The sequence below is a fragment of the Hevea brasiliensis genome, chromosome 8 (genome assembly GCF_030052815.1).
Source record: "Hevea brasiliensis isolate MT/VB/25A 57/8 chromosome 8, ASM3005281v1, whole genome shotgun sequence".
In the NCBI taxonomy this organism is placed as follows: domain Eukaryota; kingdom Viridiplantae; phylum Streptophyta; class Magnoliopsida; order Malpighiales; family Euphorbiaceae; genus Hevea; species Hevea brasiliensis.
The window spans coordinates 44,426,299-44,498,387 of NC_079500.1; positions in this window are offsets into that span (position 1 = coordinate 44,426,299).

The following is a 72,089-nucleotide window of genomic DNA, read 5'->3' on the forward strand; positions in this document are numbered from 1 at the left end:
CAACCTCTGGTTCCTTGATCTAAGTTGATTTTAATTTTTCAGCATTTAAGTTTCCTGTCAATCAACCTCTGGTTCCTTGATCTAAGTTGATTTTAATTTTTTAGCATTTAAATTTCCTGTCAATCAACCTCTGGTTCCTTGATCTAAGTTGATTTTAATTTTCCTGCATTTAAATTTCCTGTTAATCAACCTCTGGTTCCTTGATCTAAGTTGATTTTAATTTTCTAGCATTCTGATTTCCTGTTACCAACCTCAGGGTGCCGACCCTAGTAGGTTTTAGTTTCTTGACTTTAATGTCAAATTTCAAATTTTAATCGCCCAAAATATGGGTCTAAATCTTTACATAATCCCTACAAGGAAATTTTTCCAATAGGAATTATGTAAAGAGGTGCAGCTGTCGACACCATATTTTGGCCAATCCCTGAAATCTATAAACTTTAAAGCCGATCCCCAACACAGTCTCCCTTTGCCAAATAACCACATTTTCGATCTCTCCCCAAAAGGAATCTAATCAAATACTAAGTTCCCATATCATTTAAAGCCCCACCGATCTCTCAAACCAATGGTCAAGTCCCCTGATCAGTCAATTATATTTCCGATCTTTCATGTCAAACGAGATTGAACCAACATTAGGCCTTCGTGACACCAGTCTTATTGCCGATCTCTCATTTAAAAGTTTGGGAATAATAAAGTTAAGGTTTCGATCCAGTTTAATGATGATCCCGATCTTAAGTGTTCAAGTCAAATTTCCAATTTTAATCAAGTCCCGTTTACCGTTGGTTCCCAGCCGATCTCATGCTTATTATGTTTTCTGACCTCTTACACTTAGATTAATAATCACTTTTAGATGTTGTTCTAATATACTCAGACAATCAAGTGCTTATGAAATTTAGAGATTTTTCGATCACAATCATTCATTAAACAAAAGGGAATTTCATTTCATATTAAAATTTGTACAAGTCATTCGACTGGAGGATCACCCCCGGCCTGATCTACATTTTGTTCGCTCCCTCTCTCACCCTCGGCCTCCTCCTTGCTGTCCTCTTCGTCTTGGGGAGCCAGGTCAACCATCTAGGAGAAGTCCTCCTCGGGGTAATGCTTCTTGAGCTCGGCCAAGAGATCCCTGTGAGCATTCACATAAGCACCGGCTTCCCTTGTTACCGCCTCTTCCTCTTTCGCTTTGAGCTCCTCAGTGAGGTGAGCAACTTCATCAGCCCATAGCGCCTGAACTTCCTCAAGAACATGATCTCGCTTGGCCAAAACATGAGCTTGCTCGGCCAGCTTGTCCTCGTAGAACTTCATCCTCCCCTCAATTTCAGATATGTAGTTCTGAGCGAATGAGAGTTGGGATTGGAGGGAAGCCACTTCATGCCCCATCTTCTCGACCTCCTTACCCAGGCGGTGAGCCTTCTCCCGAACGATGTGCTGATTCACCAAACACTCCACGTTCAGGCTCATGGATCGGGTCAGGATATCATCAAGATTTTCAAGAGATAGCCTATCCTGATCCTCCCGGAGGCAGATGGAGGACCCCAAGACCTTAGCAAAACTCGGGTTCTCTTGAACCGTGCGGTTCTTCTCCAGCGAATGGATCAAGATTTGGGCACCACGGGAAAGGTTCCTTACAGGAGGCTGGGAAGGACCCCCTTCCACACTCGAAGCGACTGGAGGAGGTAGAGGCGGCTCTTCTTAGCGAGGAGGAGATCGGATCACTTCTACCTCAGGGATCAGCTGCCCCAAAGGTTGAGATGAGCCCCCTTTCATTTCCTCAGCTTCATGCCTGGGTGTCTGGAGTAGCTCGGATCGCTTCATCTCCGCACTTTCCGGGAGACCTCTCTCTTTCGCTTCCGGCTCTCCTTGGAAGCATCGCCACTTGCCATACCTGCACAAAGAAGAGGTCAGTGAGATCGCTAAGGTCCAAAGATCTGAGATATAGAAAATACCGATGCCAAGGTCAGAGAGCTGAAGCCCCCGATTTTCGCCAGTGATCAACTCCATCGTCCAGTGATGCAGTTCGGCAGTCACTGCATCCGAACAAGAGAACTTCTCTCTGCCCGCCTGATCTTTTAGCTCCATCACCATCAGGCCTTCTTTCCTATTCAAGGTGACGCGCTTCGAAATTAACGAGCCTTGGTGTAGCCAGCTACGAGGGAAACCCTCAAAGCCGTTCGAAATTTTGCTCCTTAGAATGAAGAAATGATTCTTCCAATTCTTCAAGGAGGAGGGCAGATTGGTGAAAAGCCCGCAATGCGGCTTCGCCTGGAAGAACCAATACTCGTCGTCCTTTCGACGAGTTAATCTATGTAGTTCGGCGAATACCTTAGCTGTAGGACGGAATCCTTTAGCTCAGCAGAGGCCTATGAAGGCTACTAGGATCCACCATGAGCTCGGATGGACTTGGGCTATGCACACTTGGTGAAATTTTAGGACTTCCTTAAAAAAGTCGTCAAGAGGGAACCACAGCCCGGCTTTTAGTTGCTCTTCGTATACTATAATCATATCAATCTCTTCGAAGAAGTGATCGGCTCGGAGATCGTCGTGACACCGGATAAGTTCATATGAATAAGGCTCAATGTTGTACTCCTGGCTAAACGACTGCAGGTCAGTTTCTTGCAAGATTGATGGCAGCTCGTCCATGGGAAGATTCTCTCTCCCTGAAGAAGGTACATGCCTTGATGGTGCTGCTTGCCCCCGAGCTGGAACAGAGACCCTAGGATGTTCAGGTTGCACGCTTGGTCCGACTATCTCCACTTCATCAGATGACCACGATATCTGAACGAAAGGGGGGCTTGCCGCTCTCTGACCCTCGGTGCCACTCATTTTCAAAGGAAACAAAGAATTTAAACTAAAAGAAGGATCAAAACCATCACCAGAGCTTGATCGGTGTCGGAAGAACTTGAGAAATCAAGAGAATTTTGGAATTGCTCGCGGGACGCTGAAAATGACATAAGAGAGCAACTGGCTGACCCATCCCCTATTTATACCCGTCTGAGCATTTAATGCTCACAGTGTTCTAGGCGGTGCATCGGTTAGCGGGACTCGCCAGCTTTTCTGACACCTCTCACGAATATTCCAGAAATTCCATAAGGAGAGATTGGCTAGTTAGAGATCGGCTAATTAAGGCGAATGTTTGGAAGTGCTGATCAGTTAAGGGTTGTTCAGTTAAGAACCAGATCGGATAAACACATCAGAGATCGAAAAATAATCAATGCGATAATAATAAAACGATAGTTGTCAAAATAAAATTTTATTTCCGAAAAGGTCGGATTACATCATTTGGGCGATCTCTAGAGATCGGATTACATAAAAGTTGAATTACATTATTTGGGCGATCTCTAGAGATCAGATTACATTGAAGGTCTGATTACATCATAGGGGGGGATCTCTAATAAAGACCTATGTCAAAGCCTAGTCTCGTGGCTGAATCAAAAGATGTGTTTGATCGGGAGACTGGCCATTGTCATCGGATAGATGTACAGCTTAGATGGAGTGATTATGACTCTCTTGAGGATGGAGAGTCATCCCCACTGTCATCAACCAGAACCGAGCTGTAGTCGGGACGCCCAATGTGGTGAGGAGCCAAATGAACTTCAAGGGTCAGTCACCGATGTTGAGGGGAATATTAGCAGTCTTCTCGCCCGAAATCGGTTCACCGATTATATCGGTCGAACGACTCGAGATCGACACAATCGAGGTCTTCGATCCAGATCGGTTAATTAGTCCGGTTCTCTCACTGTCATCAGATAGGGTCATCATGATTCTTCGATCACCGGGATCGTAAATTTTCAGTCGGGGAATAAGACGCACAATCGGAAAAAGATCAAAAGCCACTATCATGGCCGGGACTACTGCCGGAGCAGTTAGAACAGGAATTGTGAGAAGGAAGAGGAGAAAATCAAATGCGGGGGGGCTTCCCGGTTGAAGGTATATATAGGGAAAATTTGAGCATTTATTGTAAGCAGAAAACGAAGTGGATGCCTCGAAAATCGAAGGAATAAATGCTTTGACTGAACCGAACCATAAAGAGGAGCCCGGCATGAGAGATTGGAAAGGATCATGTTGAAAATATCGGAAGGGAGGGGAGGTCGGAAGACAAAGAGAATAAGAAAACTTCTATTGACTAACGTCATGATCAGAGCCGAGGTAGTTAAAGCGTTGTAGACGAAATCTCCATCGCACGCCCCAGAATCGCCCGCATTACTGACATGCGCCAAAGTATGTCATGACAGTGCTGTACATCCTAATCTCCACCGTTGATTCGACTTGTAAGGACGAGCCTGGAGCCCTAGGATTAAACAAGAAGACGACAAGACCAGCACCTTTCACTCTTAGCCCTCGGATCGCCCTTGACAAGAAAATTTTGGGCTGTCAGATTAGAAGAGAGAAAGGACAAATATTTCGAAAGAGATCTCAGCCGTCCATTCTGATTCTCTTTAATTCCCGAGCCTCAGATCGTGTCCTTTAAAATCCTGACCCTCCATCTCCCTCAAAACAAATCTTGACCCTTCATGGGGAGCACCCGGTTCCTATAAATACCTACATGAAAACTGTTCAAAGGGAGGACGAAAGAAAGAGGTAGTTATTATAGCAGAAGAACTCTGAAACTTAATTCAGTTCGTTACTCTGCTAGTTTTAAGCTTTCATAAGGAAAACTTTTGAAACCAGTTTTCTGAAGTGTTTTCTTGCAAAGGGATTTTTGAATACTGGAACTCTCCGTTTTCAGTTCGTTCATTATCCTGTGACGCTCTCACTTTCAGTTCTTTGTTATCTTTATTTCCACTCCCATTGTCTAAGCTCAACTTCATTCTACTCGGTTATTATTTTGACCTGACTGTATTTTAGCGAAGCATCCTTCATTTCAAGGTGAACCTCAGCCCTCAGGCTAATCAGCCCACAGTCCTATTACGTTTTATGATTCTATAGTTAGTTCAGTAGATTCGGCTCCCTACAGGTGAGTGCTTATATCTCTACTTTATCAAGGGCTCGTTCTTTTTTACGTATTTCCTTTATCTTTATGTTTGTAATTTTCACCAAGTTTATATTGCGTTATAAAATGCGGAGACGGTCATTCTCGAGTTTACATCTTTCTTAACCAGTCCATTCTTTTGTTAATCTTTGTTGCTTCTACATGCAAGAGTTCTAGTCCCGCGTAGCGTATAAGTAGTTGGATAAAATGTTGGTAACTGTATCTTAAGCGTTTCGTTAAAATAATAAAAGGTATGAATAACAAGTCAGGAAAATAGTAAGGCCGAATCATTAGAATAACACAAAAGACAATTGGGTAAGACGTCACAAGGCAGAATAAAACCGAACCTTAGATAAATAAATGGAATAGATCGGGTATCAAAAGGTACTGGTAAAGCGACCACATAGAATGGTCGGAAAATTCAGTTTGGCATCCCCTGTCTAGTCACAAGGTACCAATGAGTTAAAAGAAGTCTTATTCCGATCCCCGGCATCTTTGAATGCCAAAACCCTTAGTCTTAGGCTCTTACGAGGTGTAACTGTAATCAAACTTCGAGAGGCCGGAAAGGTCCTTATCCGACTCCCAATAAATATTGTAAAGAGATCGGACGAGAGTTCTTATCCGATTCTCACTAAAAATTTTAATAAATATTTTAAAGAGATCGGAGGAGAGTTCTTATCCGATTCTCAACCTAAAATTTTAATAAATATTTAAAGAGATCGGAGGAGAGTTCTTATTCGATTCTCAAGCCTAAAAATTTTAATGAATACTTAAAAGAGATCGGAAGAGAGTTCTTATCCGGTTCTCACCCAAATTTTAATAAAAATTAAAAAGAGATCGGAGCTGAGTTCTTATCCGGTTCTCACCCAAAATTTTAACAAATATTAAAAGAGATCGAAGGAGAGTTCTTATCCGATTCCCACTACAAAATTTTTAACAAATATTTAAAAAGAGATCGGAGGAGAGTTCTTATCCGATTCCCAATCCAAAATTTTAAGAAATATTTAAAAAGAGATCGGAGGAGAGTTCTTATCCGATTCTCAATCCAAAATTCTAATTTTAATCTAAAAGAGATCGGAGGAGAGTTCTTATCCGATTCTCAAATTGAATTCTAACAAATATACAAAATGTCCCCTTAAACAAAACTAATATGCAACAGTAACTCACTAAGGGTCGACTCATTTATTTATGTATCTGGGCAACCCGAATTGGTGAAAAATCAAATATTCCTTTTTACTAAGAGGATTAACATCTCCGTTCGAACCTCCTAACTACCAATTCTAGTTTATAAAGAGCTTGAAGTTAAATCTGCTTACCCTTATTGACGGACGAGGTGGGGTGCCTAACACCTTCCCCACCCGTTTACGGACCCCAAACCTAGAATATCTGTTTTTGAAGTGGTTTCATTTTAATTTATTTTCACAAATGGTTTTCTTTAATTTCCCTCAAAATTAAAGTGGCGACTCCTCACTCTTTCCCACTTCAGTGAGTGTTCGTCCTGGCGACCGCAAAACACCTTGCGACAATTGGACCCGAAATTATTCGGCAAACTAAGGAGAAGATCAGGGTAATCAGAGATCGACTTAAGACTGCATCAGACCTTCAAAAGTCCTACATTGATTTGAAAAGAAGGGATATTGAATATGCAGTGGGTGAGAAAGTTTTCCTAAAGGTTTCTCCTTAGAAGAGAATTATAAGATTCGACAGAAAGGGGAAACTGAGTCCTCGTTTCATTGGGCCATATGAGGTTTTGGAAAGAGTGGGTCCTTTGGCATACCGGTTGGCACTACCTCCAGAGTTGGAGAAGATATATAATGTCTTCCATGTGTCTATGTTGAGGAGGTATCGATTAGACCCATCTCATATACTACCAGTGGAAGAAATTGAAGTGAATCCAGACCTCACATATGAGGAAGAACCCATAGAGATTCTGGCTTATGAGGTGAAGCAGCTACGGAACAAGCAGATACCGTTGGTAAAGGTGCTGTGGAACCATCATTCAGGCCAAGAGACTACTTGGGAACGAGAGGAGGACATGAGGAGACAACACCCATAGTTGTTCAGAGATTAATACCGGGTAAAATTTCGAGACGAAATTTATTTAAGGGGAGGAGAATTATAACACCCCCATTTGTATAGCCTAGTATATTTCACTATTCCGATGATCGGTGTCGGTCCGGACAATTAAGGAGATTAGAACCACACTTAAGACAGCTAGATAAGCTATAAACACAAATAATTAGTAATTTCCAATTAGTTAAGTGTAAATAAGAAAAACAGAACATAAGAAGTTAAATGAGCCGAGATTCACAGTGATGAGTGACCTTCTCGGGAACGACTGCGAAGTCGATTTAAACTCAAATTTTGAGCCGTAAAATGTGACGCCGTGGTCCTTAGGACCATTACGAACACAGTGGAAAAAAGAAAATCATGAAAAAGAACTGTTAAGCTAGTCAAATAATTAGGTCAGGGAGCCAGAAGAAATATTAATTATTTGCAAATCGGGTTGAACCGGCGAGGGGCAATTTGGTTAATTGACCTCGAGAGCTGACTCTTGACCTAACTGTTAAATAAAATCGAAGAAAAGAAAGTTCCAGAATCGAGAATTAAATTAAAGAACTAATAGAAAAATAAATAGAAAAAAAAAAGTCAAAAAGGTATTACATCATGGATGACATCAATTATGATGTCATAATTGAAATTCAATTTCCTACTAATTTTGACTAAGTTAAAGCCATAAGTAAAGACTAAAATAACAAAAACAAAGAAAAGAAAATAATCGTCTTCTTCCCTAATCCCTTGTGCTGCCTCACCTCTCCCATCCTCTCCATTTAAGAACTCCATGAAAGCTTGGGCAAAGCTTGAGTTCATTCACCTAAACACTAAATTCCCCAAAAATTCTCCATAAAAACTTGTTATTTTCACTTGAGGAGGCATTAGAAGAAGGAAATAAACAAGAAAAGGAAAAGAAGTGAAGAATTGAAAGTCAAGTGGAGGTATGTAAATTAACTTGAAAATTTTAGCTTCATTGTTGTGTTTATAGCTTAATGAACCAAGAAAGCTACTTAAATGGAAAAGAAAACAATTGATGAGGGATTATATATGAATTCTACCAGCTATAGATTAGGGATTAAATGGGTGATTTTGATGTAAATTATGAATTAGTTAAGTGTGAATGAGTGTATCAATAGCACATTTACATTTAGAATTCAACAAATGTAATAATTTAGTGAGATAGGGTTTGGACCTAGGGTTTTGGGAGGCAAAATTGTGAGAAATTGGTAAATGATGTCTTTGACCTAATGTGAAGTGAAAAATGGTCATTTGTGAGCAAATGAGTTGTGTTGGAAAGGTTGGAGTTAGGGCCAAATTCGGATGGAGTATGATCATGCTGCTGGTAGCATGACCAAATTTCCTTTGAGGACTTTGAGGGACCAAAAATGAAATTTTACAAGTCCAATTGGTATGGGACCAATTGGGGATGAAAATAGACACTAAATGACACAATTTTCATTTAGGAAGCATGCCTAAAAAGTGACCAAAACCTAGTGAACAAATTGACCAAAGTTGGAAAATTGCAGGCTGCCCTGTACAAACTGACCAAATGAATAGTATTTGTTCATTTAGTGATAACTTGAGCTAGGAAGGTCTAAATGACCTAAAATTTTACCCGTGGTTAGACGAGATATAGACCTAAAACTTTCATGAAGAACACAAACCCAAATTCTGCCATTAACCAAGTCATTTGGCCACCCCAAGTTGGTGATCCAAAACTGCCAGCATCAAAAATTGCCCAGAATTTTGGGTTGAATCCAATCCGGCAGCCATGGTTCACGTGGCTATAACTTGAGCTATAAAATTACAATTGGAGTGATTCAAAAAGGAGAATAAACTTAAGACATTAGGGAACATTTTCTATGAAGAAAGTTTTGTCAAATTCTAACAATAAAGTGACCAATGGAACAGTGCAACCTAAGGCACTAAAACTGAAAATCTACAATTTTGCTTAAAAGACATAGAATTTGAATACACAATCAAAACCAACAAATTTAATGACCAAAATGTGGTATGTAGGTGAAGTTGGAATTCTCATACCTATTAAGCCTTAGAAAGTCAACAATTTGACTTGAATAGTGTAGTAAATAGTAACCCGAAACACAAAAATTTCAAGAACGTCGAGTTTAGCACATTAGAGCTAGGTAAAAGTGAAGTTAAATTTATTTTTAGATTTATGCTAAGTTATGGTACTGAAACAATGTGAAACTATGTGTTTCAGCTGAAAAAGACTTGGAAGGTCTGAGAGACTGAGTCAAGGGCTAGAGGCGACTCACGTCAGGTCTGTGCAAAATAATTCTTGTTTAAATATTTTATTCTCGAAAATTTGACTTCTGTGATTAATTATGTATTGTGTTGCCAATTTATGATTACAAATATGACTTTAGAAATTAATCAGATTTCTCACAAATTATTTGATTAAATTGTTTTGAATTGATTTTGTGTTCACACTTAGCATGATAGTGCCTTATTATTACTCCTTCATTTATGGGGTGAGATCGATTATTTTTCCTCCCTCTCTGGTTTACCAGTTGAGGTTGTAGATCGGATGAGTACTCATTAGCTAGATAGCCATCTCCCTCATTGATTTCGATTAGTGGGGTTGTAGATTGCTTTGTCATGGTGTACAACACGGTATTGATCGGAAATTTTGTGTCATGACTTAAGTTGTGTATAATTTTGGCAACACTATATTTATTAAATTATTTAACTAAATTGTGTTATTATGAGTTTTGATATTTGGTGAAATGTGATTGAGAAATATTTAAATTGTGTTTTGTTAATGAATGATTTATGTATTGTATTTAAAATTTTTATTGTGCACCACTTAGTATTTTTATACTCAGCAATAGCTTATTTTGCTGTCGCAGATAAGAGCAAGGAGAAAGCAGCAGAGTGAGCTGCTATTGAATCAAGGACCACACTGATCATTTTGTACGAGTATAATTTTATACCCTAGTAATTATTTTGATGTAAATATTGCAATGTTTTATGTATCAATGTAAAGTTGAGCAGTTGTATAATAAATTGTAATAATATTATTTTTGGAACTTCTTTTTGTAAATTAAGGTTTTTAATTTGTGAATTTCATACTTTATGCACTATGAATGAAGTTATTAAATATTTTGAGATGATAAACTTTGATTGGATTGTGGAATTATTTTGAATTGGATTGAATTGAGTTGCCTTGAGATTATTTAGAGGTTGGGAGTTGTGTAAAATTTATTGGAAGTATTTTTCTCAGGTATTTGAAGAACTGTTTCCTCAAAATACAGACGGAACTCTGTCAAAATTTTTATAAAATTTGAGGCAAAATTAAAATGGACAAAAATTTTTACTAGTTTTTAAGCTTTGAATAAATGATTTTAATTTATACCAAAATGCTCACCACTTCCAAAATGTAAGAAAATATTTTTAAAATCCCTTGTAGTGTACTTAATGAATTATCGGTAGGTAAAGTTCGGTAGTTCATTAGGTATTCTACGGGAACATGTCATGCCTTACAGAGGGGTAAGGTGTGACAGGTTGCATGCCCATTATTACTATGATTTTCTCTAGGTTCACTTCTATGCTCCACTCGGAGATCATGAACCTGAGGAATTTTCTGGCTTTGACTCCAAAAATGCACTTGTCTAGGTTTAACTTCATTTTGTTTTTCTAGTACATTGAATGCTTCACTTATGTGATTGGCATGGTCCTCCATCATCTTGAACTTGATGTTCATGTCATAAACATAAATTTTAATAGTTTTGCCCTTCAAATCATTGAACATCTGATTAACTAACCTATGGTAGGTTGCTTTAGCATTCTTAAGTCTAAATGGAATTACTCATTAAAAAAAGACTCTGAATCCATCATGAAACCTTTCTTCTCCTCATCCTCTAAAACCATCATTATTTGGTGATAGCAAATACTGCATCCATTAAAGATACCATTATATGTCCAGTAGTTATGTCTATTAGTCTGTCTATTATCGGTAGTGGATAGTGGTCCTTTGGGTAGGCCTTACTCAAGTTGATGTAGTTGACACTGTGACACCCCTTACCCGTCTATAGTGTAGCCGAGCAAGATATACCACGCAGTGTACCGGAACACCCTATTTTAATTCAATCATTTTTTTATTCTTTCTAATTTATTTTTTTTCATATTTATGAAGTACAATTTATGAAATATAATTCATTTAAGTCATTTATTGAAATTATAATTTATTTGAGGTTCTGAAAATTTTATAAAAAATCTGGCAGAGTACTGGCTAAAAATGGAGAAAACTGTTATTCGGAACTTGTGAAAAACACTTCCAATAATCATTTCCAATCATTTTCAAACTCTAATAACCATCAACATGGTCTCAACATTAGCAATCATTTCAAGTTCTTAACATTAATCCACAATTTCATTCAAATTCAAAATCAACTAAAATTTCATAAAGATATTCTCAAATTATATTAATTAACAAAATTCTTCAAAATATGTACACCAACATATGATTACATAAATTTACTATTTACATGAGTTTATAATTTACAAATCACAAACTACTACCTATTACAAAATGCAAAAACATAATTTCAAAAGGGACCTAAAGGTCCTACCACTGATGCATTGTAGATGAGAGGTGACTCTAACTCTAGACAGATCTGTGACCTCACCCAGTCTGTGGTTTGCTGGGCTCTCGGTCGGTCTCTCCAGAACCTACGCGTGGCAAAAAGCAACGGACTAAGCAATAATGCTTAGTGGTGCCAATAATAAAATAAAAAGAAATAACAGAAAATAAATATGTAGTGCATGTTCTGATGTCTTATGCAGACAATTTTTCGATCATTATTGGTAATCTTATTTATTTTGTATTTGTTATATTCATAATTTCATTAAATTTATTTACTTTCATTTTTGGTTGCCCAAGTAACCTATACTGGATGACTGGACTGGATAAATGGGTAAACTGGCACTGGGTATCTAGTACCTCCGGCCGTCACACCACCAGTCACATATGCATCTCCCAGTGTGCAACAGAATAGCTAATAAGCTGTAATAACATTAGGCACAAGGCCAAGTATCAACACAATGTCAGAATGGCTAAAAGCCATAAAATCACAGAATGGCATAATGCCATGTGCAGTACTGCTAACTGAACCCTATTGGCATGCCAACCTATCCAAACTAATCTTGTTAGGTGTACTTGGACATGTTACACTTTTAAATTGTACAATTCTTGAAATTTAAGTTTAGGTATTACTATTCATTTCATTAGTTAACTAAAATGTTGACTTTTGCATAGACAATAGGTACATTGGTTCTAATACTCCCAACATACCACATTTTGCATTCTAAAATTGTTGGTATTGGTTGCCAATACCATTTCTATGCTTAGTGTTAGTTATTCAAAATTTTTAGATTTCAAGCCTCATATTTACTGTTTCATTGGTCATTTATACAGTAGGAATTTGGAAAAATTGTCTTCATGAAAGTCGTTTCTTATTTTGTCTAGTTACATTTCCTTTTTTGAATCACTCCATTTGGAGTTTTGTAGCTCAAGTTATGGCCTAAACACCATAATTGGCAGGATTGGACATAATCCAAAATTTTGGGCAAAACTGGTTCTGCCAGATTTGGTAACCTAAGTTTGGTTGGCAATTTGACTAGGTTATGATCAGAATTTGGATTTGTCTTCTTCATGAAAGTTGTAGCTCTATGTCTCAGCTTGATGCTGGTAAAATTTCAGGTTAATTGGACCTTTCTACACTGAGTTATGACTAAATGAATAAACACTGTTCATTTAGTCATTCTACCCAGGCAGAATGCAGGTCACCCGGATTAGGGCAATTTTTAGGTCAGCTTGGTTTGGTTTTCTGGGCAAGGTTTCTATACAAAAGTTGTGCCATTATGTGTCTAGTTTCATATCCAATTAGCCTTGCAACAATTGAACTGCTAAAATTCCATTTATAACTGCCCAAACCTACTGGACTCATGTTCAGTCCTGCAGGTCAGCCAAGGTAGCTCACCCATACACAAATGCCATGCCTCAACTCACTTCATTTCCTCATCATACACATTCAAATGGCCAAAAATTGACTATTACAAGGTTAATGAACCATCACATGAGTAAACCCTAGAATTGTTCAAGTGTCCAATTTTTTTCATTTCCCACATGCACAATTCTTGCATTTCATTTACTCAATTATGTTCAATCCCTCATCCACTACCAAAGGCTACTCATAACTATTTTTCTACTGAGCAAAATCATCAAACCCTAGCTAACCCTAGCTGCCAAAATTGTAGGGTGCACACACACACTTGTTTATTTTATTTTCTAACCTTTCTTACACAATTCATGCCCTTAAACATGAATTAAAGCAAAAGGAACTAAGATTAGACAATAACCTTGAATGGAGTAGAATTTCAAGCTGCCTAAACTTCTTTTTTTCTTCCTCTTTTGGCTGCCTAGAGGATGTTCAAGTTGCTAGGTTAATTTTTTGTGAAGCTAGTTAAGAAATTCAAGTGAAATTTGGTGAGGTTGGGAGCTTGGGTGAGCTTTCGTGGAAGAAATGGCTATGGGAGAAGAGGGAGACGGTTGGTCTTTAGTTTGGTGAAGAAAAAGATTGTTTTTTTCTTTTTCTTGTGTTATTTATCTTCTTTTATTACTTACTTAAGTGATGCTTTAATGTGATTGGTGGGAATTCCTTTGAATGACATCATATAATGTCAAAATTGACATTAAATCTCATTTTATTTTCTTTTCTTCTCTACTGATTTTTAATTTAATTTTTAGCAAAATTTATTCACATTTTATGTCATAATAATTATTTACTTAACTAGACAAGTCGGCCAAAAATCACCTCTGAAGGCGAAATGACCAAAATGCCCTCCGTTTGACTTAACAGACCAAAATTGTATGTACCGATTGAAAATTTTTTTTGAGCATTTTCTTGGTATTCTAATGTCATAAGAACTTCAATGACCCTTCTCTGAAGTCTCAAAAATTATTTTATGAATTTTCCGCCGGGTCTAGAGCTCCTAGTTGAGAGAACCGCAACTTCCCACTAGGTTACCCATCACTAGGGTACCAGCTCATTTAACTTGGTTGTATTTTATTACTAAAATTTTTCCTAAATTTTTCTTATTAATATTTGAGTTAATTATGGTTCCTCACTTTAGTTTAAATATTTTTCCAGGCATTCTAGCTGTCTGGACCGACATTGGTCATCGGAACAGTAGAATGTACGGAGTTGCTACAGGGAGGGTGTTACAGACACACATTCACTATTTCTTATTTGCCTTTTTAACCAGGACAACATTGGCTACCCACATTAGTACTTGACTGTAACACTCGTATATTCGGTAGTGTGTTCTACTGTTCTGGTGACCAGTGTCTGTCAGGACAACTAGAATGCTTGGAACTACATTTAAATGTTAGTGAGGAGACATGAAATGATGAAATACAATAGAGGAAAATACAATAAAAGCAAAGAAAAAGCAAGAGCAATGAAATGTGATTAAGTTAAACGAGCCAAAAACCGCAGCGATGGTTGACCGCAAAGGGAAGTTGAGGCGAGGACCGTTGACTAGCCCTGGATTGTGAGAAACCCTGAGAAATATTTTTAAGACTTAAATAAACATCTATTGAGGTATAAATGACATTAGAAATGTCAAAGAAAAATTAATAAATTAGTACAAAGAAAAAAGAAAAATCGAGAAACTGACAAAAATCGGTGTTACCGAAAAATCGGGAATACAAACCGAATAGAGGCATTTTGGTCAATTGACACCCCGAGTTGGCTTTTGACCTAAATTTCCATTAACAATAAGTAATATTAAAATTTGAAAATGCCATAAAAATTAGAAGTCAAATATATAGAATAAATAAAAGGAATTAAGGGAATATGAGGGCATTAGTGCAATTTTGGAGAACTTGAATTATTTAATTAATTAACTAAGGTTAGTGGAGCATTAGTGGACTGTATAAGCCACAAGAGGACCAGAAAATCAGCACTAAAACTCATCTTCTTATTCATTTTCTCACTTTGCCAAAAATGGAACCCCAAAACCACCATTGCCACACCTTGCATGCAAGCTCCACTCCTAATGATCAAGCCCTCATTTCTTCTAAGTTTCTTCATTAAAGTTGCTCTACATACCTTGGGCAGATTGTAGGGAGCAAAAAGGAAAGGATTAGTTGAGGTTTGATCAAGCTCCATAAAAAGATAGTGTTAGTTTCTTTAAGTTTCCTTAAGTAAAAGTTGTGTTAAGCTTAAGACAAGTTAAATGGTTAAGAAATATTGGGGAAATGCTTGAGTTTTGGTTCACCATGAATTTGGCAGCCATGCTGATGGAAGAGGTTTGATTATTCTCACATTAAATTTCTCACACCCTACTCCCTCGTAAGATGTAACATAATCCCGTAGTACACCTAAAGAATTATCGTACTTCGCCTACTGATAACCCATTAGATATACTACAAGGGATTTTAAAACAATTTTCGTGAAATTTAAATCATCGATTAAATTCTAGTGTTATAAAATTTTTTTCAAAATTTCGGCAAAGTGCCAGCTGTGTTTTGAGAAAACAGTTCTTCAAACCTGAAAAGGAAAATACTCCCAATATATTTTCTCAAATACAACTCCAATAACTTCATTTCAACTCACAATTCAAATCCCAATAATCAAATCAATTCACTTTCAAACCAATCTCATCATAAAGAACATTTCATTGATTATAAGACTCAACATTTATATCACAATAATTTACATTTAATTACACACCAAAATATTTTACAAGAGTTTTATGCAACTGCTCAAATAATTTACAAACATATTATTACACACATACATCAAAACCTGTGTACATGGGTATACCTGGAGCTGATCTGAATGTCTCTTCAAAGAAGCTTACTCAATTGCTCTATACTCTTTTCACCTGCGACAGCATACAAAGCTATCACTAAGTGGTGAACTCAGTGGTGCACAACTATAACTTAAAACATAGTTCAATATACCTTAGCAAAATTACAGCAAATAATTTGGAAATCAGAATACTCATTAAATTCCAAAAATCAAATTATCCATTGCCAATAACATAAATCATTTGTATGAAATGACTTTGATCATGAAATTCAATTTATCAAATCACAACTAAACATTTAAGGTAATTCCAACAAAATCAATTATACATAAATCATAATTGAAATCACAATTCTTTACTATTCAAAAACCATTCTTTATCTCAAAAGCCATTCTTTATCTCAAAAGCCATTCTTTATCTCAAAAACCATTCTTTATCTCAAAAGCCATTCTTTATCTCAAAAACCATTCTTTATATCACTAACTATGCAAGACTAATCTGAAAGGGCCATCTTCGGGGTGATTCTAACTCCCTATGGTCGAGGAGGTCGAATCAGATTCTAACTCCCCATGGTCGGGGAGGTCGAATCATCGTGCACAGTACACATCACAATAATGAATCTTCCGAAAGGGCCATAACATAAAAACTTAGGTCTAACCTCTAATAAGAGAAGAATCTAAGCCTGTGCACGTACCATGGTAATCAAAACACAACTAACTCCATTGACTTCTCAACAAATGAGAGTGACAGCTAATAACCTAGTCAAGCATCTATAGTAAGATATAAAACAATATCACAATCCTTTTAGTGAGCATAAATCACAATACAATTCGATTCAAAGTCAATTCCAATATCTAATAATTTTTATGCTCATCACAATTCGAATCATAAATTTGTATTTTTCCATGCAAATTGCCCATCACAATTCAAAACATGTTGTATCAGAATTTTCCAAAATATAATTTATTCAATTCACAACAATGCTTAATACTTGTGGAAATACCATTTCACAAAGCTAAATTCATACATACTATAACAATTTCAATAATCATTGAATTAAATCCAATGCTTGTTAAACATAATACATAAGAAAAATATGTCATTTAATCATATGAAATATTCAGAACAAAATCAGTTAAAAACTAGTTGTGCACAAACCTGATTTGAGTCGCCCTTAGGCCTTGACTCAATGTTCCTTATGCTTCCCAATATCCTTTTCAACTGAAACACACAATTTAAAGTGTTTCAATACTCAATTAAATTGTTTCTAATAATAAAATCCAATATCTAAATTTTCTTGGTACTATTCCCTTCAATTCATTTCATTAGTCAACTTATAATGTTGACCCTTGATGCATTCTAAGTGATTCAATTCCAATGTTACCAATATGTCACATTTTAGAGCCCTTTAGTGTTGGTATATGTTACCAATTTCATTTTCAAGTGTATTGCATTTTATTGCAATTTATCAGAATTCGGTGTACTATTTTGACCTAGCCGAATGACCTAGTTCCCTCGATTTTCGAGTTTCGGCCCAAACTAAAAACTTGTAGGTCTATGTCTTATTGCATGCGGGGCAAAATTTCAGGTCATTCTGTGTCACACCCTACCCCTCTGTAAGGCATAACATGATCCCGTAGTATACCTAATGAATTACTAACTTCGTCTACTGATAACCCATTAAATACACTACAAGGGATTTTAAAACTTTTCTTACTTCTTTTTTTTATAGTGGTGAGCACTATTTACAGGTGTTAAAAACTTTTTGAACTGAAGTGATAGAACTAACACATTTGAATTATTAGTAATTTCTGTAAAAATTTTGGCAAAGTGCCATCTGTATTTTGGATAAAACAGTTCTTCAAGAAACTTGAAAAAAAAAAAAACGCTTCAATATATTTCTCAATCTCAACTTCAACAGTTAAACAACACAATATTTTCCTCAACTCACTTCCACAACAATTTTTCAAAGACTGAGATTAAAGAGATATAGTACAAATTTTAAAAGTTAAAATAACTCATAATTTATTTTACAACTTCAAGGTACAAATTTATTTTACAACTGCTCAAACCAAGAACAAAATATACATACAGTGAATATACATTACAGTACAAAATGCAAAATGAGGTATACTTAATATACCCGATGATCTCTCGCTGAATGTACTAGCAGCCTAGTATGCTGCCCTGTCCGTCTGTCTACGTGCGACAGCAATGAAAAGCTATCGATGAGACAATGTCTTAGTGGTGCACAATATTTACCAAATACAACTTTAAATCATATAAATAGTGGATACTTAAAACCATAGTTAAATTCAAGACAATAAATGTCACGAGAAATTTAAACTCTATTTCGCAATATCATAATAAATCTCAATAATCAAAACATAGTTAAATTCAAAAGACAGTGAATGTCAATAAGAATTTAAACTCCATTTCACAATTTCACAATACATATCAATAAGTCACACACATAGCTTAATCATGTTTCGAAGTTCAATTCGTCCCAAAAGCCGATGGCTAATGACGTATTCAATTCGTCCCAAAAGTCGATGACTAATGAGGAATAACATAGCTAGCTAGCAAAAATATGAGTACTCATTCGATTCGTCCTCAACAAGCACACACCTCAACACTTCAGCCAGAGAGGGAATTCAATTCGTCCCACTAGACAAGCTAGCGAGGAATACAATCAATATACATGATAGCTGTGATTTCAAATCATGTCCAATGCTTTTCAATCAATAATATCCATCAAAATCATTCAAACAATTTTTCACAGTCTCAAACCATTTACAATGCTTTTCAAGAAATAAATATTCATTCAAGCATATTTCCATAATTTAAAACAATAATGTACAAGTAGTCATAATTCATTTCAATTGAAAAATTCAAAAGAAATAGCTGTTGTGCACAAACCTCTGATAACTGTCTCCTGGTCTTGACTCAGTGTTTCCTTCCCTTTTCCTGAGTCTTTGCAAACTGAGAAACACAATTTGAAGTGTTTCAGTATTCATTTAAACTGTCTCTAACGATAATGCTCGATAATTAATTGACTGAATTCTATTATTTGCTTAGTCAAGCTAATATGTTGACCCTAAATGCATTCTAGGTAAATAAGGTTTTAATGTTACTAATTTGTCACATTCAATAGTCTTTTAGGGTTGGTACATTTTACCAAATTCATTTCCTTGTATATTGCATTTTCTTGCAATTTGCTGGATTCCAGGATACCAGTTTGACCTAGCCGGACGACCTAGTTCCCTCGGTTTTCAGGTTTCGGTCGAAACTACAAACTTGTAGAGCTATTTCTTATTGCACGCGGGGCAAAATTTCAGGTTATTATGAATTATGTAGACCAAGTTATGGTCATTTTACTATTGCTGGTCAAAATGCATCAAAATTGGTCACTTTTGGTCATTTTAGGTCAATTTTGGTTCGGCCAGTTTTTGGACCCGAACTTGTGCAGGCTGTTTGACTTGCTTATGGTCATTTCTGGGTTTTGGTGTCTTCATAAGACTTGTAGATATGGGTCTTAAATATTCATGGTAAAAATTTCAGGTCAATTGGACCTGTTTTGAGTGAGTTATGGCCTAAACACTAACTGCTGCCCAAATGGTCAATTTTCAGGCCTTATTTGCACTTAATCCGGATTTGGTCATTTTTCAAGCTACCTTGCAAGCAGAATTTTGGCAAGCTTTCTTCATGAAAGTTGGCACATTTTGTGCCTAGTTTCACCTCCAATTGGTCTCATACCAATTGGAGCCACACACTTAACGTTCTAGGCCCAAAACCCAAACTGCCTTATTGCATTTCCTTCATACACATTAAGGATCACTTTTAACACTTACCAAACTCAACATTCAAGCCAATTCTGGTTGTACCATAACCTAAACATAATTCACAACATATTATAGGTCATTTTGGCAGCTTACAATTACATTCAATGTGCACCATTTAGTACAGAATTTTTCAAACCCAATTTACAACAATTCAATCACCTAACCATAACACTTTTACATGTCCAAACTCACACCATCATACATACACTCAAACTGCCATAACCACTATCACAATTCAACATTAATATTCCATAATCCAAATATGAAATAACATCCTTATGGTTTACCCAACCAGGCTGCCGATTCATGCATTACATTCCCATAATTTCCAAGCATTCATATTTCAATACACATTCACGTATACTAAGCATACATCACCCAAATAATTTCTTACACACATAAACATTTAATCAATCCTTTAATCCACCATTTACAAACAAAAATAAACTGTCTTCAAGGTGTTTCCATGGCTGCCAAAAGTGCACTTCCCCCTTTAAACATCAAACCTCAAAAATCTCTCCATAATTCAAACACTCATAACATCCTTACAAACTTTAATTAAACAATAATAAAAAAACACCAACTTACCTCTTGATGAGGCTTGTTAAAACTGCACCAAACTCCCTTAAATTTAGTATCTACTTCTTTCTTGTGAGGTGGGGATCAAGATTAGTGAAGAAACTTTGGTGGTTGGAGGTGAGAATGGAGGAGATTAGGAAGCTTCATCAATTTCGGCCATGGAAGACTCTCAAGCTTTTCATTTCGGCCATGGTGTTTGAATGAAGAAGATGAAGGTGTTAGTGGGTTTACACCTGCCCACATAAGGTTAATTTAATCCCCAAAGTGCTCCACTCATCTATATTTAATGATTTAATAAGTTAAAAGTGTTAATTACCTAATTTGAACCCCATTTTTGCTATTTACATTAGGTACCACTAAATTAATTTTTCATTATATTTTTCAGATGTAATATTATTTATTTTTAATGGACATTTAGGTCAAAAGATAACTCGGGGTGTCAAATGACCACAATACCCCTGTTTAGGTTGCATTCCCGATTTTTCGGTAACACCGGGTTTTGTCTGTTTTTCGATTTCTCACTTTTCTTTGTACTAATTATTTAATTTTTATTTAATATTTCTTATGGTATTTATACCTCAATAGGGGTCTATTTAAGTCCTAAAAATATTTTCCAGGGTTCCCCATAGTCCAGGGCTAGTCAACGGTCCACGCCGTGACTTCCCGGTGCAGTCACCCATCGCTAGGGTTCTCGGCTCGCTTAACTTGGTCACACTTCTTTGCTATTATTTTTCCTTTGTTTTTCTTGTATTTTCTTTTCTTGTATTTCATTATTTTATGTCTCCTCACTCATATCGAAGTGTAGTTCTAGGCATTCTAGCTGTCTTGACAACACTGGTCATTGGAACAGTAGAATGCAGTACCGAACATTGGGGTGTTACAATTCTTCCCCCCCTAAAATAAATTTCGTCTCGAAATTTTACCTAGTATTAGTCTCTGAACAGCTGTGGGTGTTGCCTCCTCATATCCTCTTCACGTTCCCAAGTAGCTTCCTGGCCTGAATGATGGTTCCACAGCACTTTAACTAGGTGTATCTATTTGTTCCTCAGCTGCTTCACCTCATATGCCAGAATTTTTATGGGTTCTTCCTCATATGAGAGGTCTGGATTTACCTCAATCTCTTTAACTGATAGTACATGAGATGGGTCAGATCTGTACCTCCTTAACATGGACACATGGAAGACATTGTGTATCCTTGCTAACTCTGGAGGTATTGTCAACCGATATGCCAAAGGACCCACTCTTTCCAGAACCTAATATGGTCCGATGAAATGAGGACTCACATTCCCCTTTCTGCCAAATCTCATAATCCTCTTCCAAGGAGAAACTTTGAGGAATACTTTATCACCCACTGCATATTCAATATCTCTTCTCTTCAGATCAACATAGGACTTCTGACGGTCTGATGCAGCCTTGAGTCTATCTCTGATCAATCTGATCTTTTCCTCTGTCTGTTGAACAATTTCTGGCCCAATCATCTTCCTTTCACCTACTTCATCCCAACATAAGGGACTTATACACTTTCTGCCATACAAAGCTTCATATGGAGGCATTCCAATGCTTGATTGGTAGCTGTTGTTATAAGCAAACTCAATCAAAGGCAAGTGTGTATCCCAACTACCTTCAAACTCAATCACACAAGCCCGTAGCATATCCTCCAATATCTGAATAATCCTTTCAGACTGGCCATCTGTCTGTGGGTGGAATGCTGTGCTGAAGTTCAATCTAGTTCCTAGGGCTCTCTGAAGACTACCCCAGAATCTAGAAGTGATAGGATCTCTGTCAGACACAATTGATACTAGCACTCCATTTAGTTTTACAATCTCATATATGTACAATTTGGCCAATCTTTCCAGGCTATAGTCCATCCAAACTGGTAAAAAGTGAGCAGACTTGGTTAGTCTGTCAACTATAACCCATACTGCATCATGACTATTCTGTGTCCTTGGAAGTCCTGTAACAAAATCCATAGTTATCCGTTCCCATTTCCACTCTGGTACCGATAAAGGATGTAACAAACTAGCTGGAACTTGATGTTCTGCCTTTACTTGCTGACAAGTTAGGCATTTGGAAACAAACTCAGCTATATCTCTCTTCATACCCATCCACCAGTAATGCTTTTTCAGCCCTCTATACATTTTAGTTCCACAGGGTTCATAGCAAAAGGAGACTCATGTGCTTCCTTCATAATTATTTGTCTCAACTCCACATCACTAGGAACGCACATTCTGCCCTGATGTAGCAATAAACCATCATCTCTCACAGAAAATTCAGGTTTCTTGCCCTGCTGGACTTCTTTCACTAGCTTCTGATATTTTTCATCACTCTGATCAGCCATTATGATCTGATCAATCAACACTGGCTGTACATGCCATGCAACTACTGTATGTCCCTCATCATCAATCTCTAAACTGGCATGCTGTGCTTTCAACTCATATACCATGGACAAAGGAAAAACTCTGGGACTTGCCATAGTCTTACGAGTTAAGGGGTCAGCCACCACATTTGCTTTCCCTGGCTGATAATCTATTAAACAATCATAGTCTTTAATCAGTTCTAACCATCTCCTCTGCCTCAAATTCAATTCCTTCTAGGTGCCTAGGTACTTCAAGCTCTTGTGATCTGTGTAAATGTAGCATTTCTCCCCATACAAATAGTGTCTCCAGATCTTCAGAGCAAAAACAATAGCTGCTAGCTCCAAATCATGTGTTGGGTAGTTCCTCTCATGCGGTTTCAACTGGCGTGATGCATAAGCAATAACATTCCGATCTTGCATCAGGACACAGCCTAACCCATTGTGAGAAGCATCACTATAAACTGTGTATTCTTTACCCGGAGTAGGTAAAGTGAGGACTGGAGCTTCAGTGAAACACCTCTTTAACTCATCAAAATTCTGTCCACTGAAATTTTACATCTTTTCGAAGCAGTTTGGTCAGTGGAGAAGATAACATTGAAAACCCCTTCACAAACCGACGGTAATATCCAACTAAACCCAGAAACTACGAATTTCTGTGATGTTCCTGGGCGGCTTCCAATTAAGGATAGCTTCTACCTTGCTGGAATCTACCTTGATCCCTTCAGCTGACACAACATGTCCCAAAAAGGAGATTTCTTTCAGCCAAAATTCACACTTCGACAATTTGGCGTATAGCTGTTTCTCCCTTAAAGTCTGCAGTACAATCCGCAGATGTCTATCATGCTCCTCTGCATTCCTCGAGTATATCAAAATGTCATCAATAAACACCACCACAAATTGGTCGAGATATGGTCTGAAGATAGTGTTCATCAGATCCATAAAAGCAGCTGGAGCATTTGTTAACCCGAATGGCATTACTAGAAACTCATAGTGGCCATACCGAGTTCTGAAAGTAGTTTTTGGAATACTCTGCTCTTGCACCTTCAACTGATAATAACCATATCGCAAATAAATTTTGGAGAATACAGCTTCACCCTTCAACTGATCAAACAAATCATCAATGCGAGGCAATGGATATCTGTTCTTTATCGTCACCTTATTCAACTGCCGGTAATCTATAAATAAGCGGAGATTACCATCCTTCTTCTTAACAAATAACACTGGTGCTCCCCAAGGTGACACACTAGGGCAGATGAAGCCCTTTTCAAGTAATTCTTGCAACTGTATCTTCAACTCCTTTAACTCTGCTGGTGCCATTCTATATGGTGTTATGGAGATTGGATCCACACCAGGCATAACATTAATTTCAAACTGCACTTCTCTTTCTGGAGGTAATCCTGGCAATTCATCAGGAAACACATCTGGAAAGTCATTGTCACACCCTACCCCTCTGTAAGGCATAACATGATCCCGTAGTATACCTAAAGAATTACCAACTTCATCTACTGATAATCCATTAAATACACTACAAGGGATTTTAAAACTTTTCTTACTTCTTTTACAGTGGTGAGCACTATTTACAGGTGTTAAAAAAAAATTTTTTTTTTTGACCTTAAGTGAAAGAGCTAACACATTTGGACTATTAGTAATTCCTGTAAAAATTTTGGCAGAGTGCCATCTGTATTTTGGATAAAACGTTCTTCAAAAACCTGTAAAAAGCACTTCAATATTTTTCCCAATCTCAACTTAAATCCATCATTTTTTTTTTCAAAGACTGAGATAAAAGAAATACAGTACAATTTTTTTTACAAGCCAAAATAACTCATAATTTATTTTACAACTTCAATGTACAATTTTAATTTATAACTGCTCAAAACCAAGAACAATATATACATACAGTGAACATACATTACAATACAAAATGCAAAATGTGGTATACTCAATATACCCGATGATCTCTCGCTAAATGTACTAGCAGCCTAGTCTGCTGCCCTGTCCGTCTGTCTACCTGCGACAGCAATGAAAAGCTATCGCTGAGACAATGTCTCAGTGGTGCACAACATTAACCAAATACAACTTTAAATCACAATTCATAAATCATATAAATGATGGATACGTAAAACCATAGTTAAATTCAAGACAATGAATGTCATAAGGAATTTAACACAATATCACAATAAATCTCAGTGATCAAAACGTAGTTAATTTCAAAAAAAAAGTGAATGTCAATAAGAATTTAAACTCCATTTCATAAATTATCAAAGCTCATAATAACACAATTTAGTCGAATAATTTAAGAACACAGTGTTGCCAATTCATTCACAACTTAAGCCATGACACAAATTTCCGATCAATGCCGTGTTGTACACCACGACAAAGCAATCACGACCCCACTAATCGAAATCAATGAGGAAGGAAGCTAGCTATATAATGAGTACTCATCCGATCACCTCAACTGGTAAACCAGAGAGGGAGAAAAATAAATGATCACGACTCCATAAATGGAGAAGGAAAATAAACGATCACAACCCCATAAATGGAGAAGGAATGATATGATACTGTCATGCTAAGTGTGAACACAAAATCAATTCCAAACATTTTATTCAAATGATTCGTGAGAATCCAATAAATTTCTAAAGTCATAAATTCATTCACAAAATGGCAACACAATTCATAATTAACTTCAAATTTTCACAAATCACACTAAATCAATTTTTCCACAGTTTCAAACTATTTACAATGCTTTTCAAGCAATAAGTATCCATTCAAACACATTTCCATAATTGAAAACAATAATATACAAATAGTCATAATTTATTTGAATTGAAAAATTCAAAAGAAATAACTGTTGTGCACAAACCTCTGATAACTGTCTCCTGGTCTTGACTCAGTGTTTCCTTCCCTTTCCCTGAGTCTTTGCTAACTGAGAAATACAATTTGAAGTGTTTCAGTACTTAATTAAACTGTCTCTAACGATAATGCTTGATAAGTAATTCACTGAATGCTATTATTTGCTTAATCAACCTAATATATCGACCCTCGATGCGTTCTAGGTAAATTAGGTTTTAAGGTTACCAATATGTCACATTCGATAGTCTTTTAGGGTTGGTACATGTTACCAAATTCATTTCCATGTATCTTGCATTTTCTTGCAATTTGTTGGATTTCAGGATACTAGTTTGACCTAGCCGGACGACCTAGTTCCCTCAGTTTTCGAGTTTCGGTTAAAACTACAAACTTGTAGATCTATGTCTTATTGCTAGCGGGGCAAAATTTCAGGTCATTCTGAGTTATGTAGACCAAGTTATGGTCATTTTACTATTGCTGGTCAAAGTGCATCAAAATTGGTCACTTTAGGTCATTTTAGGTCAATTTTGGTTCGGCCAGTTTTTGGACCCGAACTTGTGCAAGTTGTTTGACTTGATTATGGTCATTCTGGGCTTTGGTGTCTTCATAAGACTTGCAGATATGGGTCTTAACTATTCATGGTCAAAATTTCAGGTCAATTGGACCTGTTTTGAGTGAGTTATGGCCTAAACACTAACTGCTGCCCAAATGGTAACTTTTTAGGCCTTATTTGCACTTAATCCGAATTTGGTCATTTTTCAAGCTACCTTGCAAGCAGAATTTTGGCAAGTTTTCTTCATGAAAGTTGGCACATTTTGTGTCTAGTTTCACCTCCAATTGGTCTCATGCCAATTAGAGCCACACACTCAAAGTTCTAGGCCTAAAACTTAAACTGCCTTATTGCATTTCTTTCATACACATCAAGGATCACTCGTAACACTTACCAAACTCAACATTCAAGTCAATTCTGGTTGTACCATAACCTAAACATAATTTACAACATATTATAGGTCATTTTGGTAGCTTACAATTATATTCAACATACACCATAAAGTGCAGAATTTTTCAACTCAATTACAACAATTCAAGTACCTAACCATAACACTTTTACATGTTCAACTTCACACCATCATACATACCCTCAAACTTCCATAACCACTATCACAATTCAACACCATTATTCCATAAACAAAGCATGAATTCCAGCATTCCTCAAGAGTTAACAAACTACCGCAATGGTACCTTTACATTCCATTAATTTCCAAGCTTCAAATTTCAATTCACATTTACATATACTAAGTATACATCACCCAAAAAATTTCCTACACAATATACATTTAATCAATCATTTAATTCACCATTTATAAGAAAAAATAATCTGCCTTCAAAGTGTTCCATGGCTGCCAAAAGTACACATCCCCCTTTAAACATCAAACCTCAAAAATCTCTCCATAATTCAAGTACTCATAACATTCTTACTAACTTTAATGAAGCACTAACCAAAAACACAAACTTACCACTTTGGAAACTCTTCAAAATCTCTCCAAAACTTGGTCTTCTTGCTACCTATCTACTGCCCAAGTGGTGTAGAACAGTTTTTGTGAAGGAAGCTAGTGAAAAATGTGGCTAAATCATGGTTGCGTGGCTTGGTTAAGCTTTGGCCATAGAGTATCTTCAATGGAGGTTCACGGCTGAAATTTTGAGAAGTGAGGAAGATGACAATCTGCTGGTCCAAATTGATGAATAAGTGGTCCACTTTGGTGGATGAGTGGAGCACTAAGGGCCTTTAATATTAGTTTATTCATAAATTTCATTTTCCCACATTTAACTCCCCATTTTTGCTATTTATATTAGGTACCACTAATTTAATTTTTCATTATATTTTCCAAGTGTAATATTATTTATTTTTAATGGACATTTAGGTCAAAAGACAACTCGGGGTGTCAAATGACCACAATGCCCCTGTTCGGGTTGCATTCCCAATTTTTCGGTAACACCGGGTTTTGTCCGTTTTTCGATCTCACTTTTCTTTGTACTAATTAATTAATTTTTCTTTGATATTTCAAATGATATTTATACTTCAATTGATGTCTCTTTAAGTTCTAAAAATATTTTTGAGGTTCCCATGATCCGAGGAGCTAGTCAACGGTCCACGCCGTGACTTCCGGTCATGATCACCCATCGCTAGGGTTCTCGGCTCGCTTAACTTGGTTACATTTCTTTGCTATTATTTTTCCTTTGTTTTTCTTGTATTTTCTTTTCTTTTATTTCATTATTTTATGTCTCCTCAATTATAATGAAGTGTAGTTCTAGGCATCCTAGCTGTCCGGACAACACTGGTCACCGAACGAGAACGCACTCTAGAACTTAGGTGTTATTCTGATTCTTTCTCTGTCTTCTCTGATTTCTTTTTCTCGGGTGCTTGGACTCAATTCTTTCCAACTCTAGGGCTTGAGAAACAAGTTCAGAGAAGTTAGTGTGTTTGAATCCGACTACTTGTAATCTGATACTGGGCTTCAAGCCGGTTTCAAATCTCTTGCATCTCTCCCTGCTGGTAGAAAGTAGACTTACTGCATGGAAAATTCTCTTTCATACTCAGCCACTGATCTGCTCCCCTGTTTCAGACTTAGGAACTCTTGTAGCTTCTGGTCTACATAAGCGTCAGGGACATATTTTTGTCTGAATTCCCTGAGAAAGTCATTCCATGTTAGCACTACAGTTCTACTGCATCGTGAGGAATGGTTTTCCACCAGTCATAAGCATCCCCCTGTAGCAAAGATACTGGGTATTCAAATCTGAGTTCCTCCGTGCAATGCAGTTTCTTGAATACCCTATCCATCCTCTCTAACCACTGTTCAGCCTCTAGAGGATTTACTGTCCCCTTGAACTCTGTAGCCCCATATTTCATCAATTTGTCATCTTGTCTAGCGTAAGATCGTGGTTGTACCACCGTGTCGATGATTGGGACTTGAGTAGGCACATTACGACCATTTGTTGGAACATTGCAGCCATCTCACGAGCAACCGAGCAGAAACGTGGCATCTGCAGGTGGTGCTCTTGATCCATCGACATTTTGGAGGGCTGGGGCATCCACTTGTACCTCAGCCTCTATACCTGGAGCCGATCTGAATGTCTCTTCAAAGAAGCTTACTCAATTGCTCTATACTCTTTTCACTTGCGACAGCATATAAAGCTATCGCTGAGTGGTGAACTCAGTGGTGCACAACTATAACTTAAAACATAGTTCAATATACCTTAGCAAAATTACAGCAAATAATTTGGAAATCAGAATACTCATCAAATTCCAAAAATCAAATTATCCATTGCCAATAACATAAATCATTTGTATGAAATGACTTTGATCATGAAATTCAATTTATCAAATCACAACCAAACATTTAACGTAATTCCAACAAAATCAATTATACATAAATCATAATTGAAATCACAATTCTTTACTATTCAAAAACCATTCTTTATCTCAAAAGCCATTCTTTATCTCAAAAACCATTCTTTATCTCAAAAGCCATTCTTTATCTCAAAAACCATTCTTTATCTCACTAACTATGCAAGGCTAATCTGAAAGGGCCATCTTCGGGGTGATTCTAACTCCCTATGGTCGAGGAGGTTGAATCAGATTCTAACTCCCTATGGTCGGGGAGGTCGAATCATAGTGCACAGTACACATCACAATAATGAATCTTCCGAAAGGGCCATAGCATAAAAAACTTAGGTCTAACCTCTAATAAGAGAAGAATCTAAGCCTGTGCACGTACCATGGTAATCAAAACACAACTAACTCCATTGTCTTCTCAACAAATGAGAGAGACAGGTAATAACCTAGTCAAGCATCTATAGTAAGATATAAAACAATATCACAATCCTTTTAGTGAGCATAAATCACAATACAATTTGATTCAAAGTCAATTCCAATATCCAATAATTTTTATGCTCATCACAATTCGAATAATAAATTTGCATTTTTCCATGCAAATTGCCCATCACAATTCAAAATATGTTCTATCAGAATTTTCCAAAATATAATTTATTCAATTCACAACAATGCTTAATACTTGTGGAAATACCATTTCACAAAGCTAAATTCATACATACTATAACAATTTCAATAATCATTGAATTAAATCCAATGCTTGTTAAACATAATACATAAGAAAAATATGTCATTTAATCATATGAAATATTAAGAACAAAATCAGTTAAAAACTAGTTGTGCACAAATCTGATTTGAGTCGCCCTTAGGCCTTGACTCAATGTTCCTTATGCTTCCCAATATCATTTTCAACTAAAACACAAAATTTAAAGTGTTTCAGTACTCAATTAAATTGTTTCTAACAATAAAATCCAATATCTAAATTTTCTTGGTACTATACCATTCAATTCATTTCATTAGTCAACTTATAATGTTGACCCTTGATGCACTCTAAGTGATTCAATTCCAATGTTACCAATATGTCACATTTTAGAGCCCTTTAGTGTTGGTATATATTATCAATTTCATTTTCAAGTGTATTGCATTTTATTGCAATTTATCGGATTTCGGTGTACTATTTTGACCTAGCCGAACGACCTAGTTCCCTCGATTTTCGAGTTTTGGTCCAAACTAAAAACTTGTAGGTCTATGTCTTATTGCATGCGGGGCAAAATTTCAGGTCATTCTGTGTCACACCCTACCCCTCTGTAAGGGATAACATGATCCCGTAGTATACCTAATGAATTACCAACTTCGTCTACTGATAACCCATTAAATACACTACAAGGGATTTTAAAACTTTCTTACTTCTTTTTTTTTTATAGTGGTGAGCACTATTTACAGGTGTTAAAAACTTTTTGAACTGAAGTGATAGAACTAACACATTTGAATTATTAGTAATTTCTGTAAAAATTTTGGCAGAGTGCCCTCTGTATTTTGGATAAAACAGTTCTTCAGGAAACTTGAAAAAAAAAACGCTTCAATATATTTCTCAATCTCAACTTCAACAGTTAAACAACACAATATTTTCCTCAACTCACTTCCACAATAATTTTTCAAAGACTGAGATTAAAGAGATATAGTACAAATTTTAAAAATCAAAATAACTCATAATTTATTTTACAACTTCAAGGTACAATTTTATTTTACAACTGCTCAAACCAAGAACAAAATATACATACAGTAAATATACATTACAGTACAAAATGCAAAATGAGGTATACTCAATATACCCGATGATCTCTCGCTGAATGTACTAGCAGCCTAGTATGCTGCCCTGTCCGTCTGTCTACCTGTGACAGCAATGAAAAGCTATCACTGAGACAATGTCTCAGTGGTGCACAATATTTACCAAATACAACTTTAAATCACAATTCATAAATCATATAAATAGTGGATACTTAAAACCATAGTTAAATTCAAGACAATAAATGTCACGAGGAATTTAAACTCTATTTCGCAATATCATAATAAATCTCAATAATCAAAACATAGTTAAATTCAAAAGACAGTGAATGTCAATAAGAATTTAAACTCCATTTCACAATTTCACAATACATATTAATAAATCACACACACAGCTTAATCATGTTTCAAAGTTCAATTCGTCCCAAAAGCCGATGGCTAATGAGGTATTTAATTTGTCCCAAAAGTCGATGACTAATGAGGAATAACATAGCTAGCTAGCAAAAATATGAGTACTCATTCGATTCGTCCTCAACAGGCACACACCTCAACACTTCAGCCAGAGAGGGAATTCAATTCGTCCCACTAGACAAGCTAGCAAGGAATACAATCAATATACATGATAGTTGTGGTTTCAAATAATTTCCAATGCTTTTCAATCAATAAGTATCCATCAATATCATTCAAATAATTTTTCATAGTTTCAAACCATTTACAATGCTTTTCAAGAAATGAATATTCATTCAAGCATATTTCCACAATTTAAAACAATAATGTACAAATAGTCATAATTCATTTCAATTGAAAAATTCAAAAGAAATAGCTGTTGTGCACAAACCTCTGATAACTGTCTCCTGGTCTTGACTCAGTGTTTCCTTCCCTTTTCTTGAGTCTTTGCTAACTAAGAAACACAATTTGAAGTGTTTGAGTACTCATTTAAACTGTCTCTAACGATAATGCTCGATAATTAATTCATCGAATTCTATTATTTGCTTAATCAAGCTAATATGTTGACCCTAAATGCATTCTAGGTAAATTAGGTTTTAATGTTACTAATTTGTCACATTCAATAGTCTTTTAGGGTTGGTATATGTTACCAAATTTATTTCCTTATATATTGCATTTTCTTGCAATTTGCTGGATTCCGGGATACTAGTTTGACCTAGCCGAACGACCTAGTTCCCTCGGTTTTCGGGTTTCAGTCAAAATTAAAAACTTGTATATCTATGTCCTATTGCACGCGGGGCAAAATTTCAGGTCACTATGAGTTATGTAGACCAAGTTATGGTCATTTTACTATTGTTGGTCAAAATTCATCAAAATTGGTCACTTTAGGTCAATTTTGGTTCGGCCAGTTTTTGGACCCGAAATTGTGCAAGCTGTTTGACTTGCTTATGGTCATTTTTTGGTTTTGGTGTCTTCCTAAGACTTGTAGATATGGGTCTTAACTATTCATGGTCAAAATTTCAGGTCAATGGACCTGTTTTGAGTGAGTTATGGCCTAAACACTAACTGCTGCCCAAATGGTCAATTTTCAGGCCTTATTTGCACTTAATCCGGATTTGGTCATTTTTCAAGCTACCTTGCAAGCAGAATTTTGGCAAGCTTTCTTCATGAAAGTTGGCACATTTTGTGCCTAATTTCACCTCCAATTGGTCTTATACCAATTGGAGCCACACACTTAAAGTTCTAGGCCCAAAACACAAACTGCCTTATTGCATTTCCTTCATGCACATTAAGGATCACTTTTAACACTTACCAAACTCAACATTCAAGCCAATTCTGGTTGTACCATAACCTAAACATAATTCACAACATATTATAGGTCATTTTGGCAGCTTACAATTACATTCAATGTGCACCATTTAGTACAGAATTTTTCAAACCCAATTTATAATAATTCAATCACCTAACCATAACACTTTTACATGTCCAACCTCACACTATCATACATACACTCAAACTGCCATAACCACTATCACAATTCAACATTAATATTCCATAATCCAAATATGAAATAACATCCTTATGGTTCACCCAACCAGGCTGCCGATTCATGCATTACATTCCCATAATTTCCAAGCATTCATATTTCAATACACATTCACGTATACTAAGAATACATCACCCAAATAATTTCTTACACACATAAACATTTAATCAATCCTTTAATCCACCATTTACAAGCAAAAATAAACTGTCTTCAAGGTGTTTCCATGGCTGCCAAAAGTGCACTTCCCCCTTTAAACATCAAACCTCAAAAATCTCTCCATAATTCAAACACCCATAACATCCTTACAAACTTTAATTAAACAATAATCAAAAACACCAACTTACCTCTTGATGAGGCTTGTTAAATCTGCACCAAACTCCCTTAAATTTAGTATCTACTTCTTCCTTGTGAGGTGGGGATCAAGATTAGTGAAGAAACTTTGGTGGTTGGAGGTGAGAATGGAGGAGATTAGGAAGCTTCATCAATTTCGGCCATGGAAGACTCTTAAGCTTTCCATTTCGGCCATGGTGTTTGAATGAAGAAGATGAAGGTATTAGTGGGTTTACACCTGCCCACATAAGGTTAATTTAATCCCCAAAGTGCTCCACTCATCAATATTTAATGATTTAATAAGTTAAAAGTGTTAATTACCTAATTTGAACCCCATTTTTGCTATTTACATTAGGTACCACTAAATTAATTTTTCATTATATTTTCCAGATGTAATATTATTTATTTTTAATGGACATTTAGGTCAAAAGACAACTCGGGGTGTCAAATGACCACAATGCCCCTGTTCGGGTTGCATTCCCGATTTTTCGGTAACATCGAGTTTTGTCCGTTTTTCGATTTCTCACTTTTCTTTGTACTAATTATTTAATTTTTATTTAATATTTCTTATGGTATTTATACCTCAATAGGGGTCTATTTAAGTCCTAAAAATATTTTCCAGGGTTCCCCGCAGTCCAGGGCTAGTCAATGGTCCACGCCGTGACTTCCCGATGCGGTCACCCATCGCTAGGGTTCTCGGCTCGCTTAACTTGTTTACACTTCTTGGCTATTATTTTTCCTTTGTTTTTCTTGTATTTTCTTTTCTTTTATTTTCATTATTTTATGTCTCCTCACTCATATCGAAGTGTAGTTCTAGGCATTCTAGCTGTCCTGACAACACTGGTCATTAGAACAGTAGAACGCACTACCGAACATAGGGGTGCTACATTCTGAGTTTTGTAAACCAAGATATAGTCAATTTACCAATGCTGGATAGAATGCACTAAAATGGTAGGCTTAGGTCATTTTTGGGTCACTTTTGGTTCGGCCAATTTTAGTACCTAAATTTGTGCAAGTTATTTGGCTTGGTTCTGGCCATTTCTGGGCTTTAGTGTCTTCGTAAGAATTGTAGATATATGTCTAAACTATTAATGGTAAAAATTTCAAGTCAATTGGACTTGGTTTGAGTAAGTTATGGTAAAAAAACTAACTGCTGCCCAAATAGTCAATTTTCAGGCTTTCAAGTCACTAATCCGGATTTGGTCATTTTTCAAGTTACCTTCTAGGCAGAATTTAGATAAGCTTCCTTCATGAAAGTTAGCACATTTTGTGCCTAGTTTCACCTCCAATTGGTCTCATACCAATTGGAGTTACACAATTAAGGTTCTAAGCTAAAATATACACTGCCCTATTACACATTGTTCATCACTTACCAATTACACATTCTATACTTACCAAGTTAACCTTTCATGCCAATTCCGATTTGGTACCATGCCATTAGCACACATTACATCACATTTCGGTCATTTTGGACAGCTTGTAACCATTCTCAACATACAAATTATAACTCAGAATTTTGCAAAGTCCATTTACACAATTTAACCACATGAGCATACCCCATTTATGTATCCAATTCCAATCTATTATACACATATACATGCTGCCACCATAAACAACATAATTCAACAAACCAAACCATGAAACAACACATTTCTAACCACACTTTAAAGTTTCCAATTCACCTCATGGAAAATATCTCCTTCAAATTGCTTTCAAGCTTCCAAACCAAGTGCACTATTACACATACTCTTAATATACATTATCTAAATCAATTCTATACACATAAACACTTACATCAACATCTTAAACAACCATTTACAAGTGAAAACAAGCTACACATGCTGAGTTCCCATTGCTGCCGAAATGGTGTACCACCATTAAAACATCAAACTTCAACTTTCCTTCCATAAATCCATTCACCACAACACCCACACAAGCCTTAATGGAGAAAGGATGAAGAAATGAACATGTACCTCAAGTGGAGCTTGTCAAAACTCCTTCAAATCTCTCCCTTCTTGCTCCCAAACTGTTGCCCAAGGTGTGCAGGCAAAGATTAATGAAGGAAACTAGTGGAAAGGAGGGTTTAAATGGAGGTGCATGAAGCTTGGAAAATGGCACGGCAATGGAGTTTTCATGGTGGATCAATTTGGATGGATGAGAGGAGGTTAAAGATGATGGCATTTTCTGTCCCAAATGGCTAAAAAAGGTGTCCCAATTTATGAGTTAGTGGAGCACTAACTTTGTAACACCCTCCCCGTAGCAACTCCGTACATTCTACTGTTCCGGTGACCGGTGTCGGTCCGGACAGCTAGAACGTCCGGAAAAATATTTAAAATAAAGTCGGGAATCATAATTAACTCAAATATTAATAAGAAAAATTTAGTAAAAATTTTTGAAATAAAATACAACCAAGTTAAACGAGCCGGTGCCCTAGCGATGGGTAACCAGAGGGAAGTTGCGGTTCTCGCAACGAGGAGCTCTAGACTCGAGGGAAAAATTATAAAATAATTTTTGGGACTCCAGAGAAGGGTTATTGAGGTTCCCATGGCATTAGAATGCCAAGAAAATGCCTAGAAAAAGTTTTCAATCGGTACAGACAATTTTGACCCGTTAAGCCAAACGGAGGGCATTTTGGTCATTTCGCCTTCAGAGACGATTTTTGGCCGACTTGTCCAGTTAAGTAAATAATTATTATGATCTAAAATGTGAATAAATATTACTAAAAATTGAATTGAAAATGAGTAGAAAAGAAAAGAAAAAAAAATGAATTAAATGGGAATTTATGACATCACATGATGTCATTTGTGTACCTTTACCCAATTATATGGTGACACATGGCTATAACCCATTTAAAATCAATAAAATGGGCAGAAAATGAGAGAAAAATGCAGCTTTCTTCTTCTTCCCAATTTCCATACGTGAACCTTTCTTCCTCCATTAAAATTCATTTCATTTTCTCTCTTCCAAACCTTGAATTCTCACCACTAAACCTTAAATTCTCTTCATTAAAACTTGTCCACTCATCTTGGGAAGGTGTTTGGCAGCCTAGAAAGTGAAGGAAAGGGAAGTTTAAGCTTGGAAAATTCTGCCCTATAAGAGGTTAGTGCTTACTTATGCTAATATTCCTTTACTTCCATGTTAAGGACTTGAATTTAGTATGAAATTGTAAGTTAAATGGACTAAAACTCATGTGTATGTGTACCATAAATTTTGGCAGCCCTAAGGAAGGAACAATGATGGAGTGTTTTTGATGGTTTTAATGGACTTAAAATGAATTAGAGATTATGTTTAAGGTGCATATACACATATGTGATGAATGAAAGTGTGTATCTAAGGTGTATGTGTGAATCATAATGGGAAACTAGGGTTTGGGAGTGAAAAATTGGACTTGGCTTATGAAATGATTAATGGACATACTAATGGTCAATTAGTGACCATTTAAGGCAAGTTAATCATAATTTGAAGTAAGCTAATGCATGGTAAACTAAAATGGGAAGGCTGCCTAGAGACAGCAGAATTAAGGCTGTGAGTCCAGCCTGTTTGGACTGCCATATCTTTTGCTGTGTCGGTCCAATTGGTGTTTGGCCAATTGGGCATGAAACTAGACTTATAATGTCACATTTTTGCTGAAGAAACCATGCCCAAAAGACCAAAGCAAGTGGACCAAAAGTTGGCCCCAATCCGGATACCCTGCAACAGCACCTGCAGAAATGACCAAATGAATAGTAACTGTTCATTTGGCCATAACTCACTGTAAATATGGTCAATTGACCTGAAATTTTTACAGCAACAAGTTAAGACATAGAAAAACAACTTTCATGAAGAAACCTACCTCAAATTTTGACCAGAACCTAACCCAAATGGCAGTCACAGTCACTGTTCAAACCTGCAACTCTGCAGATTTTGATTTGAGCAGTAATGTTTGGATGGCTATAACTCTCTCTAGAAAACTCGGATTTAGTCGATTCTTGAACCGATGAAAACCTAAGGCATAGTAGAAAATTTCATATGAAGAAAGTTAGACCAAATTATGAAATTAACTTGGTCAAATTACTGACCAAAGTTGGACCAAAATCTGCCAAAACCCAAAAGTGTAGCATGAACAGTGCACGTAAACAGTAAACTTATTTTGGCCATAACTTGAGCTACAAAACTCAAAATGGAGTGATTCAAAAAAAGAAATTCAACTAGACAAAATAAGGAACATTTTCTATGAAGGAAGTTTTGTCAAATTCCAACAGTAGATTGACCAATAGAACAGTGCAACTTCGGAGCACCAAAACCGAAAATTGGCAATTTTGCCAAAATGACCTAAGCTTTGAGAAAGTGACCAAAACCAACAAGTTTTAAATGTGAAATGTGGTACATTGGGAGTGTTAAAATCAATGCACCTATGATCTATGCAAAAGTCAACTTTTTGTCGACTATTGAAGTGAATAGTGACATAAAAACTTGAAATTCAAAAATTGAAGAATTCAAAAGTATCAAATGCCCTAGTAGGCCTAATGTGATTGGTTTGGATAGGTTCGCATGCCAATAGGGTTCTGATAGCAGTACTGCGTATGATGTATGGCTTCATTGCCATTCTGTGATGTGATAGCCTATGGCTATACTGATTATGATGTTTTACTTGGCTTTATGCCTTATTGCTTATATGGCTTATTAGCCATTCTGTTTGCATATCGGGAGACACATTGTGACCGATGGTGTGACGGCCCGAGGTACCTAGTACCCAGTGCTAGTTTACCGTTTATCGATCCGGTCAATTTGTATAGGTTACTTGGGCATGGAAAAGTATAACTGTAATTGAACTGATTGTTAAAGAAAATACGAAAATTAAATATCAGAAATGATTACGATAGAATACAAAGAAACTCAAGATCATGAAGAAAATAAATAAACAAAATGCATGAAGAAGTTAATATCATAAAACGTAATTAGCCCTCGACTAAACATTAAGTTGGTAATTATTCAGTTCTTGTGAACACAATGGCTAAGAAATTATGATTTTTATTTGCATATTATTTCTTTCTATTTTATTATTTGCACCACTAAGCTTTATGCTTAGCGCGTCGCTTTTGCTACGCGTAGGTACTGAAGATACTGATCGAGAGCCAGTAGACCACAGATTGGGTAAGTCCATCCTGCAGTTCTGCATAGTGTCCATGTCACCTCACAGGCTACAGTGCATTGGTAGGACACTAGGTGTTATTTTGGTATTTTGTACTTGATCTTATTTTCTCATGTGTAAATGAACTTATGAAATTTAATTTGATGCTCATGTAAATAATGAGAATTGTGTTTGTAAATGAAAAAGTGAATGTTTTTCTGTGATATATATATGATTATCACATGAAATGAATGATTGAGAAATGAATGTGAACTGAAAAATATTGAGATTTTGATAAATGGAGTTGCGATGAATGAATAAGAATATAGGAAGTGTTTTTCACAGGTTCCGAAGAACTGTTTTCTCCATTTTTAGCCGGTACTCTACCGGATTTTCTTTAAAATTTTCGGAACCTCAAATAAATAATAATTTCGATAAATGGCTTAAATGAATTATATTTCACAAATTGTATTCAAAACCATGATAAAAATGAATTAAGATAAAATAGAGTGCTCCGGCACACTGAGTGGCATAACTTGCTCGGCTACACTGTAGTCGGGTAAGGGTGTCACATTTAGTGGTATCAGAGCACGGTTTAGGCATTTCTGGGCCTAGATTGAGTCCATACCATGCATTGCATTTGTAAGAGTCGAGGTGACACTAATGCAGATCTGTTTATCTTTCTTATTTTGAATAGGATATGGACCCTTCATCTCAGAGAGCAGTCGAGGAGGAAGTGGAGAGTCATGCTCCACCAGCAGCAGCTGAGACTGGGGGCATGAGAGAATATGCTCCGCCAGCTCAAGCGAGCACCTCGGCCTCCACAGGCCATGTTTCGACAAATGGCCGATTTCTTTAGACAAATGGCCGGGGTAATGCCAGCACCACCACCACCACCAGCTCCACAGCAGAAATCACATCTGGAAAGGCTAAGAAAGTTTGGAGTAGTGGATTTCTATGGCAAGAGAGAAGATGACTCTGTTGCAGCCGAAAATTGGTTGAACAGAACGGGCAGAGTCTTAAAACAACTCCACTGCACCCCAGAGCAGAACTTAGAAAGCTTTGTATCCTTGTTACAAGGCGATGCCTACGAATGGTGGGACAACGTGTCGATGAAGTGCAGCGGAAGTGTAACTTGGGACTTCTTTCTTTCAGAATTTAAGAAGAAATATGTGGGTAATGTATACCTAGAAGAGAGAAGAAGAGAGTTTATTAACCTGAGGCAGAGACAGTTGTCAGTGGCCGAATATGAGAAGGAATTCGTAAGATTGAGCCGCTATGGAAGGGAGATAGTCCCTAATGAAGCCGAAAGGTGCAAGAGATTTGAAGAGGGACTAAATGACAACATCAAGATCCAGCTCACTGCCTTGGGAATCATAAAATTTACCAAGCTAGTGGAAGCTGAAATAAAGGTTAAAAAGGTATGAATCAGTGAGCAGACCAGAAGGGAGAGACAGCAGAAGAGGGGCCCAGGACAGTCAAGTATACCAACTGATAGTAAGAAGTTTAAGGGTTCTAGTTCACAAGATCAGACACAGGGCCACAGAGGCCAGATTGGAATATCTATAGCTAGTTCCCCGGGCACAATAACAAGGGGATCAACCCCAAAGCCTGAATGTATGCATTGTGGTAGAAGACACAGAGGGGAGTGTCGACTAGTTAGTGGAGAGTGTTTCAAATGTGGGGCTACGGATCATTTCATAAGAGATTGCCCTCAGAGGAGTGGTTCAATAGCTCCGGTACAAGTTGATAGACCTTCCCTTATAGTTCAAAAGGGTAAAAGATCGGGTAGAGCAGAAACGGCTGACATTACATTGAAGATTGTTTCTGAGACAGTTGAAAAGCCCGAAGTCAGGGTGGCACCACAAGTATATGCTATGGAAGCTCAGGAAGAGCCAAACCCAGACACTGATGAGGCGATACAAGGAAGTGAAGAAACAAGGAGGTAGCAACTCCTCGATTACTTAAGTCAGGTAAATTTCGAGGACGAAATTTAAATTAGAGGGGAAGAGTTGTAACACCCTCCCCGTAGCAACTCCGTACATTCTCTTTATTCGGTGACGGTGTCGATCGGACAGCTAGAACGTCGGAAAAATATTTAAACTAAAGTCGGGAATCATAATTATCTCAAATATTAATAAGAAAAATTTAGTAAAAATTTTTAAAATAAAATACAACCAAGTTAAGCAGTAGGTGCCCTAGCGATGGGTAACGAGAGGAAGTTGCGGTTCATAGCAGAAGCCCTAGACTCGGGGTAAAAATTATAAAATAATTTTGGGACTCCAGAGAAGGGTTATTGAGGTTCCCATGGCATTAGAATGCCAAGAAAATACCTAGAAAATTTTTCAATCAGTGCAGACAATTTTGACCCGTTAAGCCAAGCGGAGGGCATTTTGGTCATTTCGCCTTGAGACGATTTTTGGCCGACTTGTCCAGTTAAGTAAATAATTATTATGATCTAAAATGTGAATAAATATTACTAAAAATTGAATTGAAAATGAGTAGAAAAGAAAAAAAAATGAATTAAATAGGAATTTATGACATCACATGATGTCATTAGTGTACCTTCACCCAATTATATGGTGACACATGGCTATAACCCATTTAAAATCAATAAAATGGGCAGAAAATGAGAGAAAAATGCAGCTTTTTTCTTCTTCCCAACTTCCATACGTGAACCTTTCTTCCTCCATTAAAATTCATTTCATTTTCTCTCTTCCAAACCTTGAATTCTCACCACTAAACCTTAAATTCTCTTCATTAAAACTTGTCCACTCATCTTGGGAAGGTGTTTGGCAGCCTAGAAAGTGAAGGAAAGGGAAGTTTAAGCTTGGAAAATTCTGCCCTACAAGAGGTTAGTGCTTACTTATGCTAATATTCCTTTACTTCCATGTTAAGGACTTGAATTTAGTATGAAATTGTAAGTTAAATGGACTAAAACTCATGTGTATGTGTACCATAAATTTTGGTAGCCCTAAGGAAGGAACAATGATGGAGTGTTTTTGATGGTTTTAATGGACTTAAAATGAATTAGAGATTATGTTTAAGGTGCATATACACATATGTGATGAATGAAAGTGTGTATCTAAGGTGTATGTGTGAATCATAATGGGAAACTAGGGTTTGGGAGTGAAAAATTGGACTTGGCTTATGAAATGATTAATGGACATACTAATGGTCAATTAGTGACCATTTAAGGCAAGTTAATCATAATTTGAAGTAAGCTAATGCATGGTAAACTAAAATGGGAAGGCTGCCTAGAGACAGCAGAATTAAGGCTGTGAGTCCAGCCTGTTTGGACTGCCATATCTTTGGCTGTGTCGGTCCAATTGGTGTTTGGACAATTGGACATGAAACTAGACTTATAATGGCACATTTTTGCTGAAGAAACCATGCCCAAAAGACCAAAGCAAGTGGACCAAAAGTTGGCCCCAATCCGGATACCCTGCAACAGCACCTGCAGAAATGACCAAATGAATAGTAACTGTTCATTTGGCCATAACTCAATGTATGGTCAATTGACCTGAAATTTTTACAGCAACAAGTTAAGACAAAGAAAAACAACTTTCATGAAGAAACCTACCCCAAATTATGACCAGAACCTAACCAAAATGGCAGTCACGATCCATCGCTCAAACTCGCAACTCTGCAGATTTTGATTTGAGTAGTAATGTTTGGATGGCTATAACTCTCTCTAGAAAACTCGGATTTAGGCGATTCTTGAACCGATGGAAACCTAAGGCATAGTAGAAAATTTCATATGAAGAAAGTTAGACCAAATTATGAAATTAACTTGGTCAAATTACTGACCAAAGTTGGACCAAAATCTGCCAAAACCCAAAAGTGCAGCATGAGCGATTGCGTAAACAGTAAACTTATTTTGGCCATAACTTGAGCTACAAAACTCCAAATGGAGTGATTCAAAAAAATAAATTCAACTAGACAAAATAAGGAACATTTTCTATGAAGGAAGTTTTGTCAAATTCCAACAGTAGATCGACCAATAGAACAGTGCAACCAGACACCAAACCGAAAATTGGCAATTTTGCCAAAATGACCTAAGCTTTAAGAAAGTGGCCAAAACCAACAAGTTTTAAATGTGAAATGTGGTACATTGGGAGTGTTAAAACCAATGCACCTATGATCTATGCAAAAGTCAACTTTTTGTTGACTATTGAAGTGAATAGTGACATAAAAACATGAAATACAAAAATTGAAGAATACAAAAGTATCAAATGCCCTAGTAGGCCAAATGGGATTGGTTGGGATAGGTTGGCATGCCAATAGGGTTACGATAGCGATCTGCGTATGATGTATGGCTTCATTGCCATTACGTGATGTGAAAGCCTATGGCTATCGATTATGATGTTTTACTTGGCTTTATGCCTTATTGCTTATATGGCTTATTAGCCATTCTGTTTTACACCGGAGACACATTGTGACCGATGGTGTGACGGCGAGGTACATGGTACCCGGTGCTAGTTTACCCGTTTATCCATCCGGTCAATTTGTATAGGTTACTTGGGCATGGAAAAGTATAAGCGTAATTGAACGATTGTTAAAGAAAATACGAAAATTAAATATCAGAAATGATTACGATAGAATACAAAGAAACTCAAGATCATGAAGAAAATAAATAAACAAAATGCATGAAGAAGTTAATATCATAAAACGTAATTAGCCCTCGACTAAACATTAAGTTGGTAATTATTCAGTTCTTGTGAACACAATGGCTAAGAAATTATGATTTTTATTTGCATATTATTTCTTTCTATTTTATTATTTGCACCACTAAGCTTTATGCTTAGCGCGTTGCTTTTGCAACGCGTAGGTACTGAAGATACTGATCGAGAGCCAGTAGACCACAGATTGGGTAAGTCCATCCTGCAGTTCTGTATAGTGTCCGTGTCACCTCACGACTCTGATTGCATTGGTAGGACACTAGGTGTCATTTTGGTATTTTGTAATTGATCTTATTTTCTCATGTGTAAATGAACTTATGAAATGTAATTTGATGCTCATGTAAATAATGAGAATTGTGTTTGTAAATGAAAAAGTGAATGTTTATCTGTGATATATATATGATTATCACATGAAATGAATGATTGAGAAATGAATGTGAACTGAAAAATATTGAGATTTTGATAAATGGAGTTGCGATGAATGAATAAGAATATAGGAAGTGTTTTTCACAGGTTCCGAAGAACTGTTTTCTCCATTTTTAGCCGGTACTCTACCGGATTTTCTTTAAAATTTTCGGAACCTCAAATAAATAATAATTTCGATAAATGGCTTAAATGAATTATATTTCACAAATTGTATTCAAAACCATGATAAAAATGAATTAAGATAAAATAGAGTGCTCCGGCACACTGAGTGGCATAACTTGCTCGGCTACACTGTAGTCGGGTAAGGGGTGTCACAAACTTGGATTAAAGTATTAAATTAGTCCAAGTTTCTAATTTCCCACATTTTCCTCATATCTTTTACTATTTAGATTATGTACCACCATTTTAATTTTCATGATATTTTCAAGGTTTAATATCATTTAGTTTTAATGGACATTTAGGTCGAAAGGCAACTCGGGATGTCAATTGACCAAAATGCCCCTATTCGAGTTGCATTCCCAATTTTTCGGTAACACCGAGTTTTATCATTTTCTTGATTTCTCATTTTTCCTTGTACTAATTAATTAATTTTTTTTTGATATTTCTAATGACATTTATACTTTAATAGATGTTTATTTAAGTCTTAAAAATATTTTCTAGGGTTCCCCGCAGTCCAGAGCTAGTCAACGGTCCACGCCGCAACTTCCTAGTGCGGTCACCCATCGCTGTGGTTTTCAGCTCGTTTAACTTAGTTACATTTCATTGCTATTATTTTTCCTTTGTTTTTCTTGTATTTTCCTTTCTTGTATTTCATTATTTTATGTCTCCCCACTAACATTTAAATGTAGTTCTAGGCATCCTAGCTGTCTGGACAGACATTGGTCACCGGAACAGTAAAATGCACTACCAAACATAGGGGTGTTACAATTCTCCCCCCTTAAATAAATTTCATCTTGAAATTTTACCTGGCAATAGTCTTTGAACAGCTGTGGGTGTTGTCTCTTCATGTCCTCTTCAATTTGCCAAGTAGCTTCCTGGCCTAAATGATGGTTCCACAGCACTTTAACCAGGTGTATCTATTTATTTCTCAGCTGCTTCACCTCATATGCCAGGATTTCTATGGGTTCTTCCTCATATGAAAGGTCTGGATTTACCTCAACCTCTTCAACTGATAGAATATGAGATGGGTAAGATCTGTACCTCCTTAACATGGACACATAGAAGACACTGTGTATCCTTTCTAGCTCTGGAGGTAATGATAACCGGTATGCCAAAGGACCCACTCTCTCTCCAGAAGCTCGTATGGTCCGATAAAATGAGGACTCAGTTTCCCCTTTCTGCCAAATCTCATAATCCTCTTCCAATGAGAAACTTTAAGAAATACCTTTTACCCACTGCATATTTAATATTTCTTCTCTTCAGATCAACATAGCACTTTTGACGGTCTGATGTAGCCTTGAGTTGATCTCTGATCAATCTGATCTTTTCCTCTGTCTGCTGAACAATTTCTAGCCCAATCATCTTCCTTTCACCTACTTCATCCCAACATAGGGGAATTCTGCACTTTCTTCCATATAAAGCTTCATATGGAGGCATTCCAATGCTTGATTAGTAACTGTTATTATAAGCAAACTCAATCAAAGGCAAGTGTATATCCCAACTACCTTCAAACTCAATCACACAAGCCCATAGCATATCCTCCAATATCTGAATTACCCTCTCAGACTGGCCATCTGTCTGTGGGTGGAATGCCATGCTGAAGTTCAATCTACTTCTTAGGGTTCTCTGAAGACTACCCCAAAATCTAGAAGTGAACCTAGGATCTCTGTCTGATACAATCGATACTGGCACTCCATGCAGTTTTACAATCTCATTTATGTACAATCTGGCCAATCTCTCCAACTATAGTCCATCCGGACTGACAAAAAGTGAGCAAACTTGGTTAGTCTATCAACTATGACCCATACTGCATCATGACTATTCTGTATCCTCGGAAGTCTCATCACAAAATCCATAGGTATCTGTTCCCTTATAATGTTTCATAGGGTGCCATTTGTATGCTAGCTTGACACTTATTATTGTATACAAATTCTATTAGTGGGAAGTATCTATCCCATCTCCCCTCAGATTCAAGGACACAAGTTCTCAGTATATTTTCGAGGGCTTATTACATTTTACAGGTTATTATTATCATTTCATTTCATTATTTACAGAAACTCAATGAGTTTCAGAATTTACTTGAATTACTTGTTTCGACTGTCCATCTGTCTAAGGATGATAAGTCGTACTGATATCTCTAAACTTATGGCAATTACTGTGGTACAGGTAGTTCACATTATTGTTACCGAGTTATTGACTCCAGCTACCTTACAAGTGTAGTCTTTCGACAGGCTAGTTCTGAAGTTTTAAATTTCTGACTAAAATTTTCACATTTATTTCCCATAATAGTATTCTATATTGGGCGTAACTGTATCAATTTATAGATTACTTATAAATATTCTTATTTTATTATACCACGAGGAAGCACGTAGCTCTACAAAATAATCCCGTGTCAGTACTGTAATCTGCAGCTTACAATACGAATATCGAGAACATTACATAGTCACTACGTTACAACCTCATGGACTAGGTTTTCTAACATCTTATCTTTCTCGAACCCACTAATATCCTAAACCTATTCTGATTACAATATCCTTTGACAATTACTAATAGTAACATCTTTGACCTCATCTAGAGCAATTCTATTACTGTAACTTACTTTTAGGTTCTCTTGCCTTACATTAAGTAGGCTCGCCAATTAGCTTTATAATTTATGGTGTGCTAGAAAATACCTTTCGCTGATAAACTCTTCCAAAACTAATTTCACTTATTATCACAATCCTTATCTTAAAGGACTAATCACTACTGCATCAAAATTTATTCCCATGTAAAGGAATAACAACAGAACATATAGTTCTAACACTAACATACAACTAAGTAGTGCTGGGATCAAACAAAAATAATTAATTATTTCTTTCAAAAATTAAGAACTTACCAGCAGCGACATCCAAAGTTTCTGTTCTTTCCCCATGGCGCATAGTGGATGCTCTAACTGATGCGCTACTATGTTCGGGTTGATTCATTGTGTTATGGTTGTGAGGAGTACCAACTCCATTTCTATCTCGACCTCTACTGATTCTCTGTGAACTTTTAAGAGCAGTTCGAGGTACTCTAGTATAATTTCTAACAAAGTTTCCAAGCTTTCCACAATTGTAGTAGGCTCCAGAGGCCTTACGACAAATACCTCTATGTAGCTTACCACAAATATGGCAGAAATGGGTAGAATAGGAACTTCTAGTTGTTCAACGACTAGATCTTGGTGTTCTCTGCCTTGATGATCCGCCTCTGTCATATCCGTGAGCTTGGGGTTCCTCAAATGCTTTTCTCTTCCCCACATTACTGTTCGAGCTCTAACCCTTATGTTTCTCCCTCTTATCCATTTCACACTGCCCTTATGGGGGTTGGGTTTGTGCTTGAGCTTGAGCTGACAGAGTATCAGCCATTTGTTGAAAGAAAGTGGCCATTTGCTGGGCCATTTGTGCAGTAATTTGTACTGGTAAAATTGGTACAGTCAGGCCTTCCACACTTTGTGGAGCTGGGGCCTCAACTTGCACTTCTGCCATCACCGACTATTCTATTGTTTCATTCTTCTCTTCCATATCTTTTCACAGGATTTTCTATTCCTGTACAACCAGCACAAGGAGATTCCTCTCCATTAGTTCATATTTATGATGTAAATGTACTATATGTATCAAACATTTGAGCAGTTGTAGTTACTGACAAAGAGATTTCAAATTCATAGTTTGAAATTTACTTTAAAACCATTACTCTGATACCACAAAACATGTCACACCCTACTCCCTCGTAAGATGTAACATGATCCCATAGTACACCTAATGAATTACCATACTTCACTTACCGATAACCCATTAGATATACTATAAGGGACTTTAAAACAATTTTCGTAAAATTTAAATCATCGATTAAAATCTAATGTTATAAAATTTTTTCAAAATTTCAACAAAGTGCCGGCTGTGTTTTGAGAAAACAGTTCTTCAAACTTGAAAAGGAAAACACTCCCAATATGTTTTCTCAAATACAACTCCAATAACTTCATTTCAACTCACAATTCAAATCTCAATAATCAAATCAATTCACTTTCAAACCAATCTCATCATAAAGAACATTTCATTGATTACAAGACTCAACATTTATATCACAATAATTTACATTTAATTACATACCAAAATATTTTACAAGAGTTTTATACAACTGCTCAAATAATTTATATACATATTATTATATGCATACATCAAAACCTATGTACATGGGTATACCTGGAGCTGATCTGAATGTCTCTTCAAAGAAGCTTACTCAATTGCTCTATACTCTTTTCACCTGCGATAGCATACAAAGCTATCGCTAAGTGGTGAACTCAGTAGTGCACAACTATAACTTAAAACATAGTTCAATATACCTTAGCAAAATTACAGCAAATAATTTAGAAATCAGAATACTCATCAAATTCCAACAATCAAATTATTCATTGCCAATAACATAAATCATTTGTATGAAATGACTTTTATCACGAAATTCAATTTATCAAATCACAACCAAACGTTTAAGGTAATTTGTAACATCCTCCCTGTACGTGTTCTGTACATTCTATTGCTCCAGTAGCCAAATAATAGTCCAAGCAAGTCAAGGTATCTGGAACTACACTTCGGTGATAGTGAACAGACATATAATGATGAAATAAATAAAAAGAAAATACAAGAAAAATTAAAGAAAAATGAAAGAGAGAAAATGAAGCTAAGTTAAACGAGCCGACACCGCAGCGATGGGTGACCACACTGGGAAGGCCGTTGCCGACCCCAAGACCATGGGGAACCCTCTAAATTTAATTTTAAGACATAAATAAAGGTTTATTAAAATGTAATTGACACTATAAATATCAAAGAAAAATTAATAAATTAGTACAAAGAAAAACGAAAAAATCGAGAAATAGAAAAAAATCGGTGTTACTGAAAAATCAGGAATATAACCCGAAGTGGGGTATTTTGATCATTTGACACTTAGAGTTGCCTTTTGACCTCAATGTCCATTAAAAATAAATTATATTACACTTTAAAAATGTCATGAAAAATTAAATTGTGATACATTATATAAATTGTGAAAGAAAGGAGATAAATGTGTAAATAATGGAACTTGAAAAAATTAAACATTTAACTTAAAGTTAGTGCTCCACTAACTCAAACCTTTGGACACCTATCTAAGCCATTTGTGGGCAGAATCACCATCTTCAACATTGAGAGAAAAACCAGCCGAGAGAAGTTCACCATGGAAATCACCATGGACACCCCACATGCAACCTCCATGGGTGCATGATCAAGCCACCTTTTCTACTTAGTTCCTTCATTAAAGCTTGCCTACTTACCTTGGGAAAGGTATTGGCAACAAGAAAAACAAGATTTGGTGAAGTTTTAACAAGCTTCAAAAGTGGTAAGTGTCCAAAACCTCTCCCTTGCTTTAGTAAACCTTGTATTTAGGTTGAGGTGAGTATTTTGGTGAAGAGAAATAAAGAAAATCTTGAGAAATGAAATGGTCCATTTTCAACAGCCATGATTATGTGTTGTATTTGAGTTTTTTCTTACCTCTAATGGATGGAAATTATGGTTGATTAACTCAAATGGAGGATGTAATAAGTTAAAATCTAAGTATGTGCATGTAGTGCTTGAATTAAGGGTGTAAAATGGAACCTTAATGCTTTGGGCAAACTGCCATATTTGACAGCCTATTAAATCATGAATTTGTGTGTGAATATGTAGTTTATTAATGAAAAATGCTAGTGTTAAATTTTGGACAGCATGGGTAAGTGATATTGAAGTATGATTATATTGAAGTGTATGTGTAATATTGACATTGAGATATGTTGAATTTTGGTGAAAGTGAATGTTGAACTTAATGGCGAATTGTGTGCATTGAGCACTTGAATGTTCTGCCCAAAATTGTTGCTGGAATTGTATATGATATATATATGGAAGTGTCATTGATTGAATATTGAAGTAATTAGGAGGAGAAGGAATATCAAATTGGAAGTGTATGTGCTTTGTGCAGGTTGTGTATTGAAGGCAGTGCCTAAATTAGGTCATAAGTGACAAGCTGTGAACCCAATTGGTATGAGGCCAATGGGTAGTGAAACTAGACACCAAATAGGCCAACTTTCATGTGGAAAGGTTGCCAAAATTCTGCCTAGAAACTGAGCTTAAAAATGACCAAATCCAGAATAGCAACCTTGCAACCCATATTTTTGACCATATGAACAGAAATCCTTGGGATGACCATAACTCACTCAAAATAGGTCCAATTGACCTGAAATTTTTACCATGGTTAGTTTAGACATAGATCTACAATTATTATGAAGACACCAAAGCCCATAAATGGCCAGAACCAAGTCAAATGGCTTGCACAAATTCCGGTACAAAAACTACCGAACCAAAAGTGACCTAAAATTGACCAAATTTTGCACTAAAGGTGCAATCTGTCTAGCTTTAGTAAATTGACCATATCTTGGTCTATACAACTCAGAATGACATAAAATTTTGCCCCGCATGCAATAAGAGATAGAGCTACAATTTTGCTTCTTTGACCAGAAGCTAAAAACCAAGAGAAATAGGACTTTAAGCTAGACCAATCTAGCACACAAAAATTGAGAATTTGACATTTTACATACAATGATGCTTAAAGCATTTTGGCAATGAATGCCAACTTGTAAAAATGGTAAATTGCACTATATTGATAGCATATTGAGATATAAATTGTGACATATTGATGCTAGAAACAACTTATCCATATTACCTAAAAAGGTCAACATATGCATTGACTTGTGAATTATATAATAGTTAGTAAACTACAAAAATTGAAGAATTAAACAAATAATTTATAATGTGCCCTAGTTTGCCTAGTTGACTAGTATGGATAGGTTGGCATGCTAATAGGATTCTGACAGCTATTCTGTAAATGGCTTCATGCCATACTGTGTTTTTATGGCTTATTATGCCGCACTGTGACTTTAATAGCCTACGGCTATATATATTGTGTATTTATTCTTGGCTTATTGCCAGATTGACTATATGGCTTATTAACCACATTATTTTCACACTGGGAGACACTTTGTGACCGATGGTGTAACGGCCCGAGGTACTAGGTACCTAGTGCCAGTATATCCGTTTATCCAGTCTGGTCAGTATATAGGCTACATGGGCAGTAATTCAAGTACTATTAAATTCAAATACCTAAATCCAATCTACTGACATACAGCACCACCAAAAATTCGAAAACATTTTATTTACTTTATTTTAGTATATATTTCTTTATATTTGGCACCACTAAACAAAATTGCTTAGCACGTTGCTTTTGAAATGCGTAGGTATTGGAGACACAGCTGGGGAGCCCAGCAGACCCACAACCGGGTGAGACATCAGATCTACATAGGAGTCCAGAGTCATCTGCACTGCATTGCATACATGATAGGACTTAAGATATCTTGTATTTTGTACTTTTATTGTATTTTTGAAATTCAGCCCTATATTTTGTAATATTATGAAAGCTCTAAAGTTTGTAATATCTTGTACATATTAAATAACATGGAGATTTTCTGGATATATTTGAATTATTATGGACTGTATTATGGAACTGTTTAATGACTATAAAAGTCTATTGACTTTACTAAGAAATAGAGACTGTGAAATATTTGAGATTTTGATATCATCATATTAAACTGTTCTCAACAGTTTTGCAAGGACAGTTTATCCAAAATATAGATGGCACCTTGCCAAATTTTTATTACCAATCTTGAAGCATTGATTTTATCAAAGTATGAAAATAGTATCAGCATAATATGAATATTATATAAAAGACTTCTTAAAATCAAATTGAGCTCAGGAAATGAAATAATCATAGACTAGGTGTTCTGGCACGCCGTGTAGCATGCCTTGCTCGGCTATTCTGTAGACGAGTGAGGGGTGTTACATTTAGTGGTATCAGAGCACGGTTTAGGCATTTCTAGACCTAGATAGATTGCATATCATGCATTGCATTGTAAGTGCTAAGATGACTCTAATGCAGATCTTTTGATTTGTTATTTTGATCAGAATATGGACTCCACATCACAGAGAGCGATCAATGAGGAAGTGAAAAGTCATGCTCCATCTATGACTGAACTAGGAGACAGGAGGGAACCTGCTCCACCAATACCAAATGCACCAGCCACATTTAAGCAAATGGTTGAGTTCTTTAGACAGATGGCAGGAGTTATGCCACCACAACCACCTCCACATCAAAAATCTCATATGGAGTGACTCAGGAAGTTTGGAGGAGTGGATTTTCTGGGCAAAAGGGAAGATGATTCTGTCACAGCTGAAAACTGGTTGGACAGAACTGGAAGAGTCTTGAAACAACTTCATTGTACTCCAGAGCAGAATTTGGAAGCTGCTGTATCACTACTGCAAGATGAAGCATACCAGTGGTGGGATACAGTAACTAGTGAGGTGCCACCAGAACAGATAACTTGGGATTTCTTTCTCACTGAGTTTAGAAAGAAGTATGTCGGCAGTGTATACCTAGAAGAGAAGAGAAAGGAGTTTATTACCCTATGCCAGAGATAGCTAACAGTGGCTGAATATGAAAGAGAATTTGTCAAACTGAGCCACTATGGGTAGGAAATAATTCCTAATAAGGCAGAGAGATGCAAGAGATTTAAGGAAGGACTTAATGATAACATTAAAGTAATGATTACAGCCTTGGGGATTATAGAGTTTGCCAAGTTAGTGGAAGCTTCACTGAAGGTTGAAAAAGTTAGAATGAATGAGCAAAACAGAAGGGACAGACAGCAGAAAAGAGATCAAGGTCAGACCGGTACATCTTCTGCCCCTAGTAAGAAATTCAGAGGTTCGCCTACTCAGAGTTTCAGTAGAGCACCAAGTCAGGGTAAGTCACAGAGGCCCAAATCTCAGTTTGCACCAAGGAGAGGCCAGTCCACACCTTCACTGGCTAGCTCTCCAGGAACAGGATTTAGGGGACCAGTCCCAACAGTATCTGTTGCTTACCCACATTGCCAAAAATGGCATAAGGGTGAATGTTGGAGGATGATAGATGCTTGTTTACGGTGTGGATCTACAGACCACCTAGTCCGAGATTATCCTCGCAGAATTGCTACATCCACTCCGATATCAACTGATAGGCCTACCTCTCCAGCTCCAACGGGTCGAAAGCCGGGTAAGGCTGAGGCAGCCGGTACTTCATAGAAACCTGTGTCAGAGTCTGTGGAGAGAGCAGAAGGCAAAAAACCAGCCAGAGCCTATGCTGTAAGGGCACAGGAGGAATAGGATGCTCTAGATGTCATCAAGGGTATGTTCCTCCTTTATAATACTTCTGTGCATGCATTAGTAGATCCTGGATCTACTCATTCATATATTTGTATCAAGCTGCCCATAGAAAAGGAAATACCAGTAGAGGAAAGTGACCAAGACATCCTGGTCACAAATCCACCAGGCCACAATGTGGCAGTAAACAAGGTGTATAAGGGCTGTCCATTGAAGATTCAAGGGAAAGAGTTCTCAGCAGACTTAATCGAACTTCCTTTCCATGAGTTTGATGTGATTTTGGGAATGGACTGGTTATCCCATCATCAGGTAATAGTAGATTGTAAATTGAAGAGAATCTCTCTGAAAACTGCTGAGAACGAAGAAATAACAGTTGTGGGTGAAAGGACACATTTCTTATCCAATGTCTTCTCAGCTACAGTTGTAAGGAGATGGTTGAGAAAAGGGTGTGAAGCCTATCTGGCACACGTGGTTGACACTAGGCAGGGTAAACTTAACTTGTCTGATATATCCATAGTCAGGGATTTCTCTGAGGTATTTCCTGAGGAATTGCCTAGTTTGCCACCAGAAAGGGAAGTTGAATTTGCTGTTGAGATTATGCCGGGTACAGCTCTAATTTCAATTGCTCTGTATAGGATGGCACCTGTTGAATTGAAAGAGTTGAAAATCTAGCTACAAGAATTACTAGACAAGGGGTTCATATGCCCCAGTGTGTCACCATGGGGAGCTCCGGTACTGTTTGTAAAGAAGAAAGATGGGACACTGAGGTTAAGTGTTGACTACCGGTAGTTAAACAAAGTAACAGTGAAGAACAAGTATCCGTTGCCTAGAATTGACGATCTGTTTGATCAGTTGAAGGGAACCAGTGTGTTTTCTAAGATTGATATCAAATCAGGGTATCATCAGCTAAGGGTTAAGGATGCAGATGTGCCTAAGACTGCATTTATAACCCGGTATGGGCATTATGAATTCCTGGTGATGCCATTTGGGTTAACAAACGCTCCAACAGCATTCATGGACCTTATGAATCGTATCTTCCATCCATACTTAGATCAGTTCGTAGTGGTCTTCATTGATGACATCCTGGTGTATTCCAAGGATAAAGTAGAACATGATGAACATTTGAGAATTATTCTGTAGACACTAAAAGAGAAGAAACTGTATGCTAAATTGTCCAAGTGTGAGTTCTAGTTGAATGAGATTGCATTCCTTGGACATGTAGTATCAACTGAAGGGATTAGAGTGGATCCCAAGAAGATTGAAGCAGTGACGGAATGGAAGCCTCCCAGAAATACAACTGAGATCAGAAGTTTCTTGGGGTTAGCTGGATGTTATAGAAGATTTGTAAAGGGATTTTTCCTGATAGCTGCTCCAATGACCAAATTACTACACAAGAATATGAAATTTGACTGGAATGACAAGTGTCAAGCCAATTTTGAGAGGCTGAAGGCTATGTTGACAGAGGCACCAGTGTTAACACAGCCAATGTCTGGCAAAGACTTTGTAGTCTACAGTGATGCCTCACACAATGGGTTAGGGTGTGTACTCATGAAAGAAGGGAAAGTGGTCGTATTTGCTTCTAGGCAGTTAAGGCCACATGAAAAGAATTACCCTACTCATGATTTAGAGTTAGCAGCAATTATCTTCACATTGATGATATGGAGGCATTACTTGTATGGAGAAAAATGCTACATATACATAAACCATAGGAGTCTGAAGTATCTGCCAACCCAGAAGGAACTTAATTTGAGACAGAGGCAATGGATTGAATTCCTAAAAGATTATGATTGTGTGATTGATTATCACCCTGGGAAAGCAAATGTAGTTGCTGATGCTTTAAGCAGAAAATCTATTGTAGCATTAAGATCTCTGAATGCCCAATTGTCCTTAACTCATGATGGAGTTATTTTAGCTGAGTTGCAAGTGAAGCCAAATCTGTTACAACAGATACAGGATGGGCAGAAGACAGATGAGAAATTAATGGCTGTTATGGGCAAAATCACTAAGGGGAAGGAAACTGAATATGAAGTGAAAAAAAATGGGTGCCTGTACTATAAAGAAAGAGTGTGTGTTCCAGATGATAAAGAATTGAAAACCAGTATTTTGAGAGAAGCACATAACAGTGTGTATGCTATGCACCCAGGAAGCATAAAAATGTACCATGACCTGAAACTCTGATACTGGTGGCCAGGTATGAAAAAGGACATAATTGACTATATAACTAGATGCTTTACATGTCAGCAAGTCAAAGCAGAACATCAAGTTCCATCAGGTTTGTTACAGCCCATAAACATACCTGAATGGAAATGGGACCGAGTCACTATGGACTTTGTCAGCGGTCTACCTCTCACTCAGATAAAGCATGATGCAGTATGGGTGATTGTGAATAGGTTGACCAAATCAACACATTTTTTGCCAGTCAGAACTGACTACTCACTGGAAAAGCTAGCAGAATTGTACATCAGTGAGATAGTTAGACTACATGGAATTCCACTTTTCATTATATCTGATAGAGACCCGAGGTTTACTTCTAGATTTTGGAAGAAATTACAAGAATCCTTTGGCACACAACTCCATTTTAGTACGGCTTTTCATCCTCAGACGGATGGACAGTCAGAAAGAATAATCTAGATAAATTTTGAAACTCATTGAGTTATTGCAAATAATAAACTGATAATAATGATAGTAATAACTGAATATGTGTGATAGATCCTCGAGGATATACTAAGAAGTTGTGTTATTGAGTTTGAGGGAAGCTGGGACAGATATCTTCCACTGGCAAAATTTACATACAATAAAAGCTATCCAGCTAGCATACAAATGGCACCCTATGAAGCACTGTATGGTAGAAAATGCAGAACACCTGTGTGTTGGACTGAATTGGGTGAAGATAAGCTAGTGGGGCCAGACCTGATAAAACAGACAGAGGAAAAGGTGAAACTGATAAAGGCCAAACTGAAAGTTGTCTCAGACCGACAGAAATCTTATGCTGACTTGAGGAGAAAGGACATTGAGTATGAAGTTGGCGAGAAGGTATTTCTCAATGTAGCACCGTGGAAGAAAGTGTTGAGATTCGAGAAAAAGAGAAAATTAACCCCTAGGTTTATTGGCCCATATGAAGTTATGGAACGTGTGGGACCAGTAGCCTACCGATTAGCCTTACCACCTGAGCTGGACAAGATACATAATGTGTTCCATGTCTCGATGCTTAGAAGATACAGATCAGATCCTTCACATGTCATCTCCGCAGAAGAAATTGTGGTACAACCTAACTTGACATATTAAGAAGAACCAATTAAAATCTTGGCACGAAAGGTAAAAGAGCTTAGAAACAAGCCAATTCCACTAGTGAAAATCCTATGGAGACACCACAACACGGAAGAGGCAACATGGGAGAGCGAGAAGACAATGAGACAACAGTTCCCTCAGCTCTTCACATCAGGTAAATTTCGAGGACAAAATTTTTATTTAGAGGGGAAGAGTTGTAACATCCTCCCTGTACGCGTTATGTACATTCTATTGCTCCAGTAGCCAAATAACAGTCCAGGCAAGTCAGAGTACTTGGAACTACACTTCAGTGATAGTGAACAGACATATAATGATGAAATAAATAAAAATAAAATATAAGAAAAATTAAAGAAAAATGAAAGAGAGAAAATGAAGCTAAGTTAAATGAGCCGGCACCGCAGCGATGGGAGACCGCCCTGGGAAAGCCGTTGCCTACCATAGGACAGCGAGGAACCCTCTGAATTTAATTTTGAGACATAAATAAAGGTTTATTAAAATGTAATTGACACTAGAAATATCAAAGAAAAATTAATAAATTAGTACAAAGAAAAATGAAAAATCGAAAAATAGACAAAAATCAGTGTTACCGAAAAATTAGGAATATAACCCGAAGTTGGGTGTTTTGGTCATTTGACACCTAGAGTTGCCTTTTGACCTCAATGTCCATTAAAAATAAATGATATTACACTTTAGAAATGTCATGAAAAATTAAATTGTGATAAATTATATAAATTGTGAAAGAAAAGAGATAAATGCGAAAATAATGGAACTTGAAATAATTAAACATTTAACTTAAAGTTAGTGCTCCACTAACTCAAACCTTTGGACACCTATCTAAGCCATTTGTGGGCAGAATCACCATCTTCAACAATGAGAGAAAAACCAGTCGAGAGACATTCACCATGGAAATCACCATGGACGCCCCACATGCAACCTCAATGGGTGTATGATCAAGCCACTTTTTCTACTTATTTCCTTCATTAAAGCTTGCCTACTTACCTTGGGGAAGATATTGGCAACAAGAAAAACAAGATTTGGTGAAGTTTTAACAAGCATCAAAAGTGGTAAATGTCCAAAACCTCTCCCTTGCTTTAGTAAACCTTGTGTTTAGGTTGAGGTGGGTATTTTGGTGAAGATAAATAAAGAAAATCTTGAGAAATGAAATGGTCCATTTTCGGCAGCCATGATTATGTATTGTATTTGAGTTTTTTCTTACCTCTAATGGATGAAAATTATGGTTGATTAACTCAAATAGAGGATGTAGTAAGTTAAAATCTAAGTATGTGCATGTAGTGCTTGAATTAAGGGTGTGAAATGGAACCTTAATCCTTTGGGCAAACTGCCATGTTTGACAGCCTATTAAATCATGAATTTGTGTGTGAATATGTAGTTTATTAATGAAAAATGCTAGTGTTAAATTATGGGCAGCATGGGTAAGTGATATTAAAGTATGATTATGTTGAAGTGTATGTGTAATATAGACATTGAGATATGTCAAATTTTGGTGAAAGTGAATGTTGAACATAATGGTGAATTATGTGCATTGAGTGCTTGAATGTTCTGCCCAAAATTGTTGCTAGAATTGTGTATCATATATGTAACACCCCTAAGTTCGGTAGTGCGTTCTACTGTTCCAGTGACCTGTGACACCCCTTACCCGTGTACAGTATACCCGAGTAAGTAATGCCACCTGGTGTACCGGCACACTCTAATATTCCTCAATTAATTTAGACAATGCTTTTGCATATAATTTATGAAATACAATTTATTTAAACCATTTATCAAAAGTATCATTCATTTAAGGTTCCGAAAATTTTAAAGAAAATCCGGCGGAGTACCGGCTAAAAATGGAGAAAACCATTCTTCGGAACCTGTTAAAAACACTTCCAATATACAATTTCATTCATTCTCAACTCCAATATCATCACAAAACTCAATATCAAGATATCAATAATTTTTCAATTTCAGGTCTCAACAACCTTTTCATTGCTCAAAACATCCCTTTCTCAGGGTTCTCATATATAAACAACCATTAAATACTCAAATTAATACCATACATGACCATACATGACCATAAATCTTTATTATTTACAATAAGCTCAAAATACATTACATAAATCCCAAATACATATGAGAAATAAAAATTTAATTACAAAATGACAAAATGACATCTAGTGTCCTACCAATGCACTGCAGGTGACAAGGTGACACGGACACTGAGCAGAACTGCTGGATGGACTCACCCAGTCTGTGGTCTACTGGGCTCGCGATCGGGATCTCCAGTACCTACGCGTGGCAAAAGCAACGCGCTAAGCAATAATGCTTAGTGGTGCAATAATATAATAAAAGAAAATAGCAAGAAAATAAATGTATATAGAATGTGTATGCTTTCTTTGTTTGGTATTGATATATTCATTGTTTCATTTACGTTGTTCACTTTTATTCATTTGGTTGCCCCAAGTAACCTACACTAGATGATTGGACTGGATAACGGGTAAACTGGCACTGGGTACCTAGTACCTCGGGCCGTCACACCATCGGTCACATATGTATCTCCCAGGCAAATGTAACAGCCTAACAAGTCAGAATAATATCCGGCACAAGGCCAAGTCTCAATACAAAGTCAGAATGGCTAAAAGCCATGAAATCACAGAATGGCATTTTTGCCATGTGCAGTACTGCTAACTGAACCCTATTGGCATGCCAAACTATCCAAACCAATCTTGTTAGGTATACTAGGGCATTTGAAACTCTTAAATTTGTCAATTTGTGAATTTCAATTTTTTTGGTGTCACTATTCATCATTGGTCAACAAAAATGTTGATTTTTAGAATAAAAATGTGTACATTAACTTTGGCACTCTCAACATACCACATTTGGTGTTTAAAACTTGTTGGCATTAAGTGTTTTTGCCATGCCAAAGTGTAACTCAACACAAACAGATTTTTCAATTTTGGTGAGTCAACTTCACTGTTTCATTGGACACTGTTACTGTTGGAATTTGAGGAAATATAAAACATGAAAGTTGTTCCTTATTTTGTCTAGTTGAATTTCCTTTTTTGAATCACTCCATTTGGAGTTTTGTAGCTCCAGATATGGATCAACAACCCAAGCTGTCCGGATATGCATTCTGCAGAAATTTACCATATCTACAGTGCATGAACAGTAACTTGAGTCACTTGGTTGAATGGGTTCTGGCCATAATTTGGGGTAGGTTCCTTCATGAAAGTTGTTTGTCTATGTCTTAACTTGTTTCTGTAAAAATTTCAGGCCAATTGACCAAATCTACAGTGAGTTATGGCCAAATGAACAGTTACTGTTCATTTGGCAAATTCTGTAGAATTCAGTGCAGGGCATCCGGATTGTGGCTGAGTTTTGACCCTTTTGCTTTGGTCTTTTGGGCATGGTTTCTTCAGCAAAAATGTGCCATTATAAGCCTAGTTTCATGTCCAATTGGCCAAACTTCAATTGGACTACCACTGCCCAAGTTATGGCAGTCCAAAGGGACTGAAATTTCAGTCCCTATGCTGCTGTCCATAGGGCAGCCTGCAACCTCACCTTGCCATAGTGTTTTTCAGTCCCATTTATGGTCAACACATCTAAAATGGTCACTAATTGACCATTACAATGTGCCCTAACAATTTCCTAAGCCAAGTCACACTTTCACCTTTTCAAACCCTAATTTCCATATGAATTTTTACAACATGCTTTAATTAACTATCTCATTCCATAATCACATGCATACATGGTTTAATCTTGATCTCTAGTCCACTTTAAGTCCATCAAAACACTCATTCCTTTTTATTCAATAGGGCTGCCGAAACCTAGGGCATGGATAGACATAGATTTCATTCATTTTAGTCACAAATTCCTACTTATTCCAAGTCTCAAACATAGAATTTAAAAAGCTTTAGATGTATATATGCACTAACCTTGTTTGGGCAGAATTTTCCCAAGCAATTCCTTCACTTTCTTGGCTTTTCTTGGCTGCCAAAGGCTTTAGCAAGGTGCTAGGGCAAGTTTTAGTGAAGCTAGGTTAGGATTTTATGGTGAGACAAGGTAGGAAATCAAGCTTGCTTGGTTGAGCTCCAATGGAGGGTGGAAGGGAAGGGTTCACGTTTTGGTGGAGAAGAAAGAGAAGAAGAGCAGCTGGTTTTTAATTCCTTTAGCCCATTTTTAGTCTCTTTTATTGGTTAACAAATTGGTTATTTTATTGTGATTGGAGGAAATTTTTAAATGACATCATAATTTGTCATAATTTGCTTTTTATTTCATTTTTCTTTTCTTTTCTTTTCTACCTCATTTTAATTTAATTTTTAGCAATATTTATTCATATTTTGAGTCATAATAATTATTTACTTAACTGGACAAGTCGGCCAAAATTCACCTCTGAAGGCGAAATGACCAAAATGCCCTCCGTTTGGCTTAACGGGTCAAAATTGGCTGTACCGATTGAAAAATTTTTCTAGGTATTTTCTTGGCATTCTAATTCCATGGGAACCTCAATTACCCTTCTCTGGAGTCCCAAAAATTATTTTATAATTTTTCCCCCGGGTCTAGGGCTCCTCGTTGCGAGAACCGCAACTTCCCTCCGGTTACCCATCGCTAGAGCACCTACTGCTTAACTTGATTGTATTTTATTTCTAAAATTTTTACTAAATTTTTCTTGTTAATATTTGAGTTAATTATGGTTCCTGACTTTAGTTTGAATATTTTTCCGGACATTCTAGCTGTCCGGACCGACACCGGTCACCGAAACAGTAGGATGTACGAAGTGGTTATCGGGAGGGTGTTACATGACCAGTGTTGTCCGGACAGCTAGGATGCCTAGAAATACACTTCGATATGAGTGAGGAGACATAAAATAATGAAATACAAGAAAATAAAATACAAAAAAGCAAAGGAAAAATAATAACAAAGAAATGTAACGAAGTTAAGCGAGTCGAGAACCCTAGCAATGGGTGACCGCACCGGGAAGTCGCGGCGTGTACCGTTGACTAGCCCTGGACCTTGAGGAACCCTAGAAAATATTTTTAGGACTTAGATAAATGTCTATTGAAGTATAAATGCCATTAGAAATATCAAAGAAAAATTAATTAATTAGTACAAAGAAAAGTGAGAAATCGAAAAACGGACAAAACCCGGTGTTACCGAAAAATTGGGAATGCAACCCGAACAGGGGCATTGTGGTCATTGACTCCCTGAGTTGTCTTTTGACATAAATGTCTATTAAAAATAAATGATATTACACTTGGAAAATATCATGAAAAATTAAATTAGTGGTACCTAATGTAAATAGAAAAAATGGGAAGCTTAATGTGGGAAAATGAAATCTTATATTAAACTAATATTTAATTTAAGCTTAGTGCTCCACTCACCCATCAAAGTGGACCACTAACTCATCATCTTGGGCAGAATACACATCTTCATCTTCAACCTTATAACCAGCATAAATTTGCTTCCAAAAAACTTTATTGACGCATGGTTTGAAGCTCCATTCATGTGAGATTCAAGCTCCTTTCTTGGCACTTTCCTTCATTAAAGATTGTCCATACACCTTGGGCAGTAGATAGGCAATAAGAAGACCAAGTTTTGGAGAGATTTTTAAGAGTTTCCAAAGTGGTAAGTCTGCATTTTTGGGTTATGGCTTCATTAAAGTTAGTAAGAATGTTATGGGCACTTGAATTATGGAGAGATTTTTTAGGTTTGATGTTTAAAGGGAGAGGTGTATTTTTGGCAGCCATGGAAACTCCTTGAGGACAGTTTATTCTTGCTTGTAAATGGTAGATTAAAGGGTTGATTAAATGTTTATATGTGTAGGAATTAATTTGGGTGATGTATACTTAGTATATGTGAATGTGTACTTGAATTTGGAAGCTTGGAAATTAATGGACTGTAATGTATGAATCAGTAGCATAGTTTGGTGAACCATAAAGATGTTATTTCATGTTTGGTTTATGGAATATTAATGTTGAATTATGATAGTTGTTATGGCAGCTTGAGTATATGTATGATGGTGTGAGGTTGGACATGTAAATGAGCTAGGTTAGGTGATTGAATTGTTGTAATTTGAGCTTGAAAAATTCTGTACATTATGGTACATATTGAGTGTGATTATAAGCCGCCAAAATGACCAACAATATGTTGTGAATTTTGTTTAGTTTATGGTACAAACCAGAATTGGCATGAATGTTTAGTTTGGTAAATGTTAAAAGTGTCCTTTGATGAGTAATGAATAAAATGCAATAGGGCAGTTTATGTTATGGGCCTAGAACATTAAGTGTGTGGCTCAAATTGGTATGAGACCAATTGGAGGTGAAACTAGGCACAAAATGTGCCAACTTTCATGAAGGAAGCTTACCAAAATTCTGCTTGTAAGGTAACTTGAAAAGTGACCAAATCCGGATTAGTGCATTTAAGGCCTGAAAATTGACCATTTGAGCAGCAGTTAGTATTTTGGCCATAACTCACACAAAACAAGTCCAATTGACCTGAAATTTTGACCATGAATAGTTAAGACATATATCTACAAGTCTTATGGAGACACCAAAGCCCATAAATGACCATAAGCAAGTCAAACAGCTTACACAAGTTTGCATCCAAAAACTGGCCGGACCTAAAATGACCTAAAATGACCTAAAATTTTGGTCATTTTTAGTTCACTTTTGGTTTAGCCAGTTCTGGTACCTAAACTTGTGCAAGCTATTTGGCTTGGTTCTAGCCATTTTTGGGCTTTTGTGCCTTAATAAGAATTGTAGATCTAAGTCTAAACTCTTCATGGTAAAAATTTCAGGTCAATTGAACCTGTTTTGAGTAAGTTATGGTTAAAAAACTAATTACTGCCCAAATGGTCAATTTTCAGGCTTTCAAGTCACGAATCCGGATTTGGTCATTTTTCAAGTCACCTTCTAGGCAGAATTTAGATAAGCTTCCTTCATGAAAGTTGGCACATTTTGTGCTTAGTTTCACCTCCAATTGGTCTCATACTAATTGGAGTCGCACAATTAATGTTCTAAGCTAAAATGTACACTGCCTATTACACATTGTTCATCATTTACCAATTACACATTCTATACTTACCAAGTTAACCTTTCATGCCAATTCTGATTTGGTACCATACCATTAGCACACATTACATCACACTTTGGTCATTTTGGATAGCTTGTAACCATTCTCAACATATACATTATAACTCAGAATTTTCCAAAGTCCATTTATACAATTTAACCACATGAACATACCCCATTTGCATATCCAATTCCAATCTATTATACACATATACATGCTGCTACCATAAACAACAAAATTCAATAAAAAAAACCCATGAAACAACACATTTCTAACCACACTTTAAAGTTGCCGATTCACCTCATGGAAAATATCTCCTTTAAATTACTTTCAAGCTTCCAAAACCAAGTGCACCATTACACATACTTTTAATATACATTGTCTAAATCAATTCTATACACATAAACACTTACATCAACATCTTAAACAACTATTTATAAGTGAAAAAAAGCTACACATGGTGAGTTCCCATGGCTACTAAAGTGGTGTACCACCATTAAAACATCAAACTTCAACTTTCCTTCCATAAATCCATTCACCACAACACCCACACAAGCTTTAATGGAGAAAGGATGAAGAAATGAACATGTACCTCAAGTGGAGCTTATCAAAACTCCTTCAAATCTCTCCCTTCTTGCTCCCAAACTACTACCCAAGGTGTGTAGGCAAAGATTAATGAAGGAAACTAGTGGAAAGGAGGGCTTAAATGGAGGTGCATGAAGCTTGGAAAATGGTGTGAAAATGGGATTTTCATGGTGGATCAATTCAGCTGGATGAGAGGAGGTTGAAGAAGATGGCATTTTCTATCCCAAATGGCTGATAAAGGTGTCCCAATTTATGAGTTAGTGGAGCACTAACTTGGATTAAAGTATTAAATTAGTCGAAGTTTCTAATTTCCTACATTTTCCTTATGCTTTTTATTATTTAGATTATGTATCACCATTTTAATTTTCATGATATTTTCAAGGTTTAATATCATTTATTTTTAATGGACATTTAGGTCAAAAGGCAACTCAGGATGTTAATTGACCACAATGCCCCTATTCGGGTTACATTCCCAATTTTTTGGTAACACCGAGTTTTGTCGTTTTCTCAATTTCTCGTTTTTCTTTGTACCAATTGATTAATTTTTCTTTGATATTTCTAATGACATTTATACTTCAATAGATTTTTTATTTAAGTCTTAAAAATATTTTTCAGTGTTTCCCGCAGTCCAGGGCTAGTCAATGGTCCACGCCACAACTTCCTAGCGTGGTCACCCATCGCTATGGCTTTCGGCTCGTTTAACTTGGTTACATTTCATTGCTATTATTTTTCCTTTATTTTTCTTGTATTTTCCTTTCTTGTATTTCATTATTTTATGTCTCCCCACTAACATTTAAATGTAGTTCTAGGCATCCTAGCTGTCCGGACAGACACTGATCACCGGAATAGTAGAATGCACTACGAATATAGGGGTGTTACAAAATTAATGGGAATTGATGTTGAATGAAGTGATTAGAAAGATTAACAAGTTAATTGTATGTGTATATTAATGTTAGTGTTGTATTTAGGGGTTTAAAAGGGGAATTAATTACCTTAGTAAACTGCCATGGTTGACAGCTTGTAAACTCATGATTTTATGTGTAAATTGATGGAAATTATTGATGAATTCTGGTGGTGATGATGTAGGGGCAGTAGGTATAATTGATGATGGAAGTTATATGCAATGGTTAGGAGTGTTATGTGTATATATTGTTTAAAATTGGATATTGTGAATTGGAAGTGTAATTGGTGCATTATCAATTGGTTATATACTACCCAAAGTGACTATAAAATGAAGTGATAAATGGTTGTGGTATGATACAAATGAAAATTTTGGTTTGGGAATGAAGTTATAACTAGTTGAATGTGTGATTGGTTAGGTGCTTTAAAAATGTGTTAAAAGCAGTATCTATTTTAGGCTATAAATGGACTTGTGTGACTCCAATTGGTATGAGGCTAATTGGAGGTGAAACTAGGCACAAAATGTGCCAACTTTCATGTTGGAAGCCTACCTAAATTCTGTCCAAAAAGTGACACGAAGATTGACCAAATCCGGATTGGTGACTTTGCAAACCTAAAAGTTGACTATTTGAATAGCAGTCAGTATTTTGGCCATAACTCATTCAAAACAGGTCCAAATGACCTGAAATTTATACCATGGAAAGCTTAGACATAGAGCTACAACTCTTATGAGGACACCAAAGCCCAAAAATGATCAGAACCAAGTCAAAATGCTTGCACAAGTTGGGTTACAAAAACTGGCCGAATTGACTTTGACCTAAAAATGACCTAAACTTTGCAATATAAGTGCAACTTGACCAGCATTAGTAAAATGACCATAACTTGGTCTAGAAAACTCCAAATGACATGAAATCAGTCCCAAAATTTTAATAAGACATAGATCTACAATATTGATAATTTGACCAAAACCCAAAAATCAAGGGAACTAGGTCAATTAACTTGATTAAATTGGCACACTAAATCTGGAATTAGCACATTTGACCATAAAATCCAGAAAATTCAAATAAGCACATCTCCCACCAAAAGTGTCCAATTTAAATGAGCCATACCAATCTGGAAAGCTAAGAAAGAGACCTAAAACATTGTTTTAGACAACTTCCTCAAATTATAAATGTATAAGGTCAAAATTTAAGTTCAAATCAATTGACCTAATTGACGACCATGCCAATATAGGACCTTTGAGTCCAAGTTAACAATTTGTCTATAAAGAATTCTATAAGACTTGAAAAATGGTAAGAAAAATTTCTAGTTGTCCCTAAGACATAGGGAAACAATACGTATGAAGAATACTAGACCTTAATGTGATTACAAACAATCCAAATAAATTAGTAAACTCAGAACGAAAATGTCTAAAAAGGAAACTAAAATTTAGATTTGACCTAGTTATGGTTAATTGACCATAACTTGAGCTATACAACTCAAAATGGAGTGATTCAAAAACAAAATTAAAGAAGACACAATGAGAAACAATTTAATGAAGAGAAATCTGTTAAATTTACACTATAGCTTGGTCTAATAGATAGTAAACATTGGCCATGAAATCTAGAAAATGGCAATAAAATGCAATAAGCTTTAAAATAAAATTGGTAACATATACCAATACTTAAAGACTACAAAATGTGACAGATTAGGAATATTAAAATTAATTCACCTAGTGTGTATTAATGGTCAACATTATGGGTTAACTAATGAAATGAATTGAAGGGAATAGTATCAAGAAAATTTAGAAATTGGATTTTATTGTTAGAAACAATTTAACTGAGTACTGAAACACTTTAAATTGTGTGTTTCAGTTGAAAAGGATATTGAAAAGCATAAGGAACATTGAGTTAAGGCCTAGAGGCAACTCAAACCAGGTTTGTACACAATAGTTTTTATATCCACTGCTTTTACTAGAAATTTTATTTGGAGAAATGAGTTATGAATAATTTTTTATTGTTTTGGCTTTGGGAATTTTATTTGAGAATTATTGTGTTGCCTACTTTATAAATGGAAATTTTGAGATAAAATGTGTTTAGTGGTATTAGAGCAAAGTAGGGATGGTGATACATAACGTCTACAATTCCTGGGAACTCTCACGTGTGAACTGTAGCAAAGCGTGACTCTCCAACCAAGAGCTTGCAGGGATGGCAATACATAACGCCTGCAAGTGCTCTGATAGGTGCACTATATTCCTCCTCCATTTATGGGGTGAGTATGACTATATTCCTCCCTCTTTGACTTGCCAGTCTGAGGTGAGTATGGATGAGTTCTCATTAGCTAGCTAGCCACCTCCCTCATTGATTTTGATTAGTAGGGTGAGTTTGCCTTGTCGTGGTGTACAACACGGCATGTTCGAAAAATTTGTGTCATGACCTAAGTTGTGTTATTGATTGGCAACATTGTGTTATTCAATTGTTTGATTAAATTTGTGTTATATGAGCTTTGAAAATTGTGACAGGAAATTGTAAATTATTTGAATTGTAAATTGTCAATAAAAGTTTTATATACGCATTTTAAATTGTTATTGTGCACCACTGAGTAAATTTTACACAGTGATAGCTTTTTCATTACTGTCGCAGGTAAACAGACAGATAAAGCAGCAGAGTAGGCTGTTTGTGACTTCGCTTTGAGATTTTGCCTGATATATTGAGTATACCACTTCCTAGTAAATATTATTATAATATATGTGAACTGTATGTATATATTGTACTTGGTCTTGAGCAATTGTAAAATGAAGTTGTAAATTATTTGGGCTTGTCAAAATATTGTATTACAATTCTCTTATTTCAGCTTTTGAAATACTCATTTATTTTGTACTTTATCTTTGGAATTGCTGAAAATGATATTGAATTGAGTTTGAACTGTATTAAGGACATTGATTTGAGTTGAGCCATATTGGAGTTTGGGACTGAAACAAATATATTAAAAGTGTTTTTCTTACAGGTTTTTGAAGAACTGTTTTCACAAAATACAGACGGCACTCTGCTGAAATTTTTATAAAATTTGTGGCTATTTCAGACCTAATATGTGATTTAACTTTGATTAAAAAAAGAAAAATTTTAACACCTGTCAAAAGTGCTCACTACTTTAAAAAGAAGTAAGAAATTATTTCAAAATCCCTTATAGTATATTTAATAGGTTATTGGTAGGCGAAGTTCGGTAATTCATTAAGTATACTACGGGATCACGTTATGCCTTACAGAGGGGTAAGGTGTGACATTGACTTTTTTTATTAGACTTGCATCTAAAAATTTGTTAACCTCATTAGTTATTACCTTTTATCATTTGGGTATGAAGCACCTTTTCTTTTATTGTATTGGCTTCACTTCAGGATCCACACTCATATGGTTGGGTTAATCCCTGTCACATCTTCCAGACACCATGCAAATGTCACCATTCCATCTTTCAATTCCAATAACTACATCACTGTTCAGCCCGTCTAATGCAGTGCTGAAATAAATCTTCTTCCCCTCTCTAAGCTTAATCTCTATCACTAAATCAGCTAGCTCGAGTGAAATCTAACTCTCAGGCTTCTCTAATAGTTCAATCAGTAAGGTTACTTTAGTGATAACATTAATGGATTTCTTGTAGCATTCCTATCCTAATTTCTGACTTCCTTGAATGATAGTTATCCTACCCAAGGTGGACAACTTCATACACAGCCATTGCATGATGATCACTATGCTATTATCATTTAGTATCAAGTAGCCGAGGATGACCTTGTATTTCAAAGGGATGTTAACAATTGAAACTTGGTGTAGATCTCATGTTTGAATCCCTCATCACCTAAAACCACTGCAAAGTTTATGGTTCTAAGGATGGGAACTTTTTATTCCTAAGTCTGACTAAGGGGTACATCACCTTCATCAAGCTTTCTTATTTATGTTCGACCTTTTCCAAAACCTCACTTGTGATGAGGTTGATTGAACTACCTGTCTCAATGAGCACTTGATGAACTGTTTACCTCTTCATCTATACAGATACCACTAAAGGGTCAGAGTGTGGTTGTTTTACCTCATGGTCCTCAGGACTAAACATGATGGGTTCTTTATTTAGCGCGTCCTTCTTGACCAAGAGTTTTATAGGGCTACTGCCTCCTTTGGCCTACCTTTTGTTACCTATCTTACTTGTGCTCAGTCCCCCTGCAATAATGTTGATTACCCCTATCAGCTCATCATCCATCTTCGTGATGGTTATGTCTTTGCTCCCAGAAGTAGGAGCTCTTCTTTTTGAAGCTTTATCATTAACCATTCAATCTCATTTTTTAGTTGTCTGCACTCATCAGTCGTGTGGCCATGGTTTTTGTGGAACCTACAAAACTTGCTCTTATTTCATTTCCCTAAAATGTCTAGATTGAGTTTCTTCGACCATTTGATTTGTTCACCATTTTTCTGAATCCACACTAAAACCTTCGATTTTACCTCATTAAGGAGTGCATAGTTATGAAACCTTTCCCCATTTTGCTTGGTATTCCTATCTGAGCTGTAACCCCTTCTATCTAAACTGTAGCTTTTCTTGCCTTATCTCTTCTCATTGCTTTGTGTAGATTTCCTTCCTTTTCTAAAGGCCTATCACTTGTCATCCAACATGATGTACTTCTGAGCTCTTTCCATTAGCTAGTAATAGTCCATTGCTATGTTTTTTTATTAGGGAGTTGGTGAACTTAACATTCCTTATTCCCTTTTAAAGCCTCGCATGCAGTCTCATGGTTTGAGTTCTCAACCTGAATTGCCTTGGTATTAAATGAAGCAATATACTCTCTTAAGGACTCCCCATCTTACTATTTCACTTTTAAAAGATTTAAGGATAAATCTTAGCAGGAATGCTGGATATATACTTGTTCTTGAATTTTGTGGCAAGCTAGTGAAAGCACATAATTGTCTGAGCTTGAAATGTTAATACCTTTTCTGAGCTAGAACGTTCAATGTTATTGGGAACACTCGACAAAGGTGATAGTTGTTCACATTCTAGTGCATCATGGTTCTTCAGAAATCATCCACATGGCTCTAAGGGTCTATTGTTCCTTCATATTTATTGAGGATAGGCAATTTGAACTTTAGCAGAAACTACTTAGCCATGATTGGTTCAGATAGTGGAGACTCACTCCAAATCCCAAAATTTTCCTCCTATTATGCAAAATCCTTCAAGTGCATGGATCGTTAACAACTAATATAACAATGTGTAAGTGTCATTCCCACGAGAAACTTGGTCAGTACTAAACTAAACAAAATTATAATTATCTAGACTATCAATTATAATGATGAGGAATTAAACTAAGTTAACTAAAATTGATGAAGTAAAAGAAAGCTAAGCGATTTAACTAAGATAATCAATTAATAAAAGCAATTCCAGAATTAGAGGCTCACACTTCAATCTATTACAGATTTAATCTCATTTATTCAATGAATTAGAAAATTGTTATTTTGAAGGAAATTAATCCTAAGTTATCTTATGCAACACCCCTATGTTCGGTAGTGCGTTCTACAGTTCCAGTGACCAGTGTTGTCCAGACAGCTACGATGCCTAGAACTACACTTCATTATGAGTGAGAAGACATAAAATAATGAAATACAATAGAAGAAAACACAAGAAAAACAAAGGAAAAATAATAGCAAAGAAATGTAACCAAGTTAAAGGAGCCGAGAACCCTAGCGATGGATGACTGCACCGGGAAGTCACGGCGTGGACCGTTGACTAGCCCTGGACCGCGGGGAACCTTGGAAAATATTTTTAGGACTCAAATAAATATTTATTGAAGTATAAATATCATTAGAAATATCAAAGAAAAATTAAATAATTAGTATAAAGAAAAGTGAGAAATTGAAAAACGGACAAAACCCAGTGTAACCGAAAAATCAGGAATGCAACCCGAACTGGGGCATTGCGGTCATTTGACACCCCAAGTTGTCTTTTGACCTAAATGTCCATTAAAAATAAATAATATTACACTTGGAAAATATAATGAAAAATTAATTTAGGGGTACCAAATATAAATAGCAAAAATGGAGTTTAAATTAGGTAATTAACATATTTAAACATATAAAATAATTGATTTTATGTAAGTGGAGCACTATGGGGATTAAATAAATATTATGTGGGACACTTAAGAGCTAAAATGGGCAGAATATTTCGTCTTCTTCAACCTTTCAAAAGGGCAGCCGAAACTAAGAATATTTCATTTTCCTCGCGTTCCATAAGACATAGATCTACAAGTTTGTAGTTTTGACCAGAACCCGAAAACTGAGGGAACTAGGTCGTCCGGCTAGGTCAAACTAGTATCCCGGAATCCAGCAAATTGCAAGAAAATGCAGTATACACAGAAATAAACTTGGTAACATGTACCAACCCTAAAATACTATCGAATGTGACATATTAATAACATTAAAACCTAATTTACCTAGAATACATCGAGGGTCGACATATTAGGTTGACTAAGCAAATATTAGAATTCAGTGAATTACTTATCAAGCATTATCGTTAGAGACAGTTTAAATGAGTGCTGAAACACTTCAAATTGTGTTTCTTAGTTAGCAAAGACTCAGGAAAAGGGAAGGAAACACTAAGTCAAGACCAGGAGACAGTTATCAGAGGTTTGTGCACAATAACTATTTCTTTTGAATTTTTCAATTGAAATGAATTATGACTATTTGTACATTATTGTTTTAAATTATGGAAATGTGTTTGAATGGATATTTATCACTTGAAAAGCACTGTAAATGGTTTGAAATTGTGAGAAATTATTTGAATGATGTTGATGGATACTTATTGATTGAAAAGCATTGGAAATGGTTTGAAACCACAGCTATCATGTATATTGATTGTATTCCTCGCTAGCTTGTCTAGTGGGACGAATTGAATTCCCTCTCTGGCTGAAGTATTGAGGTGTGTGCCTGTTGAGGACGAATTGGATGAGTACTCATATTTTTGCTAGCTAGCTATGTTATTCCTCATTAGTCATTGACTTTTGGGACGAATTGAATACCTCATTAGCCATCGGCTTTTGGGACGAATTGAACTTTGAAACATGATTAAGCTGTGTGTGGTTTATTGATATGTATTGTGAAATTGTGAAATGGAGTTTAAATGCTTATTGACATTCACTGTCTTTTGAATTTAACTATGTTTTGATTACTGAGATTTAATGTGATATTGTGTTAAATTCCTTATGACATTTATTGTCTTGAATTTAACTATGGTTTTAAGTATCCACTATTTATATGATTTATGAATTGTGATTTAAAGTTGTATTTGGTAAATGTTGTGCACCACTGAGACATTGTCTCAGCGATAGCTTTTTATTGCTGTCGCAGGTAGACAGACGGACAGTAAGCAGACTAGGCCGCTAGTACATCCAAATGAGAGATTATCGGGTATAATGAGTATACCACATTTTGCATTTTGTATCAGAATGTATGACCACTGTATGTACATAGTGTTCTTGGTTTTGAGCAGTTGTAAATTCAAATTGTACATTGAAGTTGTAAAATAATTATGAGTTATTTTGGCTTGTAAAAATTGTATTATATTTCTTGTATCTCAGTCTTTGAAAAATCACTATGCATTTGAGTTGAGAAAAATGTTGTG